The following is a 72089-nucleotide window of genomic DNA, read 5'->3' as shown; positions in this document are numbered from 1 at the left end:
CAGATTTATTGCAATTATCCTACATATGGATATGAACATTTTTCAAAAAAATCCTTTCTAAATCGTATACTATCTATAGGTTAATTCCTACCATTGAGTTTGAATTTGAAATATTTGGTTACTTTAAGAATTAGTTACTGCTATATTGTTTAGATTAATTGCAAATATTGAACATAGGATATGCACAAAATTCACTTGCATTCGGGAATACATTTTCTGAAAAATAAGTCCAATATTACGAAAATCATATGTAAAATCAACGAAATAATTATTAATAATTTACCAAATTTTTTGGGGCATCATGTACAAAATTCAAAGAAATTGTTGCTTTAAATTAGATTTGACAGAATTAAACTAGTAAAAAAGTGTCAGTCGGCGTTGTCGACAAGTATACACCCCCAGCTTATGGTTTGCGGAGGTCTTCAGAATTACACACAGATTTTATTATTAGGTTTGTGTAAGAAATATGTTTTTATCAAGGTTTCGGATTTAATGTGAGAGAGGTACTAGAAGGAGTGGACCAATGGGCCCCATCATCAAACTTTATCTAGGCTTGGTAAAGATAATAGGTTGTGCAAAATGTGTTTCAAATCGGACATTCCATTCGTCTGATATTGAATTTTTAAATATTGAATATTTTGATCCTCTGTGGGGGAGGTACCAGAAGGAGTGAACAAATGGGTCCCATCTTCCTACTTGATCTAGGCTTGGTAAAGATAATAGGTTGTACAAAATTTCGTTGAAATCGAATAGTCCGTGAGCATGTTATTATAAAATTAATTTTTAGCACAATTTTGACCATTTTGTGGGGGAGGTATGAGAGTGGACCGATATTCCCCATCTTTGAACATAAACTATGTTTGGAAGAAATATTACGATGTGGAAAGTTTGGATGAAATCGGTTATTCCCTTCGAGAGTTATCGTGCGCACCAGCCAGACAGACGGATAACACACGGACGGACATGAGTAAATCGACTCCAAATTTTCTGAAATGGATTTGGTCCAAAGAAACAATATTTCAATGAGGCACATTTTCACCGTACTTAAATTATTATTTATTTCTAAGTCATTTGCGCCACCTTCCTTTAAAAAAAATACCAAAAATGAAAAAAAAACAACTGTTGTTGTATTTTGATCTACGCTCTCCTAGCTTCATGATAAAATCAAATTTTATTTTAAAAGATTTATTTTTTTATAAACAAAATATTTAAGTTTTCAATTTAAATTTAAGATTTTAAAGAATCGAATAGTACAAAATACATTTGATTAAAAAAATAGGGGTTTATTCCGGTGTGACCGATATATAATATTTTTTGATCAAATAAATTTTGTACTAACCGAACATTCGATTATTATATCTAATCGAATGTTCGGTTAGTACAAAATTTATATCTAATCGAATGTTATATCTAATCGAATGTTCGGTTAGTACAAAATTTATTTGATCAAAAAATATTATATATCGGTCACACCGGAATAAACCCCTATTTTTTAATCAAATGTATTTTGTACTATTCGATTCTTTAAAATCTTAAATTTAAATTGAAAACTTAAATATTTTGTTTATAAAAAAATAAATCTTTTAAAATAAAATTTGATTTTATCATGAAGATAGGAGAGCGTAGATCAAAATACAACAACAGGTGTTTTTTTTTGTCATTATTAATCGACATTTCCTCACATTTTGCAAAAATATTCCTTCAAGAATAAAGGCTTTTGAAATTAAATTGTTCCTTTGGGTTAATTCCAATCTTTTTTGATTGCTTATTTCAAATATGTATTTATTTTAAGAATTTTTTATTGATATCTACTTTATTTTCTATACCTTCCCAATGAGGTGTACTGTAAAAATTGTTGCCAATTTCGATAGATTTTAGAGATTTTATTTAAAGAATTTACATCTGTAAATGATTTAAGGTGCTTAATATACCAAATTGAAGTTGCTTTTAAATGTTTTTCGAATAAATTGGAATAAAGTAAATAATTACATGATGTTTTAATTATGTGGCCACTTAAAGTCAATGTTTTTATAAAATTACATGCAATAATTTTCTTCACACTAAATCTCTTAAGTTTATCCTTTTTTTTGAAATAAAACAAATGTTTAAAATACTTCAAATGAATCGAGGACTAATCAAAAAAGGTTTACCACAGGTCATGTTTTAATTATGTGACCACCACTGTAAGTGTGTACTTTATAGAACATTTATTGGAACAATTGATTCGATTCGATGGTTAAGTGTGCAATATGAATTGTTGCAATTTTGTACGTATTTTTATAGTTATATGTGTTGTAAAATTTACATTGTTTTTTTCATTGCAGTTATGTTAATTTAATAAATAAAATTTGGTAACCCTTTTGAGCGAAAAGACACAACTCAAAGAGAAATATTACAGAAATTCTCTCTTTGCTATACAAAAAATTATATTTCCAATAAGAATGCACAAATAAACAAGACACACAACTTCTCATGTAGAAAAATAAAAAAATAACAACAACGAAGAACGACCCCCTCAAAAACCGGCAAAATTTATATTATTTTGACATCAATCAACTGTCTTTCTATTGTTGTCTTTTGGAATAAAATCCTGCTGGCAAACGAATAACGATACGAAAGGAAACACACAATATAATCAACCAACAACACAATAGGCGCTGTCTCTTTGTTTTTGTTTATGTTTTCTTATGCACACAATTTATCCGTTATATGCTTTGAACATTGCTTCCTTGCAAATTCGATTTTTCACAAAACTGTTACTTGCATTTTTCCCTCCGCCATAGCACCCTTGCCCAAGGGGACTTCGACGAATTCGGTTTTCACTTTGTATTCAATTTTTATGTGGGTTATATCTGCTCGAGGTAATTTCAAAAATTTTCAATTAAAATTGAAATGCTTACACTTCGCTCCATTCGCTTTACGCGAACCACACGTCAATATTGAGGCTCGTGTTGGTTTTGCACATATATTTTCTTGATTTATTTGATTATTTTGCCGAAAATAAAAACACACAACATCAAATCACGTCCACTTTGCCGATGATGAGATTGAGATGTGTGTGGAAGCTATGTTGCCGATGAGCATTTCGATAATTTTGACCGTTTGAAATGCATTTCCAGAAAGTGTAATCGATTATGACATGACAAGAAACTAAAAGTATTGGAATGTAAGTCGTTTGGTTAAGAGCATAATATGCAGATGGCGGTAGGGTAGCCTGATTTCGATTATGAGAATAATATGCAGATGGCGGTATATGGGAAATTAAAAAAGTCTTTTGCAAGGTTTTAACTCGCGAAATATGAACATATTGCATATAATTTAAATTCATTTCTATAAAATGAAGTGTTTTTGTCAAAATCTTAAAATATTGGTAATAAATAATAAGTGGCGTGGAAGCTGTGATGGTGGTAATGTAAAAAAATGGGTGAAAATGTGTTGAAGCCAACGAGTTTTTTGTGTTTCTTCCTGATTTGTGGCTAAACTACACGACGCACGCACATGTGATTTTGCTTCGTTTAGTGTATATCTCATGAATGTGCTCACCGTAGCTTCTTTGCAATTGGGTTCCAAAGACGAAAATTTGGCGCGTAAATTTTTTATAAAAAACATATTTTGAGTCTAAAATTGATTTTAGTTTTTTTACGTGCAGGATCTAATGAGCCCATCCATGTTCAATTCTGCCCAATAAAACGGCGGATATATTTACCTTGAATGTGGGAAAAACTGCAAAAACTTATTTTGACAAATTCGGGTATATAATCGCGTTTTTCTTACATTTTCTTACATACATTCATTCTTATGTTATCATATTCGCGAATCTGTGTGAAAGTAGGTCAAAAATATATCGATAGGCGAATAATATGCGTATTTTATCCAAAATCGATTGTGGAGACACATCCGCGGTTCTTAACCGATCCTTTTGAAATAAGTGTCATTGTGTGTATATTCATAGGATATTACTGAAATAGGATGCGCATAGTAAAGTGCATCGAGCGGCACACTTTGGCCGGTTTATACGAAAACCGCATGCGCATCAACTTATTTCAACGAATAAGCGAACTGCATGCTTTTTAATGTTGATCATTTTCATATACTGTAACTGGAATATATTTGGTCATTTTTAAAGTCAAAACTCTTAACAGAGGAATCTACCGATATTTAACAATCATCCAAAAGAATTTGTAGAAGAAATCGTCACGTGTTGTAGAAGATCTAGACTAAACCGTATTATCTTAAAGATACCACAAAATCATAACAGTACGTTTACATTTAGCCGGATTTCGTTAACGCAGTGGGTTTCAATTGTCAATTACTTTGCATATATGTCAAATAAATCCTCATAAAGTAGGTTAATCCGTTAAAAAGTTCTAATGTATATGCCGTTTAAATTAAAAAAAAAAAACATTTTGTGGCAATTCAAAAATTAATTTATTTTGTTTTCAGATATTTTCAAGCTTTTATTTGTTTTTCACGACAATTTAACCGTATTTCAATGTGATTTGACTAGTATCCAAAGAAAACAAATTTGTTTAACCATTTGTGAAGAAATTCGCGAATTACAACAAATAGGAACTAATATAATTTATATTTGAAATACAAGATTTAAAACCGCTATAACTTTTGTGCGCAGCATCAAAATTTGTGAACGCGAACAGATTTTGAATCAACATATTTTCCTTAACCTATGTACCAAAAATCATAAATGTGCTCGGAAAAAAAATTTTCAATTTTTTTTTTATGGAATTTTAAAGGAATTTTATAATTTCCAATATTCAATTTGTTATTCTAATTGCAATATCTAATCTCTTCCAGAACCTTCGGGATTCTTCCATTATGTATAACAAAGTATAGGTCGCATTTATTATCCTAATAAGATTAAAGTTAGAACTTAAGAAAATCAGTTAAGATTTAGATTTAGTCTCCGATTTTCCGATTGAGACGAAATTTTACAGAGTCCAAAAAATTGAGACTAGAATTGAATCGTTTTTTTATTTTCAATTGACATGAAATTACACATTAGAATGTCCTGTAACATATTAAATTGCATGTGCCTACTTCGGTCCATTTCGTCCGATTTAATAAAAATGATGTACTAAACAACCTACATTTTTTCAAATAACACGATTTTTTTAATTCCAAATTATATATATAATGACGTGTTTGATGTAAGCATTAAATAAATTTTCCCCCTTATATAACATATACATATGTATGTAATTTGTTCCGCTTTGCTGAAACGGAAAAAATCGGATGTTTTATCTGATCTGATGTTATCCAACGTTTTCAATTAAGCGGGGTTAGGTTAACTGGAAATAATTTCAGTTATCCGAATTTCTCAAAAGTGATATTCTACCAGCCGAACTATTCAACATTGGAGGTCAGAAGCTGGTCGGTAGCATGGTGATTAGTACAATTTGGCTAGAGGAATGCATGCCAAATGATTGGAACCTCAACAACCAGTACCCCGTGTACAAAAAAGGAGAGAAGACGATATGTGTCATTTATAGAGTAGTGCTATGCAGCGTGACGTGTGAACGATTGAAGCCAATGACCAATGACATTATTAGACACTGTGCGCCAAATCCTGGAAAGGACCCACGAAAAACACATCGACACATTCCATCAATTCGTCGACTATAACGTCTCATTTGACATTCCTGCAAAATTAATACGGTTATGCAGGCTCAAGGTCAGCAGTTAAAATTGGAAGTGACCTATCAGAGGCCTTCAATACCGAAGGACAAAGGGCATCAGACAGTTTTTCGGGTGACATTTTTAACATCCTGATGGAAAAGGTCATACGAGACGCAAAGGAGAACAGAAATGGCACTCTATACACCAAACACATGTTACTCGCCTACGCCGATGACATCGGTATAATGTGTCGAACATTGCGAGCGGTAATGAAGATGCCCCAGCTCAAAGACGTATATATGGGCAATATTGCCAATTTTTTAATATTCTATTTTCAAAAAATCAGCATTTTTGTTTTTTTGGCACATCAATGATTTTGGTACACATATAGAGAAAAATGTTCTGACTCCGAAATCGTTCGCGATCAAATTTTTGGTTGATGCGCGCAAAAGTTATCGAGGTTTTAATTTTGAGCATAAGAAAAAAATCTTAAAATTACGCCGTTTATTATATTGACCAAAAACGTTGATATATATCTTCCTCCGTAAAATAAGAATATGAATATATTATAATAATCGCGAAAAGTTGTACATCTTCGCGAAATATGAGAAAAATAATAAAAATATAGGAGATTACGTCAATATTTTCATTATATTAATGACATACACACACACACACCTAAAAATTAATTTAAAAATATCTACATAATCTAAACACCATGGTGAATCAAATGATATCAAAATCACACAAGTCCGTGTAGCGGTTTCTAAATCACAGCGACAACAAAACAATATATTGAGGAAAAATATTTGTTTTTGGATCGAAAAAATAATGTAATCATATTTATTTTTTAATTTTTTATACAAGAAAATTCAGAAAAAAATTTTGGGGTTATTCTGCTATTTTACCCGAATTTCGCCGAAAAATTGGCATATATATTAATAATCACTTTTTGTGTGTAAGTATACGCCTTGCCGATTATATCAAGACCCTTCCGATAAATCTTAGAATTCTATAAATAGGAATAAATCTTAAAATAATATTATGAAATATACATATTAAATTGCGTGTAAATCGCGTAATTCTCAAAATCATTTGATGCGCATGCGGTTTCCAGGAAGTACTGAAGTTTATCTTTCATTCCATATATATTTTGCGAAATTTCATTTGACGGCTAAGATGTGCCGCACGTTACATTGAAGTACCCAAAAAACCGTAAAACGCGAATAATTTCCCAAAAACTCCATATGCCATTAACGCGCATCCGATTTCGGTGTGCACCCTAAAAAAATACATCGATCTATACCGATTTCAATGTGGTCCATTAAGAACCAGGGATGTGCCAGCACAATCTATTTTTGAGATAAATTGCGAACATCTCTCTTTCGGCTGAAGTTTTTAAAGTTCTCTTTTCGAAAAAGATCAAAATCCGTATGAGGTCATTTATTGAAGCGGAAATGATACACAGAAAACGCAAATAAATCCGCGATATTTCCAAAAACATTTTTTGCCAAATTTCGTGTTTTTGTAGATGGATATTCACGAAAAAAAGTTTTTTTTCATCCGAAACGTAAAAAACCTTATTGATCGCGGGTACCCATATCATTCAGTTGACAGACCTAAAAATTTGGCCAGAAAAATAGGTTTTTTAGAAATTTGATCGCACAAAATTCGCACCTTCGGATGAGTATTACTCTGAAGCTGTGCATACTACATACACAAAATACATATCAAATTACGCAGATTCGCGACTACAATAATCTTATAATCGATGTTTATAAATTCCTGTTGGCGTATTAAAGCTAGAAGTAAAATTAAAAAAAAAACACTCAAAATCGAGCTTCAAAATGTCAGCATCATTTAAAGGTAGATGCAGTTAAAATTTTGAAAAATGATACAAAGGGGGTGAAGTCCCCATTTTGTTGGCTTCTACTTTTATTTTGACACGAAGGCCGTGCAATGAGTGGCTTAGTCACAAATCGATAGAGAACATAAAAAAAAACTGGTTTGCCTCAACCTGTTTTTACACATTTTTTTACATTAAAGTAGACACAGCTTCCACCAAAATAAAGTTTGGAGGTCAATATCATGAACAGTTTGCAAGGACAGATCAATTAACCCAAAACTATTCACTTTTTTCATATACTTAAGTAGTTCCCGAGTTATAAAGGGGTGAACGTCCGATTCAGCTATGTTAAAAAATTGGCAATATTGCCCATATATATATTGAATGTTTTTCCAAGATTTCCCATTGGAGGGTAAACAAATATTGTGGCCAAATTTTCTATGTAGGTCCTAGTGCAATTGCGCGTATTATTGAATTTTTAGTACATATAATAACGATTTAGTAAAATATATTGAAATACATCTGTTATAAAACAAATTATTTGTTAACTTCAATCGGAAAAAGGCAATTTCATTCTAAATTAAATATTTGCTATTGATTTGTTATTGCTATTTAATTTTTTTGTAACCGCGCTCTATTGAGCACGTTTTAGTTATTCTGAAATTTTCAGTTTACAAAAAAAGTGACTATACCACATTACCTACCTATACCACATTTGCATCACTTACTCTATAGTCGGTCAGACTCTTGTCCTTTCCTTTCCGGTTATAGAAGACGTATGGCAGAAATAGTATATACAGTGTCGGTGTCGGACGTAATTAGCACACACCTGATGGGAAATGTGTTTTGATTAAACTTCGATTCGTTTGGAATAATTTTACATTTTTATACCCTACACAACTATGTTGTCAGGGTATTATAGCTTTGTGCAGCCCCGTAACGTCGCGAAATATTGGTCCTAGACCCACCTTTAAGTATACCGATCGTCATATCTCGACTAGCTGAGTCGATCTATTCCATTATAATTTGTAAACACGATACAGGCCACAGTTATGGACCAATCTTCACGAAATTTTGCATGTAGGATGGGTTCTGGCAAATGAAGACCCCTATTGTTTTTGATAAAGATCATTTAATATTTAGGGGATGAAATGGACCAAATACTAAATTTTTGTCGGTTTTTCTGGTCGCTCCAGAGGCCGCAGTTATGGTCCGAACATCGTGAAATTTTACATGGAGAAGTAGATGGGGCCTAAGAATAAGCATACCTGTTTTGATAAAGATCGGTCAATATTTAGCGGGTCAAATGGACCCTGACTTTTGTGTGAAAAATTACAAAACTTTATTCGGGGGCGTATATAGTTTCTCCTGAAGGACATATACTCGAGATGTTGATAGCATGTCCAAGATGAGTTGTTGACCTTCAAATTGATACCAATTATATGGCTCTATGTACTCCGATGCGGGAGTTATTCGTAATTAAGTAAAGGTGACTATGTGCATATTATTACTATTACTCCATTAGAGGACGGAAATGTCGTGCTGATCGCTTTGAAATTGTACATGAAGTTCCGATTATGGTCAAGGACGACGCTTAAGTTTTCGGTGAAGTTGAGATTTCATTCAGGGGGTGCAATGAACCGAAAATTTTAATTTTGTCAGATTTTCTAGTCGCTCTAGAGGCAATTATTTATGCAGAACATCACATATTTTACAAGGTGAAGGGGATCTGACCAAATACTTAGAGCGGCTGTTTAGATGATGATCGCTCAGAATATAGAACCGCCGAAAGTGTGCTTTTCGTGATATATAACAATATTTAGGAAACAAGTCATATTTGATGGGGGACATGTAATTAGCACATCTTTGAATTTCTAACTTAAATGTCGTTAATATTAAAACATTTAAACAAGAAACAACTTCATGTTAAGTGTGATGAACCATTTTTTGAAAAAAATCTATAAACTCTATTAAAATTGGCAACAATTCGTACTTTAAACCTAAAATTGGAAACGTCAGCCTTTGTATAAAACATAAGAATGGCATAAGAATGGAAGAACATAAGAAATGGCGAATGACCAAGAAATTGCTAGAATAAATAATAGGAATTAAAAAAATTGTATATATTTTCTCCTCTCTTCTATTAATTCGTTTATATGGTTTAAAGAAAGTAAAACAAAATGTATGGTGCCATCTATATTCCATTAAACGTCGTAAACTTGAGACATGTTTTTACATACAGATAGCAGGGTATAATGTTAAAAACAACATTAATTACAGTTTCCATTTCAAATTTTAAAGATTTTCAAAAATATAGTATATTATTATAACGTGTTTTAAAGGCTTGTAACTATATAAAAAAATACATAAATGCAATAAATCCAATAAAATGTTTTTTTTTTCAGTACACATAATCAAATATACCATCATACGATCATACGAAAACATTTATCTTTTATATTTATTGTGAAAAAATTGGAAATTATTGGATTATTTTCTTTTGAGTAAATGCGGAGATTAAAGAACCCCTCCTTAAAAGTTTTAAAAAGCGCTCTCTCCAATAAATTGACTATATATCCAAATATTTTTTAAAAGTCCAATTACAATTTTTAAGGGACATTTTTGAACAGTTTGTAGTTCGATTTTAATAATCTTTGAATAGTCCAAGTGGTGCCATTATGCGATTTTAACATTTTCTCTGAAATCCCTAAATAATGTCTACAACCCAACGGTCTAAAGTCGGGTACATTTGCACTTTTTTATTAAAAAATACTGTAGAATTTTTTATAATGGGTGAATGACAAAATTAACTTCCTTTAAATACAATGGTGGAGGAAATGAGTATAAACAATTAATAAGGGGTTTGATATGGTCATAGAAGCATATATAAAATCTCTCGTTGCAAACTTTTCATGATATTGACCTCCGAAGTTTGCCTACTTTAAGGTATAAAATGGGTAAAAACAGGGTGAGGCAACCTGGTTTTTCATATTTTTCTCAATTCACGGCCTTCGCGCTTCGTGCCTAGAAAGTGAGCAGTCCGTCCATTATGTATCGTTTTTCGAAAATGTATCCTTTAAATGATGTTGATATATACTACATCTTAGTCGTCAAATGAAATTTCGCAAAATATACATGTATTGGAATATAACCTTCAGTACTTCCTGGAAATTGCATGCCCATGAAATGCTTTTGAGGATTACGCGATTTAGACGCAATTTAAAATGTATATTTCGCAATATAGTTTTAGTTTAAGATTATTTGATATTTATAAAACCACACGATTTATTTGACCACAAGGTTTATACATATACACAACATGTGATTATTTTTATATACGCATATTTTCCTTTGTAATTTAGAGAAATATAAGAATAACTCCAGATTATGTTTTCTAAAATGTCTTGCATAAAATTAATCAGTGAGCGGAGCAGTATAATCGGATGGGGCCGACCATACGATACCCTACACAACTTCCATGAAAATCTAACTTTCTGTGGTTCTACATTCTGAGATTGGGCAATATTTCGCGATATTTGCACACTTTTGATTGGCTATAGGTCAGCAAATGTTACTAATAATCAGTACAGGACCTCTAATTACTTGTCCAGATTCCCTTCACCGTGGGTTGTGTTGTGATGTTCGGCTTTCGACTCGAAAAGTACAAATAATTAAGTTTTCGGTTCACTTCATCCGAAAAATATTATCTGATCATCACATAGCATTTTAGGCGTTGTCCTTGACCATAACTGGAACCTCATGGAACATTTTAAAGCGATCAGCGCTATATTTCCGCCTCCTGTGTGGTAATACGTTACTAAATAATATATTTATACGTAAGCACCTGTAAACATTTAAGTGTAACTCCCGCATCCGAGTACCTACGACAATATAATTGGTATCAATTTAAAGGTCAACCACTCTTCTTGGATATGCTATCAACTTCTCGGGTCTTCAGGGGTAAATATATACGCTGTAGAACACAAATTTTGTCATTTTTCACACAAAAGTCAGGGTTCATTTGACCTGCTAAATATTGACCGATCTTTATCAAAACAGACATGCTTATTCTTTGTCCCGATCCCCTTCTCCATGCAAAAATGTGCAGTGTTTGGGCCATAATAGCGGCCTCTGGAGCGACCAGAAAAACCAACAAAAATAAAGTTTTTGGTCCATTTCATCCCCTAAATATTAACCGACCAAAAACAATAGGGGTCTTCATTGGCCAGAACCCATCCTACATGCGAAATTTCGTGAAGATTGGTCCATAACTGTTGCCTGTATCGTGTTTACAAATTATAATGGACAGACGGACGGACACACATGTCTAGATCGACTCAGCTAGTCGAGATATGGCGATCGGTGTACTTAAAGGTGGGTCCAATATTTCGCGGTGTTACAAACTTTTGGAGCTGCACAAAGCTATAATACCCTGACAACATAGTTGTGTAGGGTATAAAAACTAAATTTTGATATCGTTTGATTTAGCGTGGTATTTATATCATGTAGATATTTTTGAATTATTTTTAGGTGGATATATTTCTTTAAGGTGACCCTTAATAATCCTAGTTCATACGAGAGCCAGACATGTATCCTTTCTAACACCGTTCCAATGAGGTCTTATCATGCCCGCCATCAAAAAAAGGACTTTTCTTTAATCCCATAAAACAACAACAAAACAATAACAAAAAATTTAAACTGATGAAGTATAGTTAAAATAACGAGTTTTTGGCACCAGACCGGGCCAGATACAATTTAATTTTTCACCTCCATCAAAGTCCCTAGATTTGAAATATATAACGTTTTATCGGCTCTACCTGAATTGGACTTTTTGCCTGTCGCATAGTGCATACATGGCATAATTGTAGAAGGTAGTCTCATGCCGTCATATGTTTTCAATTTTTTCATAAATTTGCCTTTGCCAGTATTCAGCTTTCAAAATTTAAATGAAAATATATTCCTTCGAAATGTACGTATAATATTTGTTCAGTGGCAAAAATTGCTAAATTAGTTATATTTATAAATATTTGGAAGTTGCCTACCTCAAAAACGTATAAATATAAGTTGTAACAACCATGGTTAAATCTTGAGAGCAATGTCCAGCTTTAGAAAATATATTTTGTTTAATTTATTTAAAATTTGACAAACGACATATATAAAATTTTATGGAATTTATTTTTGAAATTGATATATGAATTCTAAATTAAAAACAGTTGCCATCATCAAATTCTCAAATGAAACTACCTTCTGTAATTATGCCATGAGCACATAGAGGGAATTCTATTTTACATTTACTAGGAATTATTAATAACCTTTATATGGATATTTAAGAAAAAGATACTTTTATTAAGTTCTCACTTACAATATTTGTTCTAAACTTACCCAACATTTGGCAAACAAATTTATTAAGTAAAACTCATTTTTGAATTTAAAATTTATTTAAATATATACATTAAATACTGTAACGATAATCAAAACAATTCAAAACTGATAAATATAATAAAAAATATAATATGTAGTTTGAAAAAATTAAGGCAATATTTTGAAACATTATAAATGATGATTAGAGAGAAAAATGATATGAAAATACTTTTCATATGTATTTATATAGAAATTACAATTGTAAAAAATATGTAATAATAAAAAAATAGTGTTTTTTTGTTTAAATAACTAATCCACTTGTTTGCCCTCTTCACGGGTTTTGCGGAATGACACGGAATGTATAAGTAACGGTGGCAAGGCTCCTCTCAACATTTGCAAACGTTTGCTCTTCTCCTTCTCGGGACGTCGGACTTCTTCACGCGAAGAAGAAGCCGAGGGTGTTGTCGTTGGACCTGTTCCCGACAATACTTCACTACTGGCCGTTATCATGGCCGATTTGCGGAAATAGCGCGGCATTGAATAATCTTCAGCACGAGCGGCATTTGCCGTTTGTATTGAATAGAGGGATTGTGAGACGCGATATTTTTCAATTGTCGGTGTATCTTCATAGTGTTTGGGCAAATTACTAAACGATATGGACGGAACTTCTGGTGTCATACTAATGGGATTGCCCGAGCCGGTTATGGCGAATATATCTGTTTCACTAGCTGCTGTTCGAACATTGAAGTGTGGTACACTCTTGGCGCTGCGCAATACTTTACGTGGTGTAGTGGTAATGCCAGATGGTGGCATTAAATGTGGATGACGATCAATGAGACGTGGTCGTAGAATTACTTCATCTTCTTTTTCATCCTCGTCTTTCCCAGCATCGACAACTGAAGGTGTGTCCTCTTCGGCAATAGAGTCGAATTTCTTCGGTGACAAAGTCATACTGCCCTCAGGCGAAGAATCGCTACTTATGGTAAAAGTAATACGCCGTTCGGGAGATGCATCTTTAGTATCAGTAACCGTTTTGTCAGTGGGAGAGTCCAATGTATCACCTTTAGCTAGATTAGCTAGAAATTAAATAAGAATATATTAGTTAAGAAATTTGAAAATTTTTGTCATTGTTTTGAAAATAATATTTATATATAGTAATATGTATATTTTAAGAAAAAATATTTGAATAATTTAGATGTGATATATAATTCGAACTGATGTGATTTAGAAACGTGGATATACAATTAATTATTTATGTATATAACAATAAATAAAAATGTTCATATAAAGTTAAATACAAATTATAACGCATAACTGTTTTAACACAGCATATGTTTATTATATAAAATATATGTATATATTTATAAATAAAAAACAAAGATTTACTGAAGTATCACAACTAATAACATGTTTTTAAAATAAATATCAATAAAATTATGCATTTCAATTTTCCTACAATATTTTTTTATTAAGTTATTCAAAAGTTTAGCTACACTCTGCACACAAGGTGGGAGTATAAATCTTCATAAATATGTTATTACAGGTTAAATCTGTTGTCAATATTCAGGAGTAATTTAGTTTTGACATTTTTTTTAATTTTAACTAAAGGCAAAACATTTTGTCTAGTAGACAATTAAAAAAACAACAAATACAAACTATGTACGGATCTAATTTTTTTACACATTCAAAATGCACAATTATATCTCCGACGACATATTTAAACATTTTCTCCCAACAGCCACAAAAACTAGTTTTTTATGTTATGTAGCTAGTCCCAGCACCGTACCTGTTACAAATTTGATCCTAAAGTAATATCAGCCGAACCAATTGACTACCATTTTATCCTGTAGTAAAGGAGAAGGATTCTCTTGTTATTATAAAAAAAAACCACGGGTTTTTGTGGTTGGTCTGCATAAAAAGTCCGTTATTCTCCATGAATGTAAGATGAATTTTGTTTGGAAATAACCAGTCTTTTTGTGATCGTCTTGAAGTGCGGTGGCATCAAATTGTGAAATATATCACGCAAAACAAATGATTTAGAACTCAAGCGGAAAGATGTATATGAAAGTAATTCTATATATAATTATATATAATTTATTTCTATTGAATATATTATATTATATTTTCATTACAGAACAAAGACTCTGGCAAATTATGGAATTAGTAATTTTTGCAATGTTCTTTTAGGTAAGGTATTAGACATATATTTCCTCTTGTTTACTATAATATTATAATCATTGTTATTTATTTCCAGAATATAATTACTAGTATAGTACTACGGTAAGCGAAGGAGTGTCAATTGGTTGCCTCCTATGACATCACCATGTTAAAGTAAACAGTTAAATACATTGTTAAGGGGGTGTAAAGTGGAACTAGTCACTGGAGAGCTGGGAATCGACGAGTTTCTGATTACGAACTTAGTTCCTCTTGCTAGCGGGATGACTTTAAATCTTAATGTATTAGCATTTTAAAACATAATTGGAATTTCATTTTAATTGTCTAAGGTTGTACATAAAATAAATTGAATTAAAGACAAAATATTTTTGTTCTTGCATCCCCATATCATACATGCAACCCCATATCATAATCGATCCACAACCAAGATTAATAGTCGCTGGTAAATTACATTCTCCGAGCTCCGATGAGGGTCCATCAGATCGAAAATGGTTCCATTGGTAAATAAAACTGTCTTCCAAAAAAGACAATTCTTTATTTTGTTATTCTTTTGAAAATTTTCTGTTTTCCTTGTTTTTTCCGTTTATTAGTGTTTTTTCGAGCCACCAGGGTTGGCATCCTTTTTAGGATAGTGCGACACATGGCAGATAGCTTTGAGGTACTTATTAATTAGCTGCCTGATTCGTCGCCCGTCCCAGTCAGAAAATATCCGCTTCTTGCCGCATTTTCATACCTTCCACCCATAGTATGGAGGGTATATTAATTTTGTCATTCCGTTTGTAACTCATTATATATGCTTGATCAGGGTAAAATTCAAAGACGATCTAGCCATGTCCGTCCGCCCGTCCGTCTGTTGTAATCACGCTATCTTCTGAAGGAATTGAGATAGGGTACTGAAATTTTGCATAGGTTTGTCTTTTGTTTGCAGGCAGGTCAAGTTCGAAGATGGGATATATCGGTCAACGTTTAGGCATAGCTCCCATATAACAGTTCCTCCAATTTTCGGTATTTTGGGGTTCATGAGCGCGTTTTTCAACCGAATACTCTGAAATTTGGTACATTAAGTTCTTATTGGGTACTAAATGTCTTCACAAAAAATTAAAAAAATAGGTTCACTTTTTCTGGTAGCCCCCATATAACGGTACCTTATAATTTTCAGTATTTTGGAGGGTTTGATTGTATTTTTACGAATTGGCTGGAATTTATTTTTTGAGTTCTTAATAGGTACCAAATCTCTCCACAAAAAATCATAAATATAGCTCCATTTTTTGGATAGGCCCCATATAAGGGTACCCCCAATTTTCGGTATTTTGAGGTTCTTGAGCGCGTTTGTCCACTGAATGCGTTGCAATTTGGTATTTTGTAGTCGTATATGGTAACAAATCTCCCTACCGAAAATTTTTAATATTCGCCCCCTTTTTGGGATAGTCCCCCTTTTTTTATATTAAAATATTTATCGGATTTGTTCCGCGTTTTGGGTTTGGTTCCAAGACTCTGTTGCAATCATTTCACCTGCGGAGGATATAGAGATAAAAACTAGAACGTAAGGTTCGATAACGAACTATATAGGAACTATAACCCGATACTATATACCAGATAGAGTGGAAAGATATTCCCCATCTTCGAACTTGAACTAAGTTTGGAAGAAATAATAAGATGGGCAAAGTTTGGATGAAATCAAAATTTTCTGAAACAAATTTGGTCCAAAGAAACATGGGGTCTAGAACCAATATTTCGATGAGGCTCATTTTCACCGTGTCAAAGTGTATACACCCTCATTAGCCATAAGTATGAGGGTACAATTATCCATTAAAATTTCTGAAATTTGTATCATGGTTTACATAATCGGTTTGTAGAAATGTCGATATGAGTCCACTTTTTGGTATTTTCCCTATCTATGGTGGAGGGTATCCAAAGTCCGGCTCGGCCGAACTTAACGCGTTTTCACTTGTTCCAATTGAATTAGATGACTTACAGCTTATATACGATTTTTCTAATATCTCCGACCGATTTACCGTCTTCGAAGTGGTTTATAACTAGTTTTCTAATCTCCGCAAAAGTTTGACCAATTTGTCAACCCATTTTGGAAGTTACAAAAAAAGTATGAAGCGTTGCCATATAGAAAAATAAAATAAATGTAGAGAGTTAGTGAATGTGATGCCAGATGTCCCACTTTCATTTTGACGCGAAAAAAATATGCTTTGATTATTATTTAATTGAATTATTATATACCTTTATTCATATATTGTTTCTATTGCAAAAATTTGTACATGCTATCACAGTTTTTTTTTGAGCCACTGTATTTATAATGAAAAAACTCCTCCTCTACAATAGACCTCGTTGAATTAGTTGGTTGGTTCATAGGCTTAGGGTATATATCTGTCGGCACTACAGGTGTATATACTGATACTTTTTACTTGTTAATAAATAAAACTTATAATTTATGTCAATGTGAACATTTTGCTTCTCATATTATTATATTTAACCCTTTCCGTGTCAAATAAAAAATTTTGTCAGAATAAAAATTTAAAATTTTGTATTTAAAATCATATAAAGGGACATAGTTTAGAAAAAATAGCAATCGTCATTTTAAACCTCGGCCAGTTTCTTCTGTCTTTCAGCAAAAACAAAAACATCTATAGTAACGGTACATATGATAACCGAAAAATCGCAAAAAAAGAGAGTACTTTTAAATGTCGAATATATTCGACAAAAATACGGAAAGGGTTAATATCTGTAATATAATAAGGAAGCGTTTCATCTGAAAGTATTTCCAACAAATCAAGGTTTAAAGAAGACTCAAGGCTTAAACAAATTATTCCACAAACCTCATATTTATGTACATTTGCAATATTTTTATATGAAAAAGCAAACATTCTTAAATTTATAAATTTAAAATGACAAAGCAACATAGGTTTTGAAACAATATATACTTTTTACGTGTTGCATACTTTAGGGCGCTTAATTTACGTTTGTTCCCTATTCACTTGAACATTACATTTTAAATTTTCTCTACAATTGATTATTGTTCATCTTGATAAAGAAATTTGTCTCAAAATTCGAAAAATTATGACAGGATAGACCAATTCTTTCGTTCGGATGTTTTGAAAAATCTGAGAATACCTCTCAGATAAACAGAAATGTAAAATTACAGCCACTTCGGAAAGAATCGGTCGGGACCATTAATTGGGACGATGTTTAAATATTGATCTACGGAATCCTCCCTCAGTAAAATATAAACTCCAACCTTCATTTTCTTTAACCTTTCAAATATTTCAAATAAGTGAAATAATTCTTAATTTTGTAGCAACAATTTTGTCAACTATTAATATTTTTATTTATCTGAATGATAAATGAACATAGTTGTAATACAGGACAATTTTTTTGGAATATATTACATGTTAGGAATTTATAATTTTAATTGAATGGATTTTAACTTCATTTTATAAATTCCAATATAATGACATTGGAACTTTGCGACAAACATCACACACAACTTTTAATTTTTTAGATTGTTATTTTTGCAATCTAGAATATGAAAACATTTATAGCCAAATGCAACTTTACCTACACATATTTTACAATAATCATATATGAAAGTAAATATTTTATTTTTATTTCTGTTATGGTATTCAATAATGTTGATATTGAAATCCGATTGATTATAATCACATAAGTTGTGTAACCTTCAATTTATATTTCAAGGCAACAAATGTAATTATCGATCAGTACAAAATATTCTGCGGCGTGGTATTTTTAACTGTCGGCATTTTTAGTTGTAAAAATTGCCAATACATTTTGGAAGATTACTGATTGATATGACATGATATAGTTTTAAGACCGTGGTTAATATTTTCAGAAAATAATGTTTAATATGTGAGTAAAGTTAGATTGTAACATTTTTTGTAAAAAATGCTGTTTATGAATCCACCATTGTACTCATTAGTTTTGAACTCATTGGTCCGTTGATATTATAATGGAGATCAACGTCGTCAAATAAAGTTACCGATCCATTTAAGGTACCTTGAATGTTTTAGCCGCATTTTTCAGCCGTAGGGTCTTTAATTTCAAGTTCTTTGTAAATAAAACAAACTTTACTTCAGGGGATATAAAAACTATGATCCGGAAAAGTTAGCAGTGCACTATGGCTGAAATTGCGATAAATAGTTCCCGACAAGCTAGCTTCACCAAATTTTGAGTGTTGAATTCCTATGTAAAAAATGGATTTGTGCGGGCCAGGCCTCCTTCATTTCGGCTATTTTAGATATGTTGGGTTCGTTTTACATTGTAAAGAAAATCTCCCATCGTAAAGAAAGTCTCCCTACCAGGTAGCCTCCATATAACGATATACCCCATTATTTGGAATTTTTAGGATTTTGTGCACGTTTTTTATACGAATGCAGTCCCCATATAATGCTACCTCCGAAATTTCGGTATTAAGGGGAGTTTGGGCACGCTGTTCAACCATGTTGACTGTAATTTTATATTTTGGATTTCTATTTATTGGAATGGCCGAAGTATTTTCGAAAAATATCTGTTTAAACAAACTGCGACCGTTTGAGACATCAGACCCGTAGCTCAAAACTAGGTTTGATTTTTCAGCATTCATTGTACACAAAACTTCATATATACAGTATTGGACAAAACATTTGCAAAACATATATAACTCTGACGAATTTAAAAAATACAGTTATTATAGGTTTCATCGTTTATATTTTTCTTGAGTGCTATGAGGTAGTTTTAATAACTGTTTTAAAATAAAATTAGAAAAACTCATTGTTGACGCTTATAAGATTGGAATACGACTAAGAGAAATGTCAGAAGAATATAATGTCTTCAGAAAACAATAATTTACTACATGTTCCCAACTAGCAAAAACACTTCAATAATCAAAAATGTTGCCATATGTATGCGTACACGCCATATACAGACCGGATTACGAGAAAACCTTTCTGCAAAAATGAGCTCAAGTGAAATACTGACAGGTACTTGAAATAAATATATAGGGAACATACCAAAAAGAGTACCTATACCGACATTTCTACAAACCGATTATGGTTTTGAAAAAAAATTTTGGTTTCATCCAAACTTTGCCCATCTTATTATTTCTTCCAAAATTAATTCAAGGGGAATATCGGTCCACTCCTTCTGGTACCTCCCACACAGGGACTAGGCTTAAATGCGGGTTACAGTTCATATATATGAATATATATAAGGTTAATTATCGCAGAGTCTTAGAACCAAAGCCAAATACGGAACAAATCATACAACTTTTTTAATATAAAAAAGGGGGACAACCCCAAAAATGGGGCGAATATTAAAAAAATGGTAGGGAGATTTGTTACCATATACGACTACAAAATACAAACTTGCAGCGAATTCGGTTGAAAAACGCGCTCAAGAACCCCAAAATACCGAAAATTGGGGGTACCCTTATATGGGGCTATCCGAAAAAATTTACCTATATTTATAATTTTTTGTGGAGACATTTGGTACCTATTAAGAAATAAAAATACTAAATTGCAGCAAATTCAAAACCCCCAAAATACTGAAAATAAGAGGTACCGTTATATGGGGGCTGCCTATATTTATAATTTTTAGTAGGGAAATTTGGTACCCAATAAGAACTCAATGTACCAAATTTTAGCGAATTTGGTTGAAAAACGCGATCAAGAACCTCAAAATACCGAAAATTAGGGGGTACCCTTATATGGGAGCTATGCCTAAACGTATACCGATATATCCCATCTTCGAACTTGACCTGCCTGCAAACAAAAGACAAACCTATGAAAAATTTCAGTACACTATCTCAATTCCTTCAGAAGATAGCGTGATTACAACAGACGGACGGACATGGCTAGATCGTCTTACCCTGATCAAGAATATATATATTTTATAGGGTCGGAAATGAATATTTCGATGAGTTACAAACTGAATGACACAATTAATATACCCTCAATACTATGGTGGAGTGTATATAAAAAAAAAACACCAACATATGTACGAAATACAAACATTTTCCAAGGTATATTTTTATATAGTAAAATACTCAGCTCAAGTTCTGGAATTCATACCATAGTTAACATTGACAAAGTCATCGACAAAATTTTCAAATTGTTTAAACCAAGGTAGATACATAAGGTAGCCGCATCGGCGAATTGGGAACATGATATGTCAAAATAGTTAACAAGGCGAATAATAATTGATTCGCCGTAACATATCAAATTTGAAGCGAATTTCATTCAACCAATCAGAATTCAGCATTTTGAAATATTAAACATGATTGTTTACTTTTTGTTAATTTTTAAAATTGTGAATGTTTGTGCAAATTCAGATTGGTGAATGGAAAATAACATCAAACAGCGACTTAAATTCAATGAAGAGCTTAGGAACGGAACCGGACGTTGACTATTTATCCTTGAATTTTAATGCATTCCATGGACTCCAAATGAAATTCGAAACAAATGAAATACCATTATAAAGGCATACAAAACGTGTTTCGGTGTTGGAAATCAAGCAAAAATGTAACTGCTCCAAGATTCACAAATACAGACAAAATATACTGGACGTAGAATTTTGTTCCACTATCCACTATGTTTCCACTATCTTTTGTCTGTTTAAATTTCATCTTCTTTAAGGGTAGAGTTTGTTCTTTTGTTATCTGTTGTATCAACTGAAATTCAAGTCATATCTGTGTGCCCATCCATCTGTACTTCATTAAGTAATGATGTTCTTTCCGTTCTGGTCAAAGGCAAAACCAATAGTTTTGGCAATGATATTTTGAAATGGACCAAAAAACTTTATTTCGTTTTCTATGAAGGTCATAACTATGGTATTGTTAGAGGCTGAAGTATAAGATAATCACCGCATAGTTTTGCTCCGCAAAAAATTTAAGTCCAATATTCCAGATTTATATTATCGGCCCGTCCGACTATATTTCTTTTCTCATTGTTTTTTTTAATTCTTTCATAACATGTATTTCAATAAAAATAAAAAAATTCAAACGCATTGTTTTTGTTTTTAAATTTAAATTCTCTTTTCATCTACCGGCGAATTAAAATAACAAAATTCTATTTGACATATAATGTTACCATCAGCTGCCTTGATACGGTTACCTTATGAATATACCTTGGTTTAAACCAAGGTATATTCATAAGGTAACCGTATCAAGGCAGCTGATGGTAACATTATATGTCAAATAGAATTTTGTTATTTTAATTCGCCGGTAGATGAAAAGAGAATTTAAATTTAAAAACAAAAACAATGCGTTTGAATTTTTTTATTTTTATTGAAATACATGTTATGAAAGAATTAAAAAAAACAATGAGAAAAGAAATATAGTCGGACGGGCCGATAATATAAATCTGGAATATTGGACTTAAATTTTTTGCGGAGCAAAACTATGCGGTGATTATCTTATACTTCAGCCTCTAACAATACCATAGTTATGACCTTCATAGAAAACGAAATAAAGTTTTTTGGTCCATTTCAAAATATCATTGCCAAAACTATTGGTTTTGCCTTTGACCAGAACGGAAAGAACATCATTACTTAATGAAGTACAGATGGATGGGCACACAGATATGACTTGAATTTCAGTTGATACAACAGATAACAAAAGAACAAACTCTACCCTTAAAGAAGATGAAATTTAAACAGACAAAAGATAGTGGAAACATAGTGGATAGTGGAACAAAATTCTACGTCCAGTATATTTTGTCTGTATTTGTGAATCTTGGAGCAGTTACATTTTTGCTTGATTTCCAACACCGAAACACGTTTTGTATGCCTTTATAATGGTATTTCATTTGTTTCGAATTTCATTTGGAGTCCATGGAATGCATTAAAATTCAAGGATAAATAGTCAACGTCCGGTTCCGTTCCTAAGCTCTTCATTGAATTTAAGTCGCTGTTTGATGTTATTTTCCATTCACCAATCTGAATTTGCACAAACATTCACAATTTTAAAAATTAACAAAAAGTAAACAATCATGTTTAATATTTCAAAATGCTGAATTCTGATTGGTTGAATGAAATTCGCTTCAAATTTGATATGTTACGGCGAATCAATTATTATTCGCCTTGTTAACTATTTTGACATATCATGTTCCCAATTCGCCGATGCGGCTACCTTATGTATCTACCTTGTTCCAGAGTGACAAAAAATTGTTGTTGTTTTTTCCTCCAAGGTTTTTTATTAATATTCGACAATGGGAAGTAAATAATAAGCATTACAGTGGGCTCACTTCTTATCATTTACATCTAGAAAAAATGTTGTTTAAAAACCTGTAAATTGAATGTTGGCAAAATTATTATTATTTTTTTTTTAAATATATATTCAAAAATATTAAATGTAACTTTTATTTAGAATAATAACATAAAATGACAGCGAATAAGTTTTGGTAATCAAGTGATGGGCATTTTTGCAACAGATTAAAATTCTTTTTTTGTACATTCAAAGAGGAGTGGTTGTAATTTGACATTTTAGAATTTTAGAGGAAAAATCTTTCAGCAGAGTATTTTTAATAGTGGTACATGTTTTGACTCATGGAGTGATAAATAAATGCCGGAAAAAAACTTTGCGAACTCAAAAAAAAAAAAAAAAAACAAATTTAAACCTTTATTTTGAAATATGTCACTAGAACCAGATAGGGGTTAAAGTCTGACGAAGTTACGATGTTCTATAACAAAACCAAATTTTACATATTTTAACATTGCCCATATTGTAGACTCATTTCGGTAGATTGTACAATGTTGTGTATAGAAATTAAATATATTCGCTATTTTCTATGAAATCGGAAAAAATAAATGTATATGAAAGATATATCTATATATGAAGCGATTTAAGCCTGTTTTTTTGTTTCAGCGGAATAAGGTTGTATGTACATAACTAGACTTTTACTGGCGAATATATACAGGATGTAAAAAGTTCAAGGCAGCTGAATTTAACGCCTTCAAAAAATACTGAATACCATTACACGTGACGATTTGAATGAAATGCCATACTACCCTAATTACAAATTAAAAGTGATTTTTTCGATAAATCCTAATGAGTTCCATAACATTTGACGTCATAAAAACAAGTAATTCTCAGTGTTTGGCTGTTTGTTGTAATTTGTAACGACATTCGTAATTATTGTTACAATTTTATGTAAAAACTTTTAGAACTGTAAAAATGCATGCTTTCGATCGATCTGTTATAGTAATTCGTTAATAAGAAAATGTGTTTATAAAAATATTTATTTGTTAAAGAAATCCATTATTTTTATATGAACTACTAGCAAAGTGCCCTCTACTTCGTATGCGGAAAAGGAATACAAAAAAGTTTTTGTTTTTGCAAAAAAGTCAGGCTGAATCCCAATTTCTTTTTATTAGTGGCGAATGTATGGCAATAATCTCAATTCCACCGTAGTCAAAATTGTACCAAATGTAGTACTTTTTGTACACATAAGTACAAAATCCTGCATTCAAATAGTTATCGTAAGTGTCAATTTAAGAATTCCAGCTCTGCCTGTTCATTAAAAACCAAATTGTACCAGATTTGGTACCATTCTGTACTTTTCGTGCCCACATTCTAAACCTATCTCAGTATTCTAAACCTGATTTCAAATATCAATCTATGTCCAAATTTAAGAATTCCAGCTCTGCCTATTCACCAAATTGTACCAGATTTCGTGTCATTCTGTACTTTTCGTACCCATATTCCAAACCTATATCAAACATACACTCCCACAGTAACCTAAGTTGCAACTTTCAGGATTCGAGTTTTACCCGTTAACCAGTTAAATTGTACCAAATTTTGTGCTTTTCGAACCCGTTAGTACCAATTTCCTAAACTACATCTGTCACATTTAGGGATTCCAGCTCTTTCCGTTCACCAACATTCAAATTGTACCAAATTTAGTACAATTATTACTTTTCGTAGACGTAAGTACGAGTTTATAAAACTTCCTACACTCCATACTCCAACAGTAATTTTAATCATAAATTTCAGGATCTCAGTCCTATCCGTTCATATAGATCCAAATTGTACCATATTTAGTACTTTTCGTACTTACGAGTTCAAGTTTCCAACACTATCTCAATCCTGTAATCTAATAGTAATTTTATTCTTAAATATAAGTTTTCCATCTCTATACTCTCAATCAAATCTAAATTATACTGAATTTAGTACCATTTAGTAAACATAATTACGCATTTTCAAAACTACCTCCATGTCTCAATCCTACACCCCAACTTTAATTCCAATTTTTTGGATTCCCGCTCACACAAAACGAATTGTACCATATTTAGTACCATTTAGTGCTTCTCGTATTCATAAGTACGAAATTCCAATTATTTTCATTCCAAATTTAAGTTTTCCATCTCTATCCGTTCACTCAAATCTAAATTGTACCAAATTTAGTACACATAATGACGACATATCAAAACTACCGACATATCGCAATCCTGTACTCCAACTGTAATTTTAATTCAAAATTTCAGGATCTCAGCTCCATCCGCTCGCACAAAAACAATTTATAAACTATTTGGTACCATTTAGTACATTTTGTTTCTATAATTAAGAATTTCCAAAACTACGACAATCCTACATTTCAACAGTAATTTTAATTCCAAAATTCTGAAGTCCAGCTCTATCCGTTCACGCATAATCAAGTTGTACAAAATATAGTAACGTTTTGTACACATAAGTACTATGCTTCCGTATATTATTTCTATACTCCAACCATTATTCCAAATTTTAGGTTTCCAGCTCTCTCCGTTCACCCAAATCCAAATTGTACCAAATATAGTGCCGTTTAGTACTTTTCATACACATAAATACGAATATCCAAAGATGTCTCTATAGCTCAATCTTCAACAGTTATCTGAATTCCAAATTTTATGTTTTCAGTTTTATCCGTTCAAGCAAAATAAAAAATGTACTTAATTTTAAACCATTTAGAACTTTTCGTACCAATAAGTACGAATTTCCAAAACTACCTCAATCCTACACTGCAACAGTCATTTAATCAGTGTTGCCAAAACTTCGTTGAGGAAAAATGCTAGATTTAGTTGAAAAAAATTATAGAAAGTGCTAAAAAACTTAAAAAAGTGAAATCCCATTTATTCTTAACGATTATTCGTTGTCGATTTAACCATGTCCGTCCGATTAAGGTTGCAATATTTAAGACAGAGCTTTGGAATTTTGCACATACGTTGGTACTACTCCTATGAGATTTGATATTGGAAATGGAATATATCGGTCGTTTTTGGGTACACAATACCCCAATATTTGTTTTTTAAGCTTTTTTCAACCTAAATTGCTGTATATTTGTATATTGTGTTCTGCCTGGATATATAGTCTTCTTACTAGAACTTATCAATACTGGTCCACTCTTAAGGGTAGTCCTCATCAATTGCATTGGCTTTAATTTGATTGTTTAAATTTTGTTGAGTAAAAAATCTCCTTATCAAAAATTATTAATATGGTCCATATTTAGGGGTAGCCCCCAGACAGCGTTACCCTCCCCATTATTCGACATTTTGGGGACGTCGGACACGCAACCGAATTGACTAATTTTTTTCTATTTTTTGTTTTGGAGACTCCAACTCTATCTATTCACCTAAATCCTACTTTCCAAATTTCAGAATTCTAGCTCTTCGCGTTCGCCTAATGCAGAGGGTACCATATTTGGTACATTTCGTACCCTTCTAATTCGAATTTCCAAAAACCCAGCCTTATCTTACGCATACACGCCTAGACACCAACAACAACCCACACTTAAAATTTCAAGCTTCTAGCTTCTAGTCTGGGCGATGATCTGTCAGTCACTCACTCACTTAACTCTAAGCTCTTTTATATATATATATATATAGGACTTTATTTGACATGCTTCGGAATGTCCGATTTGTTTAATGAATTCGGTAAAATGTACCGAATTTTCTTTTTGTTCACTTTAACACCCTGTAACTCACAACTGAATGCACCAAACCAAAAACCGCAAAATAAGTCTCCAAATACATATGTGCAAAGTTACAATTCTTCAATATAATGAACCTTCATTTCCCAGCTGCTTTGGAAATTTCAAATTGGAAATGGGTGGCGGGTTCCCTTAATAAAAACAATTGAATGTAAAAATGACCTACAGTTTTTATATCTATTTCTAGTGAATGTATGATACATTTTACATTTTTAAGACTTCGGTGTCATATTGAATTGCAAAAGATGTGAAACAACATTTTTAGGAATTTTCCACTTTTATTATAATGCAAAAAAAATATTTATTTAATCTTAAATCTAAAAATCCAAGTACTTCTTGATAACAATCGGTAAAAATTAATTGCTATGCTATCTATTGCCGATATATTCTTCAATTGGTAAAAAACCTGCAGTTGTTGCCAATATGTGTGTCAACTACGCCATTTCCAAAAAAATATATTAACAAAAAGATAAGAAGTGCTTGAAATAATACTTCTGTAGAAATATCACGAAGTAAATCTAGATTCAAATTATTAAAATTTAAAACAAATGCCAATTTTACAGTTTAGATGTCTACACATTTGTATGTATAATAAATAATAATGACAACAAAAACAATAACACATATTTTAGTAAATCAAACAAACAAAAAACAAAGAATATTTGCAGACTCATTAGAGGGTGAATAAATATTCCCAAAAATTTATCACATGTTTATCATATGCCAATTCCAAAAATAAAAATGTTTCGCTAATTTATTCCTACAAGTCTAAGATGGGAAAAATTGTTGAAACTTTCATATTAATATCGTTCCAGAGTGAAATGATGTAGGCTGGGTTATACACATTTTTAATTCTTGTTGAACCCCCGAAATATATATTAAGACATTGAATGGAACATGTGGCTAGAGCTATACAAAATATCCAAAATGCGATTGGTCCTATATATTGAAGCTATGCCAGAAGTAAGCGAGATGTACAGAAGTAAGAATGAAGTCCTAAAATTCTATCATCGGGTAAAACACCAATCCGAAGGCTTTGGTGCAGACACATCCTCCTGTAGAGATAAAGAAGGAAATCTGGCGACAGAAGGAGCATTTTGAAAAACTTCAGGTATCAAATAGTAGCAATGAAGTGGATACCCCAGAATCAATAATAGATGACGGTATAGAGTGTATACCACCTACCCAAGATGAAGTCAGAATAGCAATCAATCGGCTGAAGATTATTAAAGCAGCAGGCGCCGATGGGTTACAAGCCGAACTATTCAAGACTGGTGGTGAGATGCTGGTAAGGAGCATGCACAAGCTGACTAGAAGAATGCATGCCCAATGATTGGAACCTCAGCATCCTGTGTACCGTGCACAAAAAAGGAGACAAGACGATATGTGTCAACTATAGAGGAATAAGTCTCCTTCTCATCGCATAATAAGTGCTATCCAGCGTACTGTGTGAACGACTGAAGCCAATGGTCAATGACATTATTGGCCCATACCAATGTGGCTTCAGACCTGGCAAATCCACAATTGACCAGATTTTCACTCTGCGCCAAATCCTGGAAAAAACCCACGAAAAACACATAGACACATTCCACCTATTCGTCGACTATAAAGCCATGTCTGCGTTTAGCATTCCTGCAAAATTAATGCAGGATAACTTTAACAGGCACAAGATCAGCAGTTAAAGTCGGAAAGGATCTCTCGGAGGTGATAGTTTGTCGTGTGACCTTTTTAACATCCTCATACGAGAACAGAAATGGCACTCTGTACACCAAACAACACATGTTACTCGCCTACGCCGATGACATCGACATAATGGGTCGAACATTCAGAGCCGTAACAGCCACCTTTGAACAAATTGAGAAGGAGTCTGCCAAAGTGGGTATGGCAGTAAACGGTGAGAAGACCAAACTGATGGTATCAACGCGCAAGACGTCCAGTAGACTTGGACTAACTGTGGAACTTGAGAACTACAGCTTCGAGGTAGTCAAAGATTTAATATACCTTGGTATCGCCATAAATAAAACGAATGACATCAGCTTTGAAATTCGGAGAAGGATAGTGATGGCCAGCCGATGCTATTATGTTCTGAGCAAACAACTCAAAAGCAGGGCCACCTCCCGCCAGACCAAACTCAAACACTACAAGACGCTGATACTACCCGTGCTGTTATAGGCATCTGAAGCATGTGTACTTACGCAAGCAGATGAGGCAGCCCTTGGAGTGTTTGAGAGAAAAATTCTTAGAAAGATCTATGGGCCGATCTGCGTTGACGGTGAATATCGCCGTCGAATGAACCATGAGTTGTACCAGCTATTCTCGGACATCGACATTGTTAGACATATTGAGCTGCAGCGACTACGTTGACTAGATCATGTTGTGAGAATGGATGAAGATGCCCCAGCCCAGAAGCCATATAAAAGCGAACCAGTTGATGCTTGACCTTCGCAGAAGGGGAAGGTCAAGAATACGTTGGAAAGATCGCCGAAAATGATCTTTCAAATTGGAAAAACGACATGCCTGGAAATCTTTTCTAAGCTCGGCTTATGGAACGAAAGTTCTGTCACAATAAAATTTTTTGATTAGACGCACATCTATGGAAACCAATGAAAAAATTCGGAAGTCTTTTGCGATTGGCCACTTTTCAATCCACATTTGATTTATTTAGACATATTAATAGAATTGCAGGCTCTTTAGAGGGTGAATAAATATTCTCAAAGTGTATCATATGACAATTCCAAAAATATCGCCAATTTATTTTTAAATTTACAGATATTTTTCCATCTGTAAATTTAAATGGGTTATACACATTTTTAAATAATTTTCAACCCCCTAATAAATTTATTAATTAATAGACTAACGATTTTGATTCCTTTCAAATTCTATTCAAATAGATAAGATCAAAAAATCACACAATATAACAATTGTCAATAATTTTGAAACATCCTATTTCATACACAAATTGAATAAGACTATTATATTTAATTTTTTCGTAGTAATTTTCCTACCAAAAATTAAAATCCCAAATATCATTATATAAATATTTAACTGCGAAATCGTGAAATTCTAGCTAAATTACCGTAAAATATTTTATTGCCTCATCACCCTATTGAATATTTATATATTTTTTTCAATTTTTTGTTGTCCAATAAACGATGTGCATTTCGCATTTCTAAGATAGATTTGGCAAGTTCACGTGTTTTTATAGTCACAAACTAGTTTTACTACTATTATTTTGCTAATTTGAGAGAGTTTGTATACAAACATATATATTTGCATTCAAATATTAATATAAACATTGTGTTGAATGGAACAAATTCCAAAGTTTAGTGAAATTGAATACTGACGTCTATTTCAAGATTTCAACAGGTTTACATTAAAGTTCAAGCTAATAGAAGAACAGTGCAGCAATATGCAATTAAGTCCATCGCTACAAATTTATTATGAAATTTATGAAGGTTTTTAATTGATTGATTAAATACATTTAGTTCTTGAAAACATCTAAACAGTGTTCGAAGAATGATTAAAATACGCTCTTTCTCGGGAATGCTCACGCGCGACAATTCGAATGTTTTCAATGTATGGCGAATGATAAAGTTACAATGAATGAACAAGCATTTTCAATCTCTCGTGAATGTTCGCATCGTACGAAAAAGTCACGAACGATAAAATTTCGCGTTTTGTTTTTATGCCTTTTTAGGGCGAAGGATCATTCATGTAAATGTTTTTATTAATTTCTCTTTCGAGATGAGCTGCAAGCGTCGTCGATTCGTTCTTTCGCGAGCATTTGTTGATGAAGAACATTCTTCAAAAAAACTCAAAAAAAAAAATGTTCGCGTGGGGAAAGTGTGTGGAATAACAAAACACATGTCCAACAACTACTGAGTTCACGAACGTTTGTTGTTGTTGTTGTAGCAGTTTATATGTATTGAATGTTTCCTGTTATGTTTCCTCCGGTTCTGTCTCCAGATTTAGGAATGCAGCTACCTCCACGCTCGTTTGGTAAAGAATTTATCGTCATAAATTCATTTGTATAATGAGCACAAAACGAAAAGAATGTATTTTAATTTATTCACGAGCGAATTTTTGCGCACCCTGCATCTAAATCGAGTCTAAGAAACAAGAGACCCATAATTTCGAATGAAATGTGGTCACAATGAGTAATGTAGAGTCGAAGATAAAACACACAACAAGATTTTTGGGGGGTGGAATCGAGAAGGACAAATTTGTCATAGGTAAAGTTTTTGAGTTAGGGCGTGATTAATTTTTTATTGTAACTCTAAAATTAATGAAGAGCAATAGTTATATCGTTATTTGAAGTTATTGCAGGTTATTTTTGAGATATGTCTTCAGCAAAATCGAATGAGGAATATTTTTGGAAAACATATGCTACTTATATTTCGCGTTTTATGGGCCTTTTCCGTCCTTATTTTCTTAAACCTAAACCTAACCTAAATACCAAAAGATGTTTTGCCTCCAAAAAATGATACTCATAAAAAAAATAAAAAATAAAACATATCCGGATCTCAAAATTATTGAACAGAGTACCCCCATAAGAATTTTTCACAACCCCATACCAGGAGCTTCATTTTGTGTCACCGTGTCATTAGGATTTTGTGTTTCTATACAAATGGCCTGGAGTGTCTGCTATCTAATGTTGCATTGTATTTAATATTAACAACACGAAAGACCGACAATTAAGCGTGTAACACCCTAGATACGCATTACAAAATATGAAGATAATTTTATAATGTTTTTTATACAATATGTCTGTATGTATGTTGACAAAGTTGTTACTGTTTTTTTATCGGCATAAATAAAATAAAAAAGTTGTAAAACAATAAAGAGACAGACTGACACCAAGAAGTCAATGACATTTCAAACTCGTTTCCACATACAATCCCAAAGATATGACCATAGAGTAGTTATCTCTCGGTTCATGCTGGCAGGGTGGTGTATTAAAAAACAATACAGGTCTATATGAACAATGTTTACTATATAGTGTAATTAAAAAATGAAATGTTGTAAGAAAACATTAATTAATTAATAAGAAATATGTTGCACTCTTAGCGAAAAGTCGGTTGTTGGCTATTTGCTCTCTTAAGGCCCCAAAACAAAATTACAGAGTAATTTAAAATTCTTCTGAAAATCTGGTGATATTGTAGTATGGGTGATATTCTAAATAGAGTATCCATATGTAACTTTTTTAACTATTTTCTAAAGATATAAAGCATATTTCTGCAACATTTTTAAATTGCGTGATTTTAACTAAACGAAAATACAGTGAAATTGACAATTCGATTTCTAACCACTGTTTACAAAATTCTCCTGTTGCCTATCATTCAAATTCATAGTAACTTATCGCACGAACCACGGATCATTCGTTCACCTAGTTCCTTTTACTCCAGTTCCAGTTCCTTCTTGCTCTAGTTCTTCTTGCTCCGTCGTTCTTTTTTGCCGTTGTTCTCCCAGTTTTATCTTTTTGCTCCCGTGGTCTCTCTTTTATCGATTAATGAAATATTCCGTGTAATAATAAAACGCTATATATTATTCAAGCAAAAAAAATGCATGAACGACAGTATTGGCCCTGCTGAGTGACTGTAATAACTGGATTCTCGAAGTTAGAATGGATTAGATTAGTCTCGAGTTTAAAATGTAAGATGTTAAGTTAAATTTATATTGGTTAAAATTTAGGCATAGCTCCCATATATAGTTTCATTCGGTTTCATGTAAATGTTACACCAAAGACTCCAGGGTTTTCCGATTAACAGAAAATTTTGCATAGACTTCTGAATTAGGTACAGAATGATGGATGTCAAGTTTGCTTTGAATCCGTACATATGTCAACGTAGATTTCATATATAATTTCTACTGATTTCATGAAAATAATCTACCAGGCGACGTACCACATTTATATATATACCCAAAGCATTTAGGGTATCATGCAGTCGATCATTTTGATCCTTTTCTTATTGATTTTATAACTCATGTAATTACTTTTAAAATTTAGGTTTATAAAACAATATACCCATAGTTAACAGAATTTATAATTATTTTTTAATTTCTTTTTTTTAAATATAATAACCATTTGGTTGTCCACGATTTATTTTTCATTAAAAAAATAATAAAAACATAAACAAATTATTTTAACGTAATATGTATATGTATGTACATAAATATATTTTTATATTATATATCTAGAACTTATAATTAATTAATGACATTAATGACATTGATTCCGAATTTCACAGAGGAGATATAAACGACGATTGCATCTTTTTTCAAAAAAATGAATTTCTTAAAAATAAAAATAATAACGACACAATGCACAAACAAAAACGAAAAACTTAATCTTTGGCATAAAAACAAATGTTACAGCTACGAGACTTAGCTTTTTTCTTTTTTTAAATTTTAATACAGTTGAGGTTACAGTTTCATTTTAATATTAAATGTTGATTAATTAATAAAATTCCTAGAAATATAAGATTGCTACCATGTGGCAGTTGCCAGCACTTTAAGGTTGTGTTATTGTTGTGATACATGTTTCAGTACATCTTCGATATGTTATTAAGTCTTTTTGTTTTAATGTTTCTTGTTTCTTTTTTTTAAGTATACATAATTAATATTTTTTTTAATAAAAATACAAAAAATAATACTTTCTTATTGGAATTTTGGAATTGGGTTTTGAATTGTTCGGCCTCAGCTCAAATAGAATTTAACCTTTAAATGTGGCGTGGCATTGCCAGGTGTATTCTGGCCACTGCCACCATTACTTGTACAATTGCTTCGGGGCAAAAACGGTGTAGATTCATTATTACCTTCCAAACGTCGCAGCAGACGATCCTGATCAGATTCCTTGGGTGTGGTTGGCATATCCCGTTTGGGTGAGTGTATCCCAGCCAAATTTGGTTTCGTACTGATACGATTCAATTTGGTCGGTTGATGATCCTGGAATATCTGCGAATTGGCAAAGACCGCAAGTATCTCCGGTCCCAGCATTGGTACATTTGTTTGTGTTTCTCGGCGATAATCTTCTTCGTGAATTTTGGCATTACTGTGTAAATAATTTATTCAAATAATCGAAATGTTAAAAAGAAATCAATGGTATAAACAAATTAATTAATACGATTGTGATGGTGGTGGAGGTCATGGAAACAAACAAATGTGAAGAAGAAAATCAAATGTGGTGAGTGGATAAATTGAAGTAATAATTAAATTAAGATAACTCATTTTTGTGCGTTTTGGTGTGTGTACAATTTCCATTATTACCTGAATAGTCCAGATGAATGCCCTCGTCGCAGTGGCTGATCAATAATAATTGAGGGTACTCTGGTCACATTGTTGTTGTCCGCTGGTTGTATGCGTCCCAAGACACTGCCATTCTTTTTGGAGGCAAGATATTCTTCATCATCGTCGGGATTATAATTGGCTGAAATGGAAGAAATTAACAAATAATTTTATATTTGAATTAACAATTATATCAAGGGCGATGATTGAGGAATGTTTTTTTTTTTTTTTTTTGCAATATATCTTTATGACTCTTATATAAAGTTTTTTTGTTTGTTTGGATAGTATTGTTATATTATGTGTCGACAGACAAATACTGTGTCAGAGATGGGAATTTCTGATCGATTTAACATTGCATCAGATATTTTGTTTTGGTGCTTTCACAGACTTAACAGAGGTGAATATTTCGAAGTGTTGGAATCAAAATGACAAACTTAAAATGCCTCCCATTCTCTAGTAGCGAGTACAGTAGATATCGGAAATAAGCACACCTCATATAAGAAAAAATCGCATATAAGAAAGATTATCAAAAACACCGAGCTTATACTTTCTTATATCAGATAATTCCATATAAGACAAAAAAAACCCATATAAGAAAAAAATCTCCGGCTTTTTTTTGAGTTTCTTATATCCGATATCTACTGTATAACAATAAAAGTTTTGACCAATTGCAAAATGTAGACTGACTTATGACAACTATTACTCATACGACATGTGTATACATATATAACAACATAAAATTCCTCCTGCCAAAAGGTATTTTAAATGTCCCCTCGAATATTCTATATCAATCAACTGAATGATATTGCCAGTCATTATTTTTCTTATTTTATTACCATTCACATTATGTTGAGATAAGATGGCAAATTTCAACAATTTTAAATTCCTTATTTTATTATATTGGGAACAATATATCCCCGCATAGTGTTAAAAATTTCTATATTGTTTCATGTTATATATCTTACGAGATAAGATTCGCATTTCAATATGGTAAAATTCGCATTTCAAAATAATATCGAATGTTTTGCATATAAATTATCTACTACCACCATAGGGACATAACAAATACGGACGGCCGGCATTGAATGAATAATTATAGCTTTCTTCATTTTAATGCGTAATACCACCATATTGCGATAACAATGATATATCATAGCTAGGAAATTTTACAATGTGTCTCATTGTTTTCTTCTTTTGGTGTTGTGTACACACTGCAATCAATATATGATAAATAGGGAAATCATGTAATGTTATCGTAAATATGTACGATGAGAAGTCAATGAAATGCAATAAAAATAACATTACTACGCATACAGATCGATGCGATCATGTTTCGTAAAATTGTCTATCGTTTATATACAATTTTATTCTGAGACTATAAAAAAAAAATTCTTTATTGTAGGCAACAAATATTGATTTACCCATGTCTACCTGTCCTATTACAATCATGTTGTAGTTTAACACACATAGATAAGATTCTGAAATACGTCAAAATATTTTTTTTTTTATATTTTTATACTCCCAATTAGCAGTACCTTCCGATTTGACGTACATCGAAGACTTTATTATTATAGCTTACATCGCACTGTGGTACAGTTAATAGCAAGTTTGTACTATTGGATGAGATATTTAGAAGGACACAAATGGCCCATAAATATTTGTGTCGATTTATGTATATCTGATCAACTATACATTTAAATTTATAAACGAAGGCATATCCCATTTATAGTCCAGTAGAATAGAAATTCGACGACGGCATGAGTCTGATTGACTTCACGGCGGCAAAAACATGGTTGGTAGCAGCACCAGACTCAACCATCTCGATATACACAAGGCCACCTGGCTTTCTCCCGATCATCAAATTAATCATACGGAAGGTATTCATCCAGTGTTTTAGACGTTCGATCAATTCGAGGAGCGAATATCTATTCGGTCCATTACCTTGTAGCAGCCAAGGTTCGCATTCGACTAAATGTAGCAGCAAAGGTGCTACCTAACACAACACGGAAACTCGACTTCGAAAAGCTGCAAACACATCAGATAACATAGTTCTAAGCAACACTTAACCCCAGAGAGAATAATCGGGATGGAAGGAGAACGGAAAAACGCATTTTCAAAAGCAAAACAAAAAAGAAGAAAGCACAAGAAAATGCGAGCGTGAGCAAATCGAGATGTACAGGAGTCTGAATGAAGTCCAAAAATTTCACCAACGAATAAAACACTAAACCGAAGGCTTTGAGGCAGGCACATCCTCCTGTAGAGATGAAGTAGGAAACCTGGTGACAGATTTTTAAAAACTTATGGTATAAAATAGAACCAATAAGAGATGACGGTATAGAGTGTATACCACCTAGCCATGTTAAGGTCAGAATAGCAATCAATCGTATGGGTAATAAGAAAGCAGCAGCTACCGATGAGTTACAAGCCGAACTATTCAAGACCCGTGGTCAGATGCTAATCAGGGGCATCTACCAACTGATTAGTACAATTTGGCTAGAGGAATGCATGCGCAAAGATTGGAAATTGAGTATCCTACTATCTAAACAAAACAAATGACATCCGTTTTGAGCTTCGAAGAAGGTCTAAGATAGCAATTTAGAAACCACACTCTACAAGACACTGATACTTCCCGTGCTGTTGTAAGGATCTGAAGCATGGGCAATGCGCAAACAGAGGAGGCAGCTCTTAGAGTGTTGGAGAGAAAATTTCTCAGAAAGATATATGGGCGAATGAACCACGAGCTATACCTTGGCTAAGACATTTTGTATGAATAGATGCCCCAGCTCAAAAGGCATATAAAAACGATCATACTGGTGGTTCACGCTGAAGAGAAAGGCCAAGAATAAGATGGAAAGATCAAGTGGAAGATAACATATCGAAACAGGGTCTTTCAAATTGGAAAAACTGCGCACAAGATCGACGCGCCTGGAAATCTTTTTTAAGGTCAGCTTATGGAACAAATGTTCTTTTTCGAGGCAGCTAAAGCTAAGTATGCTTAAAAATCTCTGCTTATTGCATTAACCAAAGGGAAGCCAATGTGGTTGCTGACTTCTACGAGTCTCCTTGATGGCTCAATGTTGCCTAGGGCTACAGAGGGTTTGGAAAACACCGAAATACCACCCCTATAAAAAATAATTAAAAGAGCTTAACCCATTCGAAAGCAATAACGAAATCACTATTATTGTTTTGTAGCACCTCGTGAGCGGAGCTGGTATGACCTTCATCCGAAACAACAAGATTAAGTTTTTACTACTCGTTTAGGAATTGCTTTCAGCTTAGTATCTGAATCCATCAACTTGGGCAACCGTGGGTAATGATCTTAAGCCTTCAGTGTTCGCTAAACGAATCAGAGTCGGAGAGTTCGGACTCGGAGTATAGCGATTTTATTGAAATTAGATTGAGCTTACGTACTACTTATGAGAAGCAAGATCCTCGTCTAGTATTGGTTGTGTAATAATGTAGTAATATCAGTAACATAAGTAAGTCCAAATTTAGATTAGGCGAGTTTACTTGCGGCAAGTCTTTGTTTGTAGGAGAGAGGGGCAAGGGGTATAGAAATGAAAAAAAATTGCTCGTACCGACAATTTTCTGGCAATTTGTTTTGTGTATTTCGTATTTGTTGACATTTTATATACATGTATTTAAATGTGAAAAAACAACAAATAAAAATTTTTTTTGGAAACCGAATTGCCTTGTATAGACGCAAGGAGCAAGTTCAAAAGAGAACGATAAAAATTGCCGCAAGTAAACTCGCCTAATATAAATCAGGACTAACCGTTACTTTCAAATATTTAAATAAGAGTTGCATTCTAGTATTTAAATGATTAATAAAACATATGTGTTTATACTATAGTAATTAAAATTTGAATAAAAATAGTGTTGATCCGCTTCAGTCTCCCCCTTTGATGCTGAAATCGTCCCGATGATGCATCAGTAATAAAGGGTTGTGGAATCTGATAGATGATAAGTAGAGCTGGAGTGTTGATTCAGTAATGAAGATAGCGTTCTCGTAGTCATCATATCTTTCTGGGAGTTGGTACGTCAGGTATACGCCTAGAACAGAACTGCAACGATATGGTACTTGGTGATTCTGCAGAATACCATATTTTCTCGGAACTTCATAATCTTCCAATAGCAGCTGCAACCCGTTTACTGCGCCGGCGTCTGTTATGGATGTCACAAATTCTTCAACTGAGGCGGCATCTCTCTGCCCCCGAAAACGCAAAGTACAATGCGAAAACGAACCCGTCCGATTGTTGTTCTGCATTGCCTGGATCAGTTGTTTGAATTGGCTTTCAGTAAACTGCGTCATCTCTTCTTTTTCGCCTGACACGTACTCGGCGCTATCTGCTTTGGTAGTTTCCGTGATTTCAATATTTGTGTCGTTGTTCGTGTCCACTTCGTTGGGCGTCAATAAAGAAGGCGCCAAGTTGGGTGTTAGTGAAGCCGGCACCACGTTGGGCGCCAATAAAATAGCTCGTGACCGGAGCTGGTATGGCTTCTTCCTAACAACAAGATGTTCAATAATGTTGGCTACTCCTTGTTTAGGAACTATTTCCAGCTTATGATCTGAGTCCATCAACATGGGCAAGCGTGGGTAATGATCTTAAGCCTTTAATGTTCGCTAAACGAATTAGAGTCGGGGAGTCCAGACTCGGAGTGTAGCGATTTTATTGAAATTTGGGTTTTCTTAAGTACTACATTTGAGAAGCGAGATTCTAATCTAGTATTGGTTGTATAAAAATGTAGTAATATCGGGGATTTAGTTTTTGGTACTATTTACAGACTATTTACATAAGTAACGTTAATTTCAAATATTTAAATAAGTGTTGCATTTTAGTATTCAAATGATCAATAAAACTGTTTATACTATAGTAATTAAAATTTGAATAAAAATAAAGTTGAAATGTACCCGGTTATTGATCGTAGGGTTAATAAGACCTGTATAATGCATGAAGAAGGTCCTATCCATCAACTGCTTCAAATATTACACCACAAAGGGTTGACATTTTGAAAACATGTAAATCCAATATCAAGCGGATTGAGTGTTGGATTTGATCAATATTTGTTATATTTTGGAGCGTTTTTAAAAAACCTCAATAAAGTCAGAAAATGTGACTATCCCTTTTGGTACTTCTCCTACAAATCCTCTTGGTACATCTGCAAATTATAATATTTGTTTCCACAATTTTTTACTACTTAAACTTCATGATATTTATCATTCGAACAATTTATACTTAATGTTGTTCGGAATTTTCCTCAATTTGTATTATTTTGTATTATTTAACAAATGACTACTCTTTTTAACATCCTTACATACATTACTTAAATGTATAAATCCACAATTTGTATTTATTTTAATCATTAGCATTTACAACAAGCGTAGTGTAATAATATTTGTAAAATAAATTTACATACAATAATTCCAGAAGAATATCGCTGTGAGATTTGCGTAATAACTGTATTTCTGTTTCGGTAATGGTATCGGCATCATCATCATCGTCATCATTGTTGCGATTATTAATTGAATGTTATTAAATGTACGCGAGAAGTTAATCATTCTGACCAAAAATATACATCGATGGTAAGCAAGTAAACTGATAAACAATCAGTTGAGTGGTATGCACTTTACTGAACAGGACAGGATAATTATTAACCCATAAATAAATTACTTTTTTATGAGATATATTTTATGTGTGTGTCCTTGCACAAAAATTTGCAATGGACATTTTGGTCCGACAATGATTAAATTCTATTGTGAAAATATGCACGTAGTATCAAAATAAGTAAATTATATTCTGTTGAAGGGAATTATGCCAGGGCATACAAATTTAATACGTATTGTATGTATGTGTATATTAAATTTTTATTTTCATACACCCCCACATTTGGGAGCACAAACATATTTAAATTATTTACGCAGATATACAAAAATATTTTATTATTGAATAATATATGGCTTACAATAAAAACTGCGGCGATACAAATAAAGATCAGCTTTTATTAAAAATAACTGTAGTTTATATTTATACCATTATATTTTGAAACAGATGAATGTTTTTTTTTCATTATTAGTTGAGAATTGACGTTAAAAAAAGCATACATGAAAATACCTACAAACTCTGTCTGTTAATTTTTGGCAGTTTATTTTAAAAATCTTAATATTTTCTAATGAAACAAAAGTCTCTTATTTCGACGTAAATGTTGAACTATAAACAAAACTGGGGACCTTTGCTTTTTTAAAGGATCGTTTTTTGACCCACCCTGTCCTATTTATAATCAAAAAATATTTGCGTATATTTGAGATACTAACAATAATTTCATTAAAATAAAAAATCAAGGTGTAACCAGTTTTGCAATTAAATTTTATCGTTTTTAGAAATTTTGTTTTCAATATTGCACGTTACCCATTCTAAATATTCTGCATTATAAATCATCGACATTTTTGTGAAATTTTGTTTATAAACAATCTTTTTGAATGTCATAAATTTTCAATAATTGTATACAACACCTAAGTGATTTTAGGAATAAATTTATAAATAATGTTACTTGTTTAAAGTGTAAATAATTATGCGATAAGATATTTTAATTAATGAAATGCTAGAAAAATTTGGATATTTTAGAACGATTTAAAATACGAGCACATTAAAAAAAATTTGCTTCTTTCGATATTTTTATTTCTTATACAATATTTTTAAAATACAGTGAGTCACAGTCAAAAGTGTCCACATGGTTTTAATAATAAAATGCCATAATTACATGTTAATCAGTGAATTAAATTCAATATTATTAAACAAAAGCTATTACAACATCGCATTAAAAAGTATCCAAGATAAAACTGTTTTTAACAAATAAATTTTTTTGAAAATACTCCATAGTTTCTTAAAAACTTCCATTCTCGAACTATCTAGGACCTGTGTTTGGAGTCATTATCTTGATAGAATTTACATTTTGTTCCCAATCACAATTTTTCAGCATTTCAAACCACACAAATTCTGATTCTAAACATACCATACAAGTTTTAAATTTGCCAGCAAAAAAAATGTTTAGGATTGAAATTCTTCCAATATTTTTCTCTAGATTATATTTTACTAATTATTATAAAAGTTCACATTGCCTGTCAATGAACCAGTTTCCACGTTATGTGGCAATAAAGCAGCTGACGAACGGTGCTGGTATGGCTTCATCCGAAACAGAAGGCTTCAAGATAATACTATAACATCTTGTTTATATATTATTTTCAACTTGGGATCTTTCATACGATTTTAATGACTGCTAAACGAATGAGAGACAGAGTGACTTTATAGTACTTTTTACTTTACTTTTTTTGGCCTACGGCCATTTTATTAATACAAGTCTTACATATATTACAGGTTAACTGGCTTAAACCTAATTTACTTCATAACTTATCACGATTTTATTCAGCGCCTACTTTACCCTTAACAATGAGTGTCTCAGCTTAGCTGAGGACACTATCAACTCACTTATAACTATGCCCTATGACTCCAAATACCTGCAAACTACCTCGGCACAATCCTGGACTGTCAACTACGATGGAAAAGGATCGTTGAAGAACGGCCGAAGAGAGGGATGATTGCACTCTATGCATGCAAGAACTCCATTGGGAAAAGCTGGGGGCTAAAATCATCGACTATACACAGGCTGTATAACACTATCCTATGGTTCTCTTGTTTGGTGGAACTGTCTGAGCCTCAAGTTGACATCGAGTAAATTAGACAAGGTACAAAGAGCCGCCGCGATTTTAGTTACAGGAGCCAGAAGGAGTACGCCACAAGCAGCTCTGAACGCAATGCTGTACTTCAAGCCTCTGGGCCTCAGCATTAAGTTTCAGGCCGCGCGCAGCGCCTTAAGGCTGCATGAACAAAAACTCTGGCGGAACTGTACCTTTGGGCATGGTAGTATTCTGAATGAACCAGGTATGGCATTGGACCAACGCGCTAAACTAAGCGAGTATATATCTCCAATCCTGATATTTGACGATGTAGATGTCATTATTCCTCGTAGAGACGACTGGAAACGAAGTAACCCTCCTCTGGACGGTCTGGCCTTATATTCAGACTGATCCAAGAAGGAAGAAGGTACTGGGACAGGCTACTGTGAAAGGTTAGGCCTTGAGTTAACCTACATACTGGATTGCAACTGTAGTGTTTTCCATGCTGAACTCTTCGCGATCTGGAAGGCAGCAGAATTGATAAAAAGTCTGGATGCAGAGGTCGATGAACCGACCTCAAATCCGTCCTCAAGTGTAGAGCAGCTCTGGAAGAACTTACCTAAAGCTATCGGTTGTGTTGTGTACCAGGACATTGTGACATCTTGAGTAATGAAAGAGCGGACGAACTAGCTAGACGAGAATCTCAATCCACCGATCTAGAAAATGATGACTCAATCAAACCACCCATATGTGTTTTTTATCGGAACTTTAAGGCATTCTTTGACGAAAGAGCCTGTGAACAACGAACCTAGGTGCAACGTGTCTAGATCCATTTGGCCGACTCTGTCTACCAAAAGAACGCACTGAGCAAAGCTGAAATTAGAGTGATGACGGGAATCATCATTGGTCACTGCAACATCAGGGCTTTTAGTAGTAAATGGGATCTTGATGCAATTGATTGCTGTAGACTCTGTATTGACGAGGAGGAGACGGAAACAATTGAGGATCTCCTGTGTCATTGCCCAGCCCTGGCTTACAGGCGGCACAGAATAGTGGGTGCTCATTTTCTACCGAGTCTCAGCTTCTTCTCAACAACCGAACCTGCTCTAATCTAAAGCATAATTAGAAACCTAAAGTGGTTAGGAACATACAACCTTGACACGTAACACATCTTCTGTCTGACTCCTAGATCCATCGACCTTCATTACTCTTTCATTTAATTATATAAGCTTCTCAACTCTCCTTCCTCTTCACTGTATCTCTTCTTGTGGATGATCACAACGGACCTAACCGGTCTCAGAGTGCTGCAGCCACATAAGTGACTGCACATCCCCAAACCTCCAACTACAAACTATGCCTCGAAAAATAGAATAATTATAGCTTAAATAGAAATCATATAACTAAATTGTTCTACGTAGAGCAAGCCTAGCTCATTCATTATAGCGAGGGTTGCGCGTGGCAGGTGCTTGCGAGAACGCAGCTAATCTGCATTCTCCACTATGCTATTCTCAATAAAGATGTAATTTTAAGGTACTATTTACAAAATATTTACATAGTTGCATATTAAACACTGAATTCAAATATGTAAATAAGACTTAAATACTAAATGAAAACGTGGATGTTTACATTAACGCAAATAAAATATTTATATGGTTTAACTTAAAGACATAAACTAAATAAAAAACAATTGATCCGTTTCATTTGTAAGTATTCCTGGAACTATTAATCATGCACTGTAGAGTTGTAATTAAATCTGAGTCGTTGTGTACCACTTTCTTCATAATTCGCGTTTAGACTATAGCTTTTGTTGTGATAATGTACATTATCTCAATTTAATTCCTAGACGATCTGAATTTATTTCGATTTGATTTTAAAATAAAAAAATGTCTTTTACCATGTCAACGAACTTTTTGTTTCTATTTTCAAGATATTCCGCTAATAAATAAATTTTGAGGTGTGCCCAATTGTGGCTTGAAGAAAGTGTACATAACAAACTTCTCAAACTCCAATGGAATGTGTCGATTTTACACAGGAACCAAATCAATTGAATTCAATAAAACATGTTGACTATCCACCCCTAAGCTATTATTGGATAAACCTATCTTAAGCCAATCTGTGAAATAAAAACAAAGGTGTACGTACCTACGATATTTCTATAAAAAATCTTATCACAAAAGTGGATGACAAAACAAGGGTTAGAATGAAATGTGAAAAACAACAAATATTCAATATCTTTAACTTAGCTCTTAGCATTCTGAAGTAGGTTTCAGAAATGGTACATTGCTGGTGATATGTGTAGTAGATCACGTAAACACCAAAAAAGGTAAACTGGCGACGGACGCATGGACGGACATTATTTCAAGATTCCACCACTGCGTCACAGAAAAACAAAGCAAAATAAACAAACAAACAAAAAAACGTAACATTCCAACGTGGCTGTGTTATTGTCTGCACAACTGAAACGCGCGCTTGCGCCGCAGTTCGTTCATACGCGAAACGTGCCTGCCAATTTCATAAATTATACGTGCATATTTTTATTACGATTTACAGACATCAACAAATAGCAACAACGAACAAATTTAGTTTGAGTATACCGGCATTAGCCAATAAAATTTTGTTGTTATTTCAAATTTATCATTATAATTATTAATAAATGCAAATAGACTTAATTCACGGAAGTGTCTAAAAAAATGATTATTTTCTTAATATTCCATGCCAAAAAAAAAAAAAACAAAACAAAAAATGAAAACAAAGGTTCACAAACGCAAATGTGTTCATTTTTTTGTACCTTAATTGGAATAATGAAGGTGATGGATGGGTGACTGAATGAATGAATGGACGACGCTGATGTTTAGTCAACAACAATTTATTTCGTATTTGTATGTATTTACATATGATATTGTATGTATATTAATAAGTATGCTTACCAATTGTTTCATCATAGCAAAATTTTTCCTCGAAACAATTCCAATAAAAATCTTCCCAACAGCTGAAAAAAAAAACAAAAAATGCAATTAGCGAGATATTTAATAATATTTCATATTTTCAGTAATATATCGACAATCTGTAATAGCCTGTAGTAATTCATGGGTTATTCCAATATATTTATTCACAGTACTATATTGTCAGAAAAAAAATAATAAACTTTTTAACACTACGTATGATAAATGACTCAGCATAGGATTGAAGCTTATCTTAATGATTTTACAATCTACTAGCAACGTCATCGAATGACATGCATTTAACTTTATTCCAGAAACTCCAAGAATATATATATTGACTATTATATATATATATTGACTATTATGTTATACTAATTTGTAATGGATATTAAAACATATTTATAGATCAACCTAACTCAATTTTAAACAATGTTCCAGAAACTGTAAAATTTGCTATTTGTTCCCAAATTTTTGCAATTTTAAATAGACTAAACAAAATTAGTAAAACCTAATGTCAAATTTAAGCGAGATTGAGAGGGGGTTTGGATCTTCAATACAAGGAAAATCGAATACCGTTATATATGGTTATTTCCAAATTTAGACGAATTTGGACAATTTATCCAATAAACCCACAAAAAGGTGGAGTGTATACAAAACTATTTTTTCCCTTTGCAATGCCTTAAAATAATCGTCGAGTCCTCATTAAGAACATATATTTTTGAATAGAATATAGGCATGTCTATGTCGATTTAAACTCATCCGTTTATCCGTCTGTTAAAATTACGATAAAGTCAAAAATATTTAAGATAGTGTCACTCCTTCTAAGATGTTTGAAATTGAAAATGGGATATATCGGTTTAGATTTTGAAGGTTGTACGCACACTAAAGGACCATTAATTTGACATGTTTAGAAATAGGTCCTAGACATATTTTCTAATCTATATGACTGTAATATGTATATGCCATATGACTGTAATATGGCATATACAATTATGATTTGACAAGTCCAAAAATCACTGGTTCCCAATAATAAAAAAAATCGATCTTATTATTTTTTTCCTGTCACTGTATATATAATGGCGAGCAAAAATAAGGACATGTTTGCATTTTGAAAATTTTTGGTTCAGAAACTAATATAATACTTCTGCATGTTAGGGCTAATTTGAAGAACAGAAATGGAAAAAAATTGAAATTCGTTTTGTTTTGATATTGAAAACTCACAGTGAAAATTATCCAAGATAAAAGTTTTCTTTTAAAAAAAGGATTTTTGTATGGTTAATACAAAGTATGATATCTCTTGTTATATTTTACAGCTTTCAACCTTGCCGGCATAGATATTACCAATTTTTCCGTGTAAGATGTCTGAATTTTTCCCCATTCTGCTTGTAAAGCATTTTTAATTTCAGATTTCCTACTCCGGTAGCGCTCATACAGTCCCATACAATTACAGAGCCTCCTCCATGTTTTACGGTCGGAATTATGTGCTTCGGGTCCACGGCTCTATTCGCCCTGCGTCATACCTTACTTGATCTATCCGACCCAATCAAGTGAAATTTGCTTTCATAAGAAAAAGGAACAGATTTCCAAAATGCAAAATCATATTTTAGAATTCCTGCATTCCTTTTTCAGCACCATGCTTATGCAAAATTCTTCAAATTGTTTCTGGGTTACATATATTTTCCAGACATTTCTTTGCGTTTTCAGCAAGTTTAGGTGCACTTAGCCTTGTATTATCGACCACTTGTCGGAGCAACCACTTTTCGTCTATTATACTGAATATTTTTTCGGTCATTGCTTGTTGCATTTTCGACTTTGAGTACTCGAATTATGGTATTTTCCGTTGAGATTTTCCTGGAATAGCAGTCTCTCCATATTGGAGCCATATGGCATAGTTTTTAGTGATTTGGTTGTGTTCTCAGATTAGCTGAGACACTTATTGTTAAGGGTAAAGAAGGCGCTGAAAAGGTGCATGATAAGTTATGACGCAAGATAGGTTTAAGCCGTTTAACCTGTTATGGATGTGAGATTTGAAACAATATAATGGCCGTAGGCTAACAATGGTAATGGTAAATCGATGTGTGGCGTCCCATGTTCTCAAATTCTTACGATGGCTATCCAAATAAGCAAACTACGCATAAAGCATAAGAAAAATTCTGATGCAATATTTAAGGGGACCCCCCATTCTCGGTGTCAAAAAATTTTATTTAGTTTTTCGAATCTACACTTATTAAAGAATGCCCCTACAAAATTTCAAGTGAAAATCTCAAGAACTCTTGAAGATATAGTCGATTTATTGTGTCAGCATCAAGTGACGACAAGAGTGACTCTCAAACTTTAAACGCATTTTTCTCAAATCAGTATGGTGGGCACGATAACTCATAAACTAATAACCCAATCGATTTCAAATTTTGGGACGCTTCTCTGTGAGTATATAGCTATCGTATGAACTAGGATAAAGTCAATCGGTGAAGATCTTAATTACTTTTTAACTTAGTTTGTGGACAAAAATAGGTGATTTTCCAAAAAAAAAAAATCAAAGTTCGGCCATTTTGTTAATTGTTGTGCGAAGTCAATAATCCTAGTTCATACGAGAGCCAGACATGTAGGGGAGACTGGGGCACCTTCGTCACTTTTTTTAGAGCTCTATATCTCAGTACTTATTCAACATATATAACAACTTTATGGCTGATTATTGTCCTCTGACACTTAATTATAAAAAATAGTACCAAAAAGATATAATAAAAAAATAGTATTAGTAAACAAATTTTACAGTTTTGTAAAAAAAGTCAAATTCGCCGAATGTGCCCCAACCCGGGGTAGCTTCGTCATTTTATGGGGCACATTCGGCACCATAGTCATAGCCGGGTAGTTGTCATCGCTATCAGTCTGGTTGAAATACTGATCCTCTAAAGGCTCTATTTGGTTTTAATACGCCACACAATGTTTGAATTATAGGGCTTTATTTTCTAGCGGCGGACGTTTACATCTCAAGGTCGCACACACCATCAGAAATAGGGATTTTCTATCGCATTTTCGACAATACAAGCACGTTTGATCTTATATATGCAATTTCGAGCCATATTAAAGGATTAGTTTTAAAGACAAACTCAAAAACATTTTAAGGAAATAATATTGCACAATCTGTATATGGCTGAATGTGCCCCACTTTAAAATGCCGAATGTACCCCGAATGTACTTTTTATAGTTTTTTTCATTTTTTCGATCAGATTTGTAAAAACATTATACAGGTACCATATATATATAGGTACCATTCAATTAGGGTGCATTTCTGGATTTCGTTAATCGAGTCGATTTAAAATCGTATATGTAAATGTACTTTTAGATTAGTATTAAATGAAGTGACAGGCAGTTATTTGTGATACTAATGAAATGCGACACCGTTTGTGTACAAAAAAAAAAATACATCTCACTCTCTGTATACAATAGTTGTCAAATGCAAAAATGGAAAGAAGCAAAATAAAATAAATAATATTAATTTAATTATTATGTTTAGCAGGAATTTCTTACTTTCCAATTGATCACAGCATTGTAGGAACATTTCAATTGTAAAAAGTTTCCTTTCCATTTTACAAATTTCAAACAAATATAATTTGCGCGAATTAATAATTTAGTATATATACAAACAGCAGCTGATTGTCATTTAGATCATGATCAAAGGTACACATTAGGGTGTAATTCTGTATATCGTAATTCTGAATATCGTTAATCGAGTTAATTCAAAATCGTAATTGTTCTTTAAGACTATATTATAATTTAAATTAATTTTATTATTAAAAGTGTTTTTATTTGATTTAAATATTTGTATCGATGACGAATGATTCCTAACAAAATATTCTACTGTGCTTAGTCATAAATTTATACCGGGTATTATATTGTTATTACCGACGGCTGGGTATAAGGTTTAAAGTTTTCTTTTTTACTTACTTTTGACAACATCGGCACATATTTACGGCTGGAACAATCCCAATAAGTAATGGTGAATAGATGTCTGGCCACTTGTTGAATTTTTTGATTGAACAAAAAAAAAAAAAAACAACTCAAACCCGCTATGGCTTGTTTACATATAACTTGTTGCTCTTTTCGAGTTAGTTTGTTATGAATGACGATGATGACGACGACGTCGGTGCGCAAGATAACTATTTTTGTATATTAATGGTGCTGAAAATAGGCACATGCACGTTTGATTTGGGCAAATTGTTATTGCTTGTGTATTTTACGTTTATTACCAACTAATACCCGGCTATGGGGTTGGTAGTTTTTTTTTTTTGGTTTTGTTACCCGATTGTTAATCGTGTTTTAATCAGCAGCTAATGCCGATATGAGTTAACGTCTAGTATTCGTTTATGTTATTGTTGCTCTTTTTTCGATTCGTTTTTTGTTGTTTTCTTTTATCTTTTTCTGCGGAGTACGAATATCGTCGACGACTGCAGCGTATGAGGTTTCATATAACTCTAAATGACAGTATAAATCTGAGTATGGTTCACAGCGAAGAAGACCGCCACTGTCACAATGATGTGTGCTCAGTTGCGAGCGTAAATGTTAACTGAGCAAGCACACTTTGTTAGGAACGAAGCAACCAAACGATCGATTGGAAAGAGTACCGTGCCTACCATAAGAATACCCCCGGTGTTTATTGAAGAGAGAATAAGAAAATTGCTAGACGCTCACTTAATGATCCTCAACTAGGGCATTACGAGTTAAGTGTATACTCAAAGTAAGTGCAGCCAGGTACCCGCCATTTCAAACTGGCCAACGTTAAGAACGTGACTATTGCTACTGTTTTCACCGCGGCGTTTTTTTTCCAACTGGGGGTGAGGGGTTGTAATTTAAATGAATGTGCAAAAAAAGTGTGATTCAAGTAATTAACAAACTATTTACATGTCAACACCTGTTTACACATTTCATGGATAAAGAAAAGAGAAGGAGAGACAGTATCCAAAAAGAAGAAGTACACAATGTATACAGAGAGTGGTATATAACAAAAATATATTTAATTTAATACTCCAGAGAGTTTGAAAATAAGAAGAGTAACTTCGGAAGTGATCGTTGTTAATACGTTGGTGCACATTCTGTCATAATACTTGTTTAGTATTTTATTTATTCTGTATAAATAATGTAGTTTTTTTTTAGTTTACCAGTAAAGTTGTTGATTTGTTCCGGTCTTACTTTCAAACAACCGACTTCACTCACTAATCGTAATATACAAAACAAAAAACTCAGGAATAAGTATCATAGTCAAGTAATGTCTCTTCACAAATTCCTTAACAGTTTAGCAGGCTTGCCGTAATTATGAAATAGTTTTATATTGTGGGGAAAATTTTCACTTGGGTGATTTTGTAGAGTATTTAAGCAGCAATGGCAGCCCCAAGAGTTTGTAACGCCGCGAAATATTGGTCCTAGACCCATCGTACCGATCGTCATATATCGACTAGCTGAGTCCATCTAGACATGAGTATCCGTCCGTCCGTCCATTTTAATTTGTAAACACGATACAGGCCACAGTTATGGACCAATCTTCACGAAATTTGCATGTAGGATGGATTCTGGCCAATGAAGACCCCTATTGTTTTTGGTAAAGATCGGTTAATATTTAGGGGATGAAATGGACCAAATACTTAATTTTTGACGGTTTTTCTGGGCGCTTCAGAGGCCGCAATTATGGCCCAAACATCGCGAATTTTTACATGGAGAAGGGGATCGGGCCAAAGAATAAATATGTCTGTTTTGATAAAAGATCGGTCAATATTTAGCGGGTCAAATGGATCCATACTTTAATGTGAAAAATGACAAAATTTGTATTCTATGGCATACATATTTACTCCTGAAGGACATAGACCCGAGAAATTAATAGTATATCGAAGAGGAGTTGTTGGCCTTTAAATTGACACCAACTATATTGTCGTATGTGCTCAGATATGAGAGTTGCACTTAAATATTTACAGGTGCTTACGTATGGTCAAGGAAAACGCCTATAATTTGCGGTGATGATCAGATAATAATTTTGAGATAAAGTGAACCAAAAATTATTATTGTGTTTTTTCAAGTCGACCTATATGCCACAACTATTTGCCGAATATTACGCTAGAAAATGAATCCGTCCAAATAATTTGAGCTTTTGTAATGATCTGTCACTGTTCAGCGGGTCAAGTCAACCAAGACATTTCTGTGTAAAATGAAAAAAATTGGATATTATGATATAAACCAGTGAGCGGAGCAGTATAGTCGGACGGGGCCGACCATGCGATACCCTACACAACTACCACGAACTCTAACTTTCTGAGGATGTTTATTCCGAGTCTGAGTAATATTTCGTGATATTTGCCCCCTCTTGTCCGATTAGAGGTTAACAATACCTCTTCCTTACTTTTTTCGAATATTCAGTACAATCCTTCTATTTACTTGTCCACATTACCTTCACGGTAGGTTGTGATTTTCGGATTATACTCTACTCTAAAACACACAAAAAAATTTTCGGTCCATTTCATCCCAAAATTTTAATCTGATCATCACCGAAAATTGTAGGCGTTGTTCTTGACCATAACTGGAACTTCATGAAAAATTTCAAAGCCATCAGCGCGATATTTCTCCCTCTAATGTGGTAATGGGTTACTAAATAATATCTGAATACGTAAGCACCTGTAAATATTTGACTGTAACTCCCACATCTGAGTAGATACATCACTATATTTGGTATCAATTTAAAGGAAAACCACTCCTCTTGGATATGCTATCAACTCCTGGGGTCTACATACTCCAGGAGTAAATATATATGCCATAGAATACAAATTTTGTCATTTTTCACACAAAAGTCAGGGTCCATTTGACCCGCTAAATATTGACCGATCTTTATCAAAACATGCATGCTTATTCTCTGGCCCGATCCCCTTCTCCATTCGCGGTGTTTGGGCCACAATTGCGGCCTCTGGAGCGACCAGAAAAACCGACAAAAATTTAGTATTTGGTCCATTTCATCCCCTAAATATTAACCGATCTTTTCCAAAAACAATAGGGGTCTTCATTGGCCAGAACCCATCCTACATGCAAAATTTCGTGAAGATTGGTCCATAACTGTGGCCTGTATCGTGTTTACAAATTATAATGGACAGACGGACGGACACACATGTCTAGATCGACTCAGCTAGTCGAGATATGACGATCGGTATACTTAAAGGTGGGTCTAGGACCAATATTTCGCGGCGTTACAAACATTTGGGCTGCATAAAGCTATAATACCCTGACAACATAGTTGTGTAGGGTATAAACATAATTCGAAATAGATGGCAATGCAATAATCGATTAAGAGGGTGCAAATATCGCGAAATATTGCCCATTCTTAGAATATAGATCTGCAGAAAGTTAGAGTTCCATGGTAGTTGTGTAGGGTATCATATGGTCGGCCCCGTCCGACTACCCGTCCCACTATCCCATTTTCAATGCCAATATTTCAAATATTTAAAATAGATTTCTGAAATTTTGTAAAGACATTGCTAGTACTCTGAGGATGTTTGGTATTGCGAATGGAATATATCGGTTCACGTTTTTGTAAATTTAACAGTACTCTCCAATATTCTCTAATATTTTGGGGATTTTGCACACGTTTTCCAAACGAATTGGACATACTTTGGATATTTTTGGGTTCTCATCGAATAACACATATCCGTACCAAAATGTTAATATTGGACCAAGTTTTAGGGTAGTCCTCATATAACGGCACCCCCAGTATTCGCTATTTTGGGGATTTTGGACAGGTTTTGCCACCAACTTGACTGTAATTTTGCTTTTTTAACGATATATTTTCCACATTTCCGCACTAAAAATTATTAATATTGACCCAAGTCGGTATTTTGAGAATTTTGGACACGTTATTCAACCAAATTGGCTGTAATTTGGCTTTCTTTTTGCAAACTTTTTACTCGAAAAATATGTCCGAGTAAAAATGGTAAACAGGAATACCAACTTCTGATTGGCTGTTATGTTAATTTTAAAGTTTTGCCATCTAATTTTGGCATATTTACTAGATTTGGTATCATATATTATTATATAGTCGGTCTCGCCCGATTTTTAACTTTCCTTACTGGTTTCTTGATTTCATCTATTTTCATTTCTAAAATCTGGTCGTCTCACTGGATATGAATGGTATTGAAACTGTGAACCATATTTGACCAGAATATTCGAAAACACAACATTAGTCATAAAAATGACCTGAACGTAGGTCTGCATCAGTATAATACAATCTTGAATTTATGGTCTTATAAAAATTTTATGAAACAGGCTGTGAGCTGTGCTTTATGGGTATTTTGTGTTAAGTTAAAAATTAGTTTAGAATTTTATTAATAATCCACTTTTTATAAAAAAACGGGTTTTTAATTATAGCTTCAAAGCTGTGTAGCTTCGTTTCGGAAAGGTGTAATAATATAGAACTTTGGGTTGTCTGAGGGGCATATTAGTACAAATATATTAATCTAGATCAATGCTTTGACCTTTATTTTTTGTGTTTTGTTATAGACAAAGTTACAGAATCACACTGGAGATCTTTTATAATGCCAGTTTTCAATATATTCCAAAAATCTTCATAAATAAAACGAAATGGCAACTCTGCTCGCACAACTTCATTCACTATAGAGTCTATAGTGAATCTATAGTATAGACTTTGTCGTGGGATTTTTAACTTGTTACTCTTGTCGTCTGTTTAACTTTCGTGTGAGCGCACAATCGCATTGTATTGTATTGTTGTTTGGCGTTGGACGTTGTACAACAATCCGTCATTGGTTTCAACAACTCTGTTATTGTTGTTGTTATTATTGATGATGGTCGGTTCTTCTTGTTTGTACGGTGCGGCATGGTGTTTGGGTTGTTCAGTTTCACTGTTGTCTGATAAAACGACAAAAAATAATGCTGAGTTTGCATTTTGATAAAAAAAAATAAAGTTATTTATATTGTACTGAGAAATCGCACTCTCAGTTGTTAAAACAAAAAAATATTTCCACAGCAAAAGAGAGTCAAAATGAAGTTGCCAGATATTTTTTTATAAATAGATGCGGAATTTCAAAAAGTATAGGTCTTTCTGAGATATTATGAATATGAAATATAAACGTGACAGAAACCAAGTTTTAGAAATCTCGTTGTTAAAGTTTACAGGTATATGTACGTCATACACATTCGTCATTATAGTTTACTAAATGGTGTACTGTACCGGATGTAATTTCTGTGGTATTCTATTTAAAAACTTGAGCGGTCAAATTTAAGGAAAATAAATAAATTAAAGTATTTCAAGGTTATACCAACGGTATGCACTTTTTAACAAATATATATTTGGGAAATATGTGCAGTACCATATAGTCCAAATTATTTTAATCGTTCTGTATTCGAATTATATACATTTTATCTTCGATTTATTTTTGATTCTTGATCCTAAAATATAATTCAAATGCCATTTTCGCCAAAATTGGATTTGTTTTTTCAGAGATTAGACTTTTAATTTTCGGATTGAATGGACTGCATAAATTGATGTAGCGACTTAAAATTTTATATAGAATGCTAGCATATACCCGCTACTTCGTTAGCGAATGTGGGATGTATTTAAAACCCTATATCGACCATTATTAAAATTTTAAAACCATTTAGTACGTATGTTCTGCCATAGTATGTTCTCAAATCTACCTCTATATCTCAACCCTACACACCCATTCCGACCGCTACAGAAATCTACCTCTATACTAAATTTGGTGTAATTTTTTACCATTTGTACTCTTGTAATACTTATTTTGAAAAAAAAAATCTAATATAGCTTCACCCAAATCCAAATTGAGTATCAGTTAGTGCACATTAATATAACTACCTACTTTAACAATCATAAGTACGAATTTCCAACACTTCCCATATACCCCAATCTTAATTTCAAATTTCAGGATTCTATCGGTTCATCTAAATCCAATTTGTATCACATTTAGTACCACTTAGAACACATAAGTAAACATTTCCATTACTACCTACATCATGCAATCCAATTGAAATCATGAATTAGATAAAATCTTAATTATAATCCAAATAGTATCAAATTTAGTATACAGTAGTACGAATTTCCAAAACTTCCTACTTAACCCAAACATACACTCCCACAGTGATCCTAAATCCAAGTTTCAGGATTCCAACTCTATTGGTTCACCCACAATTCAATTTGTACCAAATTTAGTACATAGTTGTACCAATGTCCAAAACTTAGTGCATAGTAGTACCAATTTCCAAAACTTCCTACATACCCTAATTCTACACCTCCACGGTGATCCTAAATCAAAATTTCAGGATTCCAACTCTATCGGTTCACCAATAATTCACATTGTACCAAATTTAGTACACAGTAGTAACAATTTCCAAAAAATCCTACATACCCCAATTCTACACATCCACAGTGTTCCTAAATTTCAGGATTCCAACCTATCGGTTCACCCACAATTCAAATTGTACCAAATTTGGTACACATTAGTACCAATTTTCAAATCTTCCTACATACTCCAATCCTACACCTGATCCTGAATCAAAATTTCAGGATTCAAACTCTATCGCTTCACCCACAATTTAAATTGTACCGAATTTGGTACACTTAGTACAAATTTCTAAAACTTCCTACATACCCCAACCCTACACCCCCACAGTGATCCTAAATCAAAATTTCACGATTTCAACTTTATCGGTTCATCCACAATTTAAATTGTACCAAATTTAGTACAAATTTCTAAAAATTCCTACATATTTCAATCTTACACCTCAAATGTGATCCTGACTCCAAATTGCATGATTCTACCTCTATTGGTTCACCTAAAATTCAAATTGTACTAAATTTAGTACCATTTAGTACGAATTTCAAAAACTTCCAACTTAACCCAAACCAAAATCTAAATTTCAGGATTCCAACTCTATCTGTTCACCCACAATTCAAATTGTACCAAATTTAGTACACAGTAGTACCAATTTCCAAAACTTCATAAATACCCAATCCCACACCGCCACAGTGATCGTAGATCTAAATTTCTGGATTCCAACTCTATCGCTTCAGCCACAACATAAATTGTACAAAATTTAGTACACATTAGCACAAATTTCTGCATATCTCAATCTTACACCTCAACAATGATCCTGACTCCAAATTTCTGATTCTAGCTCCATTGGTCCGCCTAAAATTCAAATTGTACAAAATTTAGTACCATTTAGTACGAATTTCAAAAACTTCCAACTTAACCCAAAGCAACACCCCCACAGTGCTCCAAAATCTAAATTTCAGGATTCGAACTCTATCGGTTCACCCACAATTCAAATTGTACCAAATTTAGTACACAGTTGTACGAATTTCCAAAACTTCGTACTTAACTCAAACCAACACCCCCACAGTGATCCTAAATCCAAATTTGAGGATTCCAATTCCATTGGTTCACCCACAATTTAAATTGTACCAAATTTAGTACACATTAGTACAAAATTTTAAAACTTCCTACATTTCTCAATCTTACACCCCCACAGTGATCTTAAATCTAAGTTTCAGGATTCCAATTCCATTGGTTCACCCACAATTTAAATTGTACCAAATTTAGTATACATTAGTACAAATTTTTAAAACTTCCTACATATCTCAATCTTACACCTCAACAATGATCCTGACTCCAAATTTCATGATTCTAGCTCTATTGGTTCACCCAAAATTCAAATTGTACCAAATTTAGTACCATTTAGTAGGAATTTCAAAAACTTCCAACTGAACCCAAACCAACACCCCCACAGTGCTCCAAAATCTAAATTTCAGGATTCCAATTGTATCGGTTCAACCACAATTCAAATAGTACCAAATTTAGTACACATAAGTACAAAATTTTAAAACTTCCTGCATATCTCAATCTTACACCTCGACAGTGATCCTGACTCCAAATTTTATGATTCTAGCTCAATTGGTTCACCTAAAATTCAAATTGCACCAAATTTAGTACCATTTAGTACCCATAAGTAATAATGTATTAAACTGAGTCCTGACCCCAATCCTACACCCCTAAAATGATCCTAACTCCAAATTTCATTGTTTCAGCTCTATCGGTTCACCCAAATCCAAATTGTACCAATTATAGTACGATTTAGTACTTTTCGTACACTTCTTTTCGTACTTTTTCCAAAACTACGTACATATCACAATCCTATACTCCGACGGTAATGTTACTTTCAATTTTCAGGATTCTAGCTCCATTTGTACCTCCAAATCAAATTTGTACCAAATATAGTACCATATAGTACTTTTCGTACACATGAGTACACGATTTCAAAACCATCTCCTTATATCGACCCTACTTCCCAACCCTAATTCGCATTCCAAATTTCAAGTTTTTAGCTCTATCCGTTCTCATGCTACAGAATTGTACCAAATTTAGTACATTTTCGTACATTTCGGATAGTTGTAGTTCGAATTTCCAAAAACCCTTTGGTACAGCTATCCTACACTCCATCAGTGACCCTCAATCCAAATTTCAGAGTTCTAGCTCTACTTGTTCCCCAAATACAAATGATATCATATTTAGTACTTTTTAGTACTTTTCGTACCCTTCTAGTACGAATTTCCAAAAACCCAGCCTTATCTGTCACATTTGGGCCAAGAGTGACCCTCACCCAAAATTTCAAGATTCTTGCTTCAGCCGTTTCGTCTGGGCGTTGATGAATCGTTAAATCAGTCAGTCAGTCAGTCAATCACTTTACTCTTTTATAGTATAGATTAGAGAATATCTGATCATATATTCTGGTACATCCCCTTACAAATGGTCCATATTGAACAGAAAAAGTTATTTATAATATCCTGTATATCCTGCATTATCCGTTTTGGTCCAAACATTACATATATATTTTCACAAATAAAGGTGGAGATTATTGGTCCGCTCCTTCGGCACGTCCTACACAAATGGTTAACATTTTGAAATGTTTGCAAATATCTGTGAACGGAAAATCTAATTTACTAAAAACTCGGCATATCGCAATACCTTTGTTAAACTTTTTTGAATCCGAAAATGTGATTAACGGGTACACTACTTGTAGTAACTCCTACAAAAAAGTTACCTTTTTTAGGTTTCATAGGAAGCTTATTGAGATATCCGAAGATGCAGGTATCGGTTTACTTCTAGTAACTCACTTAAAAGTGTTTACATTTTTAAAAATTGTAAACCATCATCTATTCCAAGATCCTACAAAAATTGTATTCATCTCGATTCTTACTCTAATTTTACACCCTACACAACAATGTTTCGTATACCGATCGTCATATTTCGACTTGCTGAGTCGATCTACACATTTGCGTCTATCCATTAGTTTTGGATCAATCGCTACGAAGATTTGGACCAAAAACTTTATATTTTTCTGGTGGCTCTAGAGGTTGAACAATGCGAATTTTACACGGAGAAGGAGATCTGATCATGGAACAAGTATGCCAGTTTCGTGATAATATTTAGCGAGTCAAATTGACCCAGACTTTTGTGTGAAAAAATAAAAATGTGCATTCATGCCACAGAATATATATACATATATATATATATATATATATTCACCCCTGAAAGGCAATATATGCAAGAAGATTGGTCAACCTTTAAATTGATACCAATTACAGTGATATATGTACTCGGATGAGGGAGTTATGCTTAAAACTTTACTGAGGTCTACGTATACCACACTAGATGTGATGAACAGATGATATTTAGGGGATGAAATGGGCCGAATCCATATTTGTGTCTATATTTCTGGTCATTCTAAGACCACAATAAGTCGATCATCTCAAAATACGAGGAAGTAATCTGGATAATTCAAAAATATGCCAGAGGTAAAAAGAGAAATTATTGACCTGTAATTGGTCAAGAGGGTGCACATATCGCGAAATATTGCTCTGACTCGGAATATAGATCCGCAGAAAGTTAGAGTTCCGTGGTAGCTGTATAGGGTATCATATGGTCGGCTCCGTCCGACTATACCGCTCCGCTCACTGCTTTCTTAATAGTTTGAAATCTTGATTTGCTACTTGTATATGCCGAGGTCTGGTAGGACTAACAAATTTCATGTTATGCAATTAAATAAAAGGATATATTGTTCCCCTGTCTCTGTACCGAATTGCGTCGTTTATAATGTCATTTCCGCCTTTTAACATTTTACGATTAGTGTCGCGCTCCTCAGGTTCCCTTTAACGCTCCGGCATTTTTAAGGAGTAATTAAATTTCTACTCTTGTACTTCTTGGATATATAATGTCACCCCTGGATCTATACTTTTTAAAATAGTGCTAAGAGCGACAAATACAACCTACATTTAGATATTTTGAAGACTTTAGCCAAATTAAAATCTTTGGAATCTTAGCTAAAATGTCTTTATTTATATCGATTAAATTTATTATATCGATTAAATTTATTTTCATTAGAGGCTGCACAAAATAGGGAAGGCAAAAATTAATGCAATATTTTATTACACGAAGTTCAGAATTAACTCCTTAAATATGATAATATTTAATATTCTAAATTCCCTTCATTGAACAAGACATTTCCCCACTTAGGAAAATAATTCGACACAGTGGCAACGCTACTATCATGCTTAGGCGTTATCCAACCATGTACTCACCATATGATGGATAACGCCTTAGCTTGATCAATGCTTGTTTATAATTTTGGTGAAGATACTTTCATTAGGCAAATATTGTCCTAAATGTAACATATTTTTAGGCGTAAATATAAATATGTTGGTAATGAAATTCTAATTTCCAAATAACAGCAATTAGTGAATTACATCTCTTTTCGAAGATTTTGGATTTGGCACAACAAATTTTAGAAAGAAATTTTAAAAATTGAATATAAATTTCAATCATTTAGTCATAAATCGCATATTGAAATATACGAGTTTGTAGTTCCTAATGTTATGATTAATGCCAAATTTTTTCCACATTGTACCATTTTTGCTCAACAATATATCAACAGCGAAATATTTTGTATTCATAGGAAATGAAATCTTCATAATTACCTGTTTTGTGGTATGGCAGAGCCATAGATTGATTATCATTTTTTACAAATCATTATTTCAGTACGATTTAATGAATTCCAATGAATTTCTAATGTGAATAATAAATTTCCAAACAATGAAACAGGTAATAAATTTGAATTTTAAAATCACATGCTGAAAGTTGCAACACCATTTCCATGGTGTATCTATATGCAAGCAAAATTATATTTGATATTTTTCAACTGATTTTAAATTGAAACTGGTTTCAATGTGTGCAATATATAAATCTTGTTTTTAAATTTATGCAATTTACACACATATGTTTTTATTTGTGGTATTTTCAAGTAATTATTTTAATTTATAATTATGATAACGTTCTATGTATTAGTGAAATATAAAACCATTATAAAATTATAATTTTAAATAGTTTACATGTATGTAATTATAAAATATGACTTGCAGATTTATCTAAAAAAATTTAATTTCAAAAAATTTTACTTGTGGACTAAAAATAAGTGCAGGAAGTAAGAAATAGCACTAGAATTCTGAAATATAATAAGATTTTTGCTTTGGGATTTAATGAGTTCTGGCAAAAAAAAAAAAAAAAAGAAATGGGTATTATATCCTGAAATATGGATATAATTTGGATGTGAATAGAAAACTGACACATTCCACGAAGATCTAAAAAAATAAATCAAAATGATTTTTCTTCTTGGTCTATGGTTTTAAAAATTGTGATAAAAAGACGATGCGGTAAAAGCCTGTTACGGCTGTAGCATCTAAATACACTATATCAAAACCTCGAAATATCAAGTATCAACCAATTCGATTAACACTTGGCTAAGAGTATTGTATTACAAAAATAGCTGTTATCGGAAACATCATATCAAAAACCTTTCTCAATAAGGATATTTTTCTTTGAAGAAGGTAAAGGTAAACATCGGATGGAAAAAATATGTCATCAAAATCGACCTATGCCGCTACATATAATTTCCTATGAGAAAATATTTGATCCATTATGAGCCCGAATTACAATCAACAGGTTATGGGAGCCATGCCAATAATGAAAGTCCTATCTTATAAATTATGAGCTATGGACTGAGTTACATTTCAATAGATGCACTGACTTTAAATTTTTTATGGGAGCCATTTCAAAACATCACCTGATACGTCCAATAATGAACATTTTATTTTAAATATTATGAGCCACAACACAACACTCGGTAAAGGGAATCTTGGAAAGTAATTAGAAGAGCTCTACTGAATATTAGTAATATTTGTTGACGTCTAGTCGGTCAAGAGCATGCAAATATCGCGTAATATTGCCCATGCTCAGAATGTAGTACCACAAAATGTTAGATTTTGGTGGAAGTTGTGTAGGGTATCATATGGTCGGCCTCGTCCGACCATACTGCTCCGCTCACTGGATTTTATATTTTTTAGTTGTTGTTTTTAACAGCGAGAGAAATAGCGAATTTTAATAAATTCTCGCACCCTGGCCAAAACTTTTTTTATATTTTATATATATATATATATATATATTTTTTATATTTTTTATATTTGCTACCTAACAGTCCTAGTCCGAAGATGCCATATAAGGTGTTAAAAAGTACTAAATATAGTACCATTTGTATTTGGTGAGCCAGCGGCGTTAGAACTCTTAAATTTGAAATGAAGATCACTGATCGAGCCTTGGATAGATGTATAATAGGGTGTGGAAATTCGAACTATAACTGATCGAAAAGTACTAACATGTACTAAATTTGGTGCAATTTCTAACATGTGGACGGATAGAGCTATAAGCTTGAAATTTGAAATGCGAATCAAATTTGAAAAGCAGGCTCGATATGAGAAGGTGGTTTCGGAAGTATATACTCGTGTTTACGAAAAGTGCGAAAATTTGGTACAATTTGAATTTGCAGACACGGATGGAGCTGGAATCCTGAAAATTAAAATTAACATTTGGACATTTGTACTCATACGTACTTTAGTTGCCAAAACTAAAGCAACTAAAATTTCAAGGCTAAATAAAAAACTTGTTCAAAAATAAAGATATCGAGTTGTTTTCTTTCAATTTTAAATCGGGTATTTTATTCACTTTTAAAAAACAAAAGCAATATTGCAAAATTTATTATGAAATAAATAATAATTTATAGATAAGGGAATTATTTCAATTGTTCATTGGAAACTGAAAACTAAAGCAAATCTACAGTACAAACAGCTATTTAGCTATTTTTACCGTTATAATTACTATATTTTGGCTTCTACAACTATGTCGATTCTTATAGATCATTTTAAAATGGATTTTATTATAATAACATGTGTCTGTTTTCAATTTTGACAGAAAATGATTTTGAAGAAATATTCCATGAATAAATCAGTGATTCTCGAATTATAAGTTAGTTTTATGCAACTTTGTCAGTAGTGACAGTTTTTCAAGGAATGAAGACGCGAAAAACATCGGTTTTTACAGATCAACAAATTGTTATAATAATAAAAAGTACCCATTTAAGAGCTCAACGGAATTAGTGAGAGTGTTATCGTTGGATAACACAGAGCGTGGTAGTATGTCTACATGCCCGGAAACTATCAAGAAAGCCCTTTTATTTCTGAAAATCGGAAAGCCACATTGTCTTTGGCAAAACCTCATATTAATTGGAATTCGACTCAGTTTATAGATATTATGTTGTCGGATGAATTAATATTTAATATTAAAAGCTTAGACGCGATATACATTAAAACATGTCAAAGATTGGTCGCGAGAGTAAAAAATCAGCATATTATAATGATCAACACAATCATTAGATATTTACCCTATAGCAAAACCTTTGGTGTATCATAGATAGAAAAATCAAAAGAGTTTCACAAACACACAGACATAACCTCTTTCCAAAGGTTCATGATGCGAGTAATAGTATATCCAAGGATAAAATGTCATTATTTCGATGTGCTGCAGTAATGCCAAGGTAATATCCAAGGATCAAATTTCATTATTTCGATGTGCTGCAGTAATGAAAATCAATGGTTATGCTGCGATTGCTAGCAAAATATGCTATTTATAAGATAAATCAAAAAGTTGCTTTAATTTTGGCCATGCAAAAATTGGGTCAATTTAATTTGCCATAGAATATATTTTATTTCAAAATAAATTTTGCGTTTATATTTTTTGCTTTTTATGAATAAATTACCTATTTATTTCTGAAAAAACTTTCACAATAACTTCATTTTCTAAAAAATACATGTCACTTATTCAGTTTGCAATTTAAGTTGCTTTAGTTTTGGCCACCAGTTTATGAGCAGGTATTTTATTCATTATTAATTGGAATCCAATTCATGGGAGCCGTCACCTGATACGTCCACAAAGCATCATACAGCGAAGGTCGGTAAACTGCATCTTCCATCAATAGAATTGATTTTAGTTTATGCAAATCGCGAATAACCACACGAGAGATCGGTGAGAGATAATATATATATATATATATTCATTACACGAAAGCTGTCTTTCATGTTCCCAAAAAATAGAAATTACTTTCCGAACAACCCAATCGATTAAAGGCCAACGGTTCCTCCTTCTTATACTGGCAACTTTACACGCAAATATTAATTTTTTACACACAAATGTCATGGTTCATTTGAACCTCTAAATACTGACTGATCATTATCAAAATTGCAATTCCAATTAGTTAGTCAGATTGCCTTCCCGTGGAAACTTTGTGTTGTTCGGCTTATAATTGTGGCCTACAGAGTGACTTGAAATAATTACTACCTTTCTAATGGTGTTTGCTTGGTTGGCACACTTACATCCGTTAAGAAGTTATCATCAAGAAAAACATAAATGGTAAACGATGTATACCAGAAGGTGCTGTTGAAGCGTCTAAAAACATGTTTTTAGTAAATAAAGTACTTCGACAATGGATTTGAATACCTTGAAACAAACCTTTCCTTAATTCTGTTTTGAACAGAAACTCCGACTTTGACACCTAATTTCAACCTGAACAGGAATATTAAAGGCTTCCAGCTAACATGTCAAAGTGAGTACAAAAATATATCGCGAAAGCTATACTGAATAAAATATACCAAGTCATTTAGTCATTATCTTTGCAACAATCCAAGTAGATTCCGATTAAAAAAATATGTATAGATTTTATATCATAAAAATATATAAGCACGTGATGTGTTGCAATCGACTAAGTTCCACCAAACACTTTTTATACTCTTCGTTAAGTTTGTGAGAGCATTCAGCGCGATTAAAAGAGACTATATAAGGCAGCACTTGAAATACATTGAGATAATGAGGCGCAAATAAACCCCCTGGTTAAAATTCTTCAAAACAATAAAATAAATCACAACACTTTATACTGCAATAGATTGCTTTTCTATACAAAACAAAAAATTAACATCCATATGAAATCGAACTCGTATTTTAGAAAAACGAGCCGGAAGATTTCATTTATTTTCGCTGTATTTATTTGTCTTCGGCAATGCTACTGATAACAATATGGGTAACACCTCTTTTTTAACTATGTTTCTCTTTTAGCGATTGACAAAGCCAACAAATCAAACTATATTAGTAACCGAGTAATCAACTATACGCTTATAAATAAAATTGTATCATTTTTGACATGATATTGGTATAATATTTTTCCTAGCCAATATATATGGGCAATATTGCCAATTTTTTAACATAGCTGAAGCGGAGGTTCACCCCTTTATAACTCGGGAATTACTTAAGTATATGAAAGAAAGTGAATAGTTTTATGTTAATTGATCTGTCGTTGCAAACTGCTCATGATATCGACCTCCAAACTTTATTTTGGTGGAAGCTGTGTCTACTTTAATGTAAAAAAATGTGTAAAAACACGTTGAGGCGAACCAGTTTTTTTATGTTCTCTATCGATTTGTGACTAAGCCACTCATTGCACGGTCTTCGTGTCAAAATAAAACTAGAAGCCAACAAAATGGGGACTACGCCCCTTATGTATCATTTTTCAAAATTTTCACTGCATCTACCTTTAAATGATGCTGATATTTTGAAGCTCGATTTTGAGTGTTTTTTTAATTTTACTTCTAGCTTTAATACACAAACAAGAATTTATAAAAATCGATTATAAGATTATTGTAGTCGCGAATCTGCGTAATTTGATATGTATTTTGTGTATGTTGTATGCACAGCTTCAGAGTAATACTCATCCGAAGGTGCGAATTTTGTGTCAAATTTCTAAAAAACCTATTTTTCGGGCCAAATTTTTAGATCTGTCAACTGAATGATATGGGTACCCGCGATCAATAAGGTTTTTTACGTTTCGGATGATATAAAATCTTCTTCGTGAAAATCCATCTACTAGAACGGCGGGAACTGGCCTTCCAAAAACACGAAATTTGGCAAAAAAAATTATTTGAAAATATCGCGGATTTATTTGCGTTTTCTGTGTATCATTTCCGCTTCAATAAATGACCTCATACGGATTTTGATCTTTTTCGAAAAGAGAACTTTAAAAACTTCAGCCGAAAGAGAGATGTACGCAATTTATCTCAAAAATAGATTTTGCTGGCACATCCATGGTTCTTAATGGACCACATTGAAATTGTATAGATCGATGTATTTTTTAGGGTGCGCACCGAAATCGGATGCGCGTTAATGGCATATGGAGTTTTCGGAAATTATTCGCGTTTTACGATTTTTTGGGTACTTCAATGGAACGTGTGGCACATCTTAGCCGTCAAATGAAATTTCGCAAAATATATATGGATTGGAAGATAAACTTCAGTACTTCCTAGAAACCGCATGCGCATCAATTGATTTTGAGAATTATGCGATTTACACACAATTTAAAATGTATATTTCATAATATTATTTTATTTTAAGATTTATTCCTATTTATAGAATTCTAAGATTTATCGGAAGGGTCTTGATATAATCCGAAAGGCGTATACTTATACACAAAAAGTGATTATTATTATATATGTCAATTTTTCGGCGAAATTCGGGTAAAATAGAAGAATAACCCCAACATTTTTTCTGAAATTTCTTGTATAAAATTAAAAAATAAATATCTTGTTTTGTTGTCGGTGTAATTTACAAACCGCTACACGGACTTGTGTGATTTTGATATCATTTGATTCATCATGGTGTTTAGATTATGTAGATATTTTTAAATTATTTTTTAGGTGTGTGTATGTCATTAATAGACCTCGGATTTTTGCATATTTTTTATGCTTTATCCGATTGGACTCAAATTTTGTATTTAGGCGTTTCATGCTTTAATTGATCGATATTTGGGGTCATGTGAAAAATATGCAAAAAATATGCAAAAAATATGCAAAATATATGCAAAAAATATGCAAAATATATGCAAACAATATGCAAAATATGCAAAAAAATATGCAAAATATGCAAAAAATATGCAAAATATGCAAAAAATATGCAAAATATGCAAAAAATATGCAAAATATGCAAAAAATATGCAAAATATGCAGAAATATGCAAAATATATGCAAAATATGCTAACATATGCAAAATATGCAAAAATATGCAAAATATATGCACGGTATGCTAGGTCGCAATATTAAAGATAGAACTTTGAAATTTTGCACATATATTATTATTACTCCTAGGATGTTTGGTATTGGAAATGGGATATATCGGTCCACGTTTTAGTATATCGCCATATAATGGTTATATATGTTTGCATGTTTTATACATATATTTAGCAAATTTTTCATAATGCCCCAAAAATCTAACAGTTGAACCATGAAACGCATACATACACAATTAGATTTCTATAGGTTAAAAATAAAGAAAGCACACAAATTCGAAAACTACCCTGAATTTTTTTTTTTTTTTTTTTTTGATTAAAATGATTGCATATGTGAAATATGTTGCTCATATTTGCACATATTTTGCATATTTTTGCCTATATTTTTCATATTTTTGCATATTTTGCATATATTTTGCATATATTTTGCATATATTTTGCATATGTTTGCATATTTTTGCATATTTTGCATATGTTTGAATATTTTTGCATATGTTTGCATATGTTTGCATATGTTTGCATATGTTTGCATATTTTGCATATATTTTGCATATATTTTGCATATTTTGCATATTTTTGCATATTTTGCATATGTTTGCATATTTTGCATATATTTTGCATATTTTGCATATTTTTTGCATATGTTGCATATATTTTGCATATTTTGCATATTTTTTGCATATTTTGCATATTTTTTGCATATTTTGCATATTTTTGCATATTTTGCATATGTTTGCATATGTTTGCATATTTTGCATATGTTTGCATATTTTGCATATGTTTGCATATATTTTGCATATTTTTGCATATTTTGCATATTTTTGCATATTTTGCATATTTTGCATATGTTTGCATATTTTTGCATATTTTGCATATGTTTGCATATTTTTGCATATTTTGCATATGTTTGCATATTTTGCATATGTTTGCATATATTTTGCATATTTTTGCATATTTTGCATATTTTTGCATATTTTGCATATTTTGCATATGTTTGCATATTTTTGCATATTTTGCATATTTTTGCATATTTTGCATATGTTTGCATATTTTGCATATATTTTGCATATTTTGCATATTTTGCATATGTTTGCATATGTTTGCATATTTTGCATATGTTTGCATATTTTGCATATATTTTGCATATATTTTGCATATTTTTGCATATTTTGCATATTTTTGCATATTTTGCATATTTTTGCATATTTTGCATATGTTTGCATATGTTTGCATATGTTTGCATATTTTGCATATATTTTGCATATTTTTGCATATTTTGCATATTTTTGTTTTGCATATTTTGCATATTTTTTGCATATTTTGCATATTTTTTGCATATTTTGCATATTTTAGCATATATTTTGCATATTTTATGCATATATTTTGCATATTTATTGCATATCGACCTAACATATTTTGCATATTTTTTGCATATTTTGCATATATTTTGCATATTTTGCATATTTTTTGCATATGTTGCATATATTTTGCATATTTTGCATATTTTTTGCATATTTTGCATATTTTTTGCATATTTTGCATATTTTTTGCATATCTCGTGCATATGCAAAATATGCAAATATGCAAAAAATTAAAAAATATGAACCCTTCAAATAATTCTAAATCCTTTGAAACGAATTTGTGTCCAATCAGAATTTCGATATCTTCATTATTAAAAAATATGCAAATATGCAAAATCCGAGGTCTAGTCATTAATATAATGAAAATATTGACGTAATCCCCTATATTTTTATTATTTTTCTCATATTTCGCGAAGATGTGCAACATTTTCCCGATTATTATAATATATTCATATTCTTATTTTACGGAGGAAGATATATATCAACGTTTTTGGTCAATATAATAAACGGCGTAATTTTAAGATTTTTTTCTTATGCCCAAAATTAAAACCTCGATAACTTTTGCGCGCATCAACCAAAAATTTGATCGCGAACGGTTTCGGAGTCAGAACATTTTTCTCTATATGTGTACCAAAAACCATTGATGTGCCACAAAAACAAAAAAGCTGATTTTTTGAAAATGGAATATTAAAAAATTGGCAATATTGCCCATATGTTATTAAGGCCTACATCTTACACATACAATGCGGCAGTAAATGTGATAATTAAAATGTCAACACTAGCTTATCTCTCGACAACTATTCACAGAAAATAAAAAAAAGTGATAGATATACTAAAACAATGAAAAACAAATAGGTTATTAAACTTTGTTACTATGAGTGTTACAAACATAAATACGGTACGGTATACATGTGACAGAATTGTGTGAAAAAACTGGTACAAAGAGATAAAAGTCCGTCGAGACGGGATAACCTATGCTATATTGTATGTATCTTAACGTGTTTAGCATAATGTGATGTATTTATGGCAAATATTTTAGACGAATCTGGCATTCTGACAACTTTCTTTTTCAGAGAATATATGTGGATAGTTTCCAATTTATTTGGAAATAGTGCGAAATTGGATGAAAATAGAAAATTGCCTGTATATACCCAAATTAGAGATATTTTTTCAGAAATAAATATCGAGTTTACAAAAATATTTTCTTCTGTAACTAATAGCGAAATTCGATGTAGAATAATTTTGTCTTTGACGAAATACTCCTAAGATGCAGTCTTATTGAAGATTTTTACAAATTTCTGCAAGGTGTTTCATTAGTACTTTCTGAAGTCAACAAAAAATTTGTTCCCAATATTGTTAATTTTATACTGTAAACATCTGCAGTACGTAAGGGATGATAGACAACAAGCAACGGCTCTGATTGGCTTTAACATAGCGAAACCCAGGCTTATCATGGTCCCTCTCATTGTGGACACTCATCTCAATTGTGGACACTGACCTCCCCGCGATGTCACCTGGGGTAACTATTTTCATCATCCATTGAAATAGTAGTGAGCTGAAATGTGCCGCGACCCCCGCAAACGTATAAAGGACCACGATCTGCGAATCTGCACTTGGAATGTGCGCACGTTGTACAGAATAGGCGCAATTTCCGCCTTGGATGTACTCAAAAAGTACAAAGCCAATATTATTGCCTTACAGGAAATACGATGGAAAGGGTTATAGCTGCCATGAAACGAAACGTGAATTTCGTTGCGGGTTTATGGTTAAAAGGAGAATAAAAGACCTCGTCTCCAGATTCAACCCAGTAGATGAGCGAATAGCTATAATCCGTATAAAAGCCAAGTTCTTCTACATCAGTCTTATTTGCGCCCATGCTCCGACGGAAAACAAAAATGAACAGACCAAAGACATTTTTTACCTGCGCCTAGAAACTGCATATGACCGCTGCCCTGGCCACGAAATTGAAATTCTGCTAGGAGATTTTAATGCAAAAATCGGAAGGGAAAATATTTTTGGTCCAACCGTCCGAAAATTCAGCCTCCATGAAGAAATATCCAACAACGGCATGAGGTTGATTGACTCCGCGGCAGAAAAAAACATTGTAGTTACCAGCACCAGATTCAATCATCTCGATATACACAAGGCCACCTGGATTTCTCCTGATCAAGCAACGAGAAATCAAATTGATCATGTTGTGATAAGCGGAAAGCATTCGTCCAGTGTTTTAGACGTTCGATCGATATGAGGAGCGAAAATCGATTCGGAACATTACATTGTGGAAAAAATGTAATGTTCCGACAAAACAGGTAGCAGAGGCCTACTCCGCTCAACTTACGCATCTGCTTGATTGACTGAAGCCAATGGTCAATAACATTATTGGACCACACAAATGCTGTATTAACGCGCAAGTCTACTGGACGACTCGAACCAACTGTGGAACTTGAAAACTACAGCTTTAAGGTAGTGAACGATATTATATACATCGACAACCCTTGGAGTGTTTGAGAGAAAAATTCTACGGAATACATAATAGAGGAACGTCACATCCTGTGTCCCGTGCAGAAAAAAGAAATAAGACGATATATGCGAAAAGTGCTATCCAGCTTACTGTGTGAATAACTGAAGCCAATGGTTAATGACATTATTGGACCATACCAATGCGGCTTCAGACCTGGAACCTACCATAGACCAGATTTTCACACCGCGCCAAATCCTGGAAAAGATCCACGAAAAATACATCGACACATTCCACTTATTCGTCGACTACACGACGACGACCACTCAGAGGTGTTTAAAGCCATGTCTGCGATTGGCATTCCTGCAAAATTAATACAGCTATGTATTAATTAATATGTAAGTGAGAATTCAGACAAGGTGCCAGTTTATCGTGTGACCTTTTTAACATCCAGAAATGGCACTCTGTACACCACAGAGCATATGTTACTCACCGACGACATCGACATAAGAGTCTAAACACAACCAGAGAGTCTAGAGTCAGCGGCGGTCGTTTACGGGAAATTCCGATGGCTTACGCTCGAGTCTAGTGGCTTCACCCTAGAATAGATTTTATTAATTTTTGCTCAGCGTCACACTCAAATTTTCTCTCTTGCTCTCAATTGAGTTCCCATATTATAGGTAAAAATCAGCAGTGCTACCAACATTTCAATGGAAAAAACAAATATTTTCAAAGATGTTGAACTTTTTTTTAACGAATTAATAATAAAATGGATGAAAAATTTATTTTTTGTATAACTTGGAATCTCCTGATTACAAAAAGGAATAAATTTTGTAGAGCATTGCATGGAAACAAATAATTGACATTTTGTGCCGCTAGCCACTAACTCTTTCGTTTGGTTTTCACGCCGGCGAAAAGGTATGCCGTTGACTCCTGACTCTCTGGTTGTATTTACACTCTAATGGGTCGAACATTGCGAGCGGTACCAGCCACCTTCAACGAATTGAGAAGAAGAAGGACCAAGCTGATGATATCAATGCGCAAGACGTCCAGTAGACTCGGACCAACTGAGGAACCTGGAAACTACAGCTTCGAGGTAGTGAACGATTTTATATACCTTGTATATACCTTGGAGGAGAAAAATGTTGGCCAACCGATGCTACTATGGTTTGAGTAAGCAACTCAAAAGCAAGGTCACCTCTCGCCAGACCAAACTCATACTCTACAAGACGCTGATAATACCCGTGCTGTTGTATGGGGGAGGCAGCTCTTTGATTGTTTTGGAGAGAAATTCTCCGAAGATCTATGGGCCAATCTGCATCGACGGTGAATATAGTCGTCGAATGAACCATGATCAATATCATCTATTCTCAGACATCGACATAGTCAGACGGATTGAGCTGCGGCGATGGCTTGTGAGAACGGATGAAGATACCCAACCTCATATAAAAGCTAGCCAAGTGATGGTTCAGGCAAAAGGGGAAGGCCACGAATCCGATGGAGAGATCTAGTAGAAGACAACATCTCGGAAAAGCTAATCGAGTTATAACAGTCGGTATACTAAGGTACAGAAACAAGTTCAAAACATAGTTACGTAGATTAAAAAAAACGGAAATATATCTCATGATCCATATGGTATTTCATTTGTCAGGCTATAATGTGCCTTCAGTGGAAGATATGCTATTAAAAATATGTATTTTTTTAGAAATCAACATGTATAGATTTCCATTACAAAATATTTACGAAAGTTTTGCGCCGCGAAAGTTTTGTCCCATGATTTAAATCTGAAAAGAAAAGAAAAAAAATCTCAATGAATAAATGTTTGTAATAAACAAAATAAA

The 72089-nt window shown here is 32.9% G+C and overlaps 1 protein-coding gene across 1 annotated transcript; it reads right to left on the bottom strand.

Annotated features, from left to right (window-relative positions):
• Window positions 1-13150: 13150 nt before the first annotated feature.
• LOC133322380 (uncharacterized) lies at window positions 13151-48847 on the bottom strand. Its single transcript, XM_061531382.1, has 5 exons — window positions 48823-48847; window positions 44863-44924; window positions 34246-34405; window positions 33756-34030; window positions 13151-13917 (listed from the first exon to the last, which is right to left on the bottom strand). Exons 1-5 carry the CDS (start codon window positions 48840-48842, stop codon window positions 13151-13153), a joined length of 1284 nt encoding a protein of 427 aa, XP_061387366.1. The 5' UTR covers window positions 48843-48847.
• Window positions 48848-72089: the final 23242 nt, after the last annotated feature.

Source organism: Musca vetustissima, unplaced genomic scaffold (assembly GCF_032173495.1).
Source record: "Musca vetustissima isolate MV318-11 ecotype Yass unplaced genomic scaffold, APGP_CSIRO_Mvet_v1 utg27505, whole genome shotgun sequence".
In the NCBI taxonomy this organism is placed as follows: Eukaryota; Metazoa; Arthropoda; class Insecta; order Diptera; family Muscidae; genus Musca; species Musca vetustissima.
This window is presented reverse-complemented; position numbering and strand designations above follow the sequence as displayed.

Coding starts and splice junctions, on each gene's coding strand:
- LOC133322380 (XM_061531382.1), bottom strand. CDS start 48,842: ATGTGCCGATGTTGTCAAAA. Junction 44,925..48,822: donor ATGTGCCGATGTTGTCAAAA/GTAAGTAAAAAA, acceptor TTTTTTTTTCAG/CTGTTGGGAAGATTTTTATT. Junction 13,918..33,755: donor GTTTTTGCCCCGAAGCAATT/GTACAAGTAATG, acceptor TTTAATTTCTAG/CTAATCTAGCTAAAGGTGAT.